This window comes from Camellia sinensis, chromosome 1, assembly GCF_055761805.1.
Source record: "Camellia sinensis isolate YWXY chromosome 1, ASM5576180v1, whole genome shotgun sequence".
NCBI lineage: Eukaryota > Viridiplantae > Streptophyta > Magnoliopsida > Ericales > Theaceae > Camellia > Camellia sinensis.
The window spans coordinates 55,652,546-55,712,261 of NC_138961.1; the positions used below are offsets into that span (position 1 = coordinate 55,652,546).

At 34.9% G+C, this 59,716-nt stretch overlaps 3 protein-coding genes and 2 long non-coding RNA genes across 9 annotated transcripts; 4 read left to right on the top strand and 1 right to left on the bottom strand.

Moving 5' to 3' along the window:
• Positions 1-6,052: 6,052 nt before the first annotated feature.
• On the top strand, positions 6,053-8,855 carry LOC145789734 (uncharacterized). Its single transcript, XR_014327989.1, has 6 exons — positions 6,053-6,304; positions 6,391-6,492; positions 6,662-6,712; positions 7,939-7,986; positions 8,109-8,176; positions 8,799-8,855. It is a non-coding gene; the product is annotated as an uncharacterized LOC145789734 (long non-coding RNA).
• A 1,331-nt stretch (positions 8,856-10,186) lies between these two features.
• On the top strand, positions 10,187-11,033 carry LOC145788844 (uncharacterized). The gene is made up of 2 exons (XM_082877566.1): positions 10,187-10,558; positions 10,700-11,033. Exons 1-2 carry the CDS (start codon positions 10,196-10,198, stop codon positions 10,799-10,801), a joined length of 465 nt encoding a protein of 154 aa, XP_082733692.1. The 5' UTR covers positions 10,187-10,195; the 3' UTR covers positions 10,802-11,033.
• A 55-nt stretch (positions 11,034-11,088) lies between these two features.
• On the top strand, positions 11,089-13,366 carry LOC114303681 (uncharacterized). Of its 2 annotated transcripts, none has more exons than XR_014328012.1 (5): positions 11,089-11,207; positions 11,306-11,465; positions 11,555-11,649; positions 11,996-12,103; positions 13,139-13,366. It is a non-coding gene; the product is annotated as an uncharacterized LOC114303681 (long non-coding RNA). The 2 variants fall into 2 exon arrangements; XR_014328006.1 differs by having other exon boundaries at positions 11,306-11,428.
• A 7,997-nt stretch (positions 13,367-21,363) lies between these two features.
• Positions 21,364-26,488, top strand: LOC114276582 (uncharacterized). 3 transcript variants are annotated; one of them, XM_082877576.1, is made up of 7 exons: positions 21,376-21,887; positions 22,480-23,571; positions 23,824-23,886; positions 23,979-24,205; positions 25,263-25,381; positions 25,822-25,909; positions 26,100-26,488. In XM_082877576.1, the coding sequence occupies exons 1-6, from the start codon at positions 21,788-21,790 to the stop codon at positions 25,865-25,867; spliced, it is 1,647 nt and encodes a 548-aa protein (XP_082733702.1). In that variant the 5' UTR covers positions 21,376-21,787; the 3' UTR covers positions 25,868-25,909; positions 26,100-26,488. The 3 variants fall into 3 exon arrangements, with proteins under 3 accessions (XP_028074162.2, XP_082733702.1, XP_028074161.2); XM_028218361.2 differs by lacking the exon at positions 25,822-25,909 and having other exon boundaries at positions 21,364-21,887; positions 22,510-23,571; XM_028218360.2 differs by lacking the exon at positions 25,822-25,909.
• Positions 26,489-27,003: 515 nt separating this feature from the next.
• On the bottom strand, positions 27,004-48,374 carry LOC114276581 (U-box domain-containing protein 62). 2 transcript variants are annotated; one of them, XR_003634311.2, is made up of 8 exons: positions 47,933-48,374; positions 47,212-47,512; positions 37,578-37,659; positions 34,051-34,108; positions 33,282-33,370; positions 28,051-28,220; positions 27,898-27,968; positions 27,004-27,392 (listed from the first exon to the last, which is right to left on the bottom strand). XR_003634311.2 is itself a non-coding variant. In XM_028218359.2 (8 exons), exons 1-8 carry the CDS (start codon positions 48,159-48,161, stop codon positions 27,269-27,271), a joined length of 1,050 nt encoding a protein of 349 aa, XP_028074160.2. In that variant the 5' UTR covers positions 48,162-48,374; the 3' UTR covers positions 27,004-27,268. The 2 variants fall into 2 exon arrangements, 1 of the variants encoding a protein (XP_028074160.2); XM_028218359.2 differs by having other exon boundaries at positions 28,051-28,146.
• Positions 48,375-59,716: the final 11,342 nt, after the last annotated feature.

The following is a 59,716-nucleotide window of genomic DNA, read 5'->3' on the forward strand; positions in this document are numbered from 1 at the left end:
ATGTCCATAACAGTCACTTTCTGGAGAGTTGTTCTAGTACTATCAACCTATAATACACATGCATTTCATGTCATGTTTAAGATTGACAACCACCACTAAGTTAATTTTCTATTATTTATTTGTTTTCACTCGCTTCTGTCAACGGACAAAAATTTAAAGAATACTTACAAATTTATTTTTTTAGAGTTTTGTTGTACACATCTTATTAATGGAAACTGCAGATTAAAAAAAAAAAAAATTTTGAGTTTATATATATATATATATATATATATTCTTTATACCTATCTTGGGCACTAATGCAATCATTCCATCTAGGAACTTGGTGATCTTTCTCTCCCATCAACATCAACACCAACCCTATGATGGGGGCAAAGTAAACAAACGGATGCAGAAGCAGAGCACCAAGAAACTCAAGAGTTTGCATACGATTACTCATATATTCCTATTAGCAGAGTTTAGATATATTCATCTCTAACAAAGGTATAATATCCTTCCAAACACTTTCAGATTTTCCATTTCGTTTACAGAATTTTTTTTTTTTTTTTTTTTTGTAATAATGTGTTGCATGTTTTCAGATTTTTCATGGATCCACATAGTCAAAATATGGAGTTTGAAGATTATGATGGAGATGAAGATGAAGTTGAAGAACCAAGTGCAACTCCACTTTGGAAATATGTTACAAAAGTTCCTGGTGAAGGACTAGTGCCAAACCTGGAGGTGGTGGATCAATGAAATTCATTTGCAATTTTGGTTGCAAAACTGTGGCATATACTGGTTCTTATGCACAAGTTCGACAACACTTAATTGGAAAATTACCAGGCCAACGATATCAAGGGATAAGAGTATGTCCAAAACTGAGCCAAGCTGAGAAGGACTTACTAAAGGAAGAGGAGTTGGTTGCACAAAGAATTTTTGGTGGAAATTGTAAGTCTAGAAAAATTCCCATGCCTTCAAAGACACGGCAACCATCTCAGACCACTAGAAAATCTTCAGTCAAGGCTTCAGTTGACAAAATGTTTCAAAGAGCTAGTAGAGAAGAAGTTGATCAAAAGATTGCAAGATGCATTTACGACAATTGCATTGCTTTCAATGTTGTGGGGTCATCATTGTGAGCAGATATGGTCTCTTCGATTCTGAATGCACCAAAAGGGTACAAGTCCCCTAACTATGAAAAAGTTAGGACTGCTCTTTTGGACAAAGAATAGAAAAATGTGCAACAATCTTTCACTCACTTGATGCAGGATTGGAGCACTCATGGGGTATCTATTATCTCTGATTGCTGGTCTAATTTAAAAAACCAATCTCTTATTAACATCATGGCTATCTCTGGAGGTAAAGCCATTTTTATAAATGGACATGATATTTCTTCCATTGAGAAGACTGGGGCTAATATTGCTGAGCTGCTCTTGAAGGCCATTGATTATGTTGCCCTTCTAATGTGGTCCAAGTTGTGACAGATAATGCTTCCAATTGCAAGGCTGCAGCTGCGATAATTCAACGAAAGCATGCCTATATTTTTTGGTCTGGTTGTATGGCTCATACCTTAAATCTGTTGATGAAGGATATAGCTAAAAGTAAGGATTCATTATTGTCCTTTGTTGATGAGTCTTATAAAAAAAAGGCAAGGTAATTATTAAATACATCAAAAATCACTCCTCTTGTCAGTACTTGTTCAAGACCTTTTCAACATTGGAGCTTCTCAAAGCAAAAAAAACCAGGTTTGGCCATAATTTTATTGTATTGCAACAGCTTGTTAAAGTGAGACCATCATTAATGTCTATGGCTCTAAGCAAGCAATGGGATAACTTGAGGAGGAGTTCATCCTCACCAGAGTAGCATGGCATTGTCCAACAAACAATTATGGACGATGACTTTTGGAAAAAATTAAAAAAAAAAATCCTCAAGTTTACAAAGCATATATATAAGATGCTTCGTTTTTCTGATTCTGATAAAGCAGTTATTGGAGAGGTTTATGAGCAAATGGATACAACGTTAGGAAATATCAAAGACTCTCTTTCTGATGATCTTGCAATCTATGATTTGGTTCAACAATTTATGGTGGCAAGATGGGATAAAATGAATATTCATCTACATTGCCTTGCAAATGTTCTTGTTCCTAAGTACTCAACAAATTCTTGGCTTTCATAGCCAGCTTCTGGTGGTGTGAGTAGGAAGAAGCCTCATTTTGATAAAGAGATGCAAACAGGATATCTTCAAGCAATTGAAAAAATTGTTGTTGACCAAAATGAAGCTTCTTTGATACGCCATCAAAGCAACAATTTTGTGAGTAACAAAGGGGTTTTTGCACAACCCCAAGCTATGAAAGATAGAGCAACCATGACTGCATTATCATAGTGGCATATGTATAGTTGGGCTACTCCCAAATTGTTCTCGTTGACTGTGAAAGTTTGTCTCAAAGTGTAAACACTTCTTATCCTAAGAGATGTTGGAGTACCTATTCCTACATTCACAATGTGAAAAGAAACAAGTTAAATGTGGATCATGCTGAAAAACTAGTTTTTGTGCACTACAATTATAGGTTACTCTTCTCTTCTTTGTTTTATTTGTATTGTCTATTATGTTCTAGTTTTTGTATTTTTTTTTCTTATAATAATATAATATTTGTTCTTCTCTTGTCAACAAATTACAGATTGTTAACAAGCTATAGGGATGATTATGAGGACTTCAAGAATTGGGATGCCTATCCAGAAGATGCCAACATAGAGGAGGATTTCACTACAATAAAACAAAAGGATAATGTGTCTCTCTCAGATAGTGAAGAGGATGGTGAAAACAACTTTGATGATGTTAGTGTTCCAAGCCTAGCTTTAACTGTTACTGCCTCTCCATCTTGTCCACCTCCAAGTGTTTAAGAGTCTTTTTCAATGGAGAAAATAGAGAGAGCACAGAGGAAGCTTGAAAACGCAAGGGGTAAAAAGCAAAAGAAATGAAGAATTTGCTGCAAAGAATGAATCAAAAACTGTCTTGTTTGTTCTCTTTTTTTATCCTTGTTTTTGGTAACAACTCTACTTTTGTGGATTGGTGGACTTTTGTTGTTTTGTTGGACTTTTGTTGTTTTGTTGTTTTGTTGGACTTTTGTTGTTTTGTTGGACTTTTGTTTTTTTGTGGTGATGCTTAATTTTTTTCCTAGACTTTGTAATATATTTTGTCTATCTAATGGGAATTTATAAAATATTTATATTTTGGTATCAACTCTACTTTTTTCATTTATAACATATATATATATATATATATGTGTGTCAATTTATTTATTAAAAAAATATATATGCATGTATGTCAATTAGAAATAAAAAAAAATATATAGATAAATTAAAAATATAATTAATAAAAATAATACATAAGCACTTATAATCTACGACTCCTCTAAGTGGTCACGTTCTCCCGCTCCCGCTCTCACTTCGTGTAACTAAGGGTTACATATACTTCTATGAAAACATAATTATTAATTTAGTCTATTCCATGCCTTTATCATTCACTGCAAGCACGTATGGGCGTTATTTGCATGGATGTTTTGTAGAGCTCTAAAATTCGGTCTTTTATGGACAAACTAGTTTTTTTTTTTTTTTTTTTTTGATATGGTTGTTGTTTCTGGAGCTTTTCACTTAATTTTATAATGTTTAAAGTAAAAGACGCTTGAAGTCTCTGTTTATAACTAAGTTAATGCTGGGCAGCCTGCATATATTTGTAAACAAATTTTTATTTGCTTATTACTGTGCTAACCAGGATTGTAGAAAATTGATGTGAAAATTCTGTTGAAATCATGCAATGTTTGCCTAAATTTAGTCAATATATTGATAGCAGCAAACTTTTATCTATATTATTGCTATTTTTTAGCTTTATTACAAGTATTTTTTTTAGTTAAATCTGACAGAATTAGCACAATTTCCAAACAAAAAAAAATGAAGCTATAACGGCGTTTTTTAAACGCCACTATAGTGCCAACAATTATATTTTTAAAATACAAAAAAAAAAACTATCACGACGTTTTTAAAACGTCGCTAAATATTGCATGCGTGACGTCATTTTATCGTTATTTACCACATTTAACAGCACTTCAAAAACGCCGCCTATACTAATATAGCGACATTTTTAAAAGCGCCATAAAGTTACAATGACGGCCGCATCTTCAACGTTTGGTACTAAACGTCACAAAAAAGAATTAACAACTTTTTTACAGTTATAACTGCATTTTTTAAACGCCTCTATATGCTCAATTTCCTGCAGTGGACTTACAACTTTTTGTACAAGTTTATTTATTGGATCGAGTCAGAATCATACAAAAATAAACATTATCAATTTTCAATCAACCTATGCTGAGCATCTCTTTATTATCAACTTAGAGCTGCAAGAATTGAATCACCTTATAAGCCTCATGTTGGTCTCCTGAGCGGTGCGAAGGGGCTGGGGAAGAGGTGGCGGTAATGGTGGTGGTAGTTGATAGTCGGTGTTAATGTATATATTGATGTTATCTATGACATCAACTTTAGGATTATTATTCATATTTCATTCATTCCTTATTTAAGACTTTTTTTACACTATATAAAGGATCATTATACTCACATAAGGAGGATTTCCTCCGGTCCAAAATTTAGACTGTAAGGGATTGTTTGGGCCCGTGGGGCCCACCATTGATCCTATTTTGATGATCCGAACCGTTCACCTTGTTGGTTACTTCGTGTATTTCATCCCAAAAAAAAAGTTAGGATGATCTGATAACTGTAACTTATTCAAATTTACCATATTTTTTACTAAAAAAATGGACAACATTGTATTTTTTAAAAATAAACCATATATTTTTTTTATGACAAAAGTAATAAATTGAACAAGTTACAGCTACTGAATCGGCCTAATTTTTTTGTAGATGAAATACTCAAAGTGCCCGACAAAATGAACGGTTCAAATTATTGAAACATGAGTGGTGAGCCCCATGGGCCCAAACAACTCCTTCCAATTGAGATTTTAGATTAGAAGAATTCTCATCCATACTCATATTTTATTATGATTAATAATACAAATCTTCTCTTTCCTCTCGCTTCTCTATCCATACAATTATATTAACAGTCAGTGATCACATTTATTGTAAAGATGCACTACAGGAAATGTTTATTATGACGGCGTTTATATAAGGGCGTTTTCTTAAGCGTCGTCTTTTTTAATATTTAATGGCGTTTTATAAACGTCGCCTTTTGTGCTACTCAAAACGGCACCATTTAGTTGATAGAAAACGCCTCCGAATGTGTTATAATCTCTCACACCCTCTCCCTCCCTCTTGAGACTCTCATTCTTTACCCTTCAGTCTTAGAAAGAAGATGCCTCAAAACAGATACAGATATTAGACAAAGAATAGAGGTAATCCCTTAAATCTCATAGTGATTTCAGAATGGGAATCGATCGGAATCATCTTGGTGATTTAATTTGTTTACCTATTCCATTTACATAGAAATCACTGAGAGGTAAACTTATCTATATCAAGCTTCAGAATCGATTTCATTTACTGAGAGGTAAACCTATCTGCATCAAGTCGATCTGCATCAAGCTCAGTGATTTTGATTTCGATTTCATTTTTTTTCTCTCGCTCATTTTCACTCTTCTCTGTCACCAGACTCATCTCTCTCTCTCTCTCTCTCTCTCTCCTCTGCCGATCTCATCCACACTCACCGCCGCTGCTGTCTTCTCATTATCGCCTCAGATCGACAGCTACAGTGGTGGAAGAGGATGGCGGTGGTGGTGCTCGTTGAAGAAAAGAACAAGAGACGAGATCTGAAGGATTTCGAACTAATTAAAGCCAGATCTGAAGGTTTCAAAGAACACCTGATCCAAATAAAGGGGTTTCGAATCAGATATGTTGGTAAGCTCCGTCGATTTCTCTTTTGATTTTGAATTTCTTATTATTCCTAGAATTAGCACATAGATTCCTCCTAGAAAAAATTATGATTTCTGGGTTATTTTCGAACCTCCAATTCCGATATATTCGATATAATCGAGAACGTAATCATTGTTGTTGCTTTGGATTGTCCACAGGAGTTCAGATTGCGGAGAGATCGAATTGCAGTGACCTTGTTTTCATGTAAATTGATTCGGTGTCTCGGGTGTGAATGCGTGAAGTTGAAAGTTCCTGTAGAGGATGAAGACCAAGGTTTGAAAAATGGATGTGAATTTGAGACTGGTGGTGGTAAAGAGAGCAAGGTGAATAGTAATAGAGATGATCAGTTTGAAATGAATATCAACCAAGTGAGCAATTACAGCTATGGAGAAGCTGAGGCATTGACTGATGATATTGAAGGTAATGCAGTCATTTTGTTTTCAGAGGAAGTTTACCTTACGTTTGTATTTTTTACTTTGTTTAATTCAATTCATTTTTCCTAGTAGATTTTCCCAAGTATGGATGTTTGCACTGCTTTTGCAGTTACGTTTAATGCAAACACCACTCAGAACTATGTTGGTTCTATAAGTTTTATTCAAGAAACACAAGTGAGTTTCTGAACCTCTTCCTTGCATTTTTAGCTCATCATACTGCTAACAAAGAGTAGGTCTGTATATAATTATTGAAACATCCACTTATCTGCTGCTTTCTCTTGTTTGACTCCTCCCTATATCCAGTCCCTGTATTCTGTAAGATTGACCAACCAACTCGTTGCAGATACCAGAATGCAGATTGGAGACTTCGCCCTCTCCCTGATGAGATGCTCAGGTACGTGTTTGTTTGTGACCAATGATCCTTACTTTCCTAATTTCTTGCCTGCCTTTTGCATCTTGTTGTTTCTTTTGTTTTATTGTTTTTAGTTAGGAGTTTTTGTTTTGTTTTTGAGATGTGAAGGTACTTTGAATAAGATATGGACAAATGTCTTGTTTGGAACTCCTAATTATTTGTGAGGAAAATAAGTTGGCTATCTTTATTTCTTAAGGGTGGACAATTGAGTGGTAAAAGGTTCCATGTAATAAAAGGTTCCAAAAGTATATAAGATTATCGTACAATCCACTGACCTCGGAGAAGTTACTGCACCCTGCATTCTGCCATGCCACTTTGCCCATTGGGTTTGAGTTGACATTTTATTTTATTGGACTTTTCCTTATGAATTACACAAGAATTTTGTTTTCTTCAACACAATGAAAATACACAAAAGAACAATCAATAAGAGGAATATAAAATTTTATTCTAGATGCTCTAGCAGTGCTTTGAATCTTGCAGTTTTCAAGGTTGGCACTCACACTCTTGCTTCTCAAACTGTGCATTGAGGAAGAATCTTGGGCAGTCTTCATTGTCCCCCATGGTCTTAGATATTAAATCTGAACCATTTTATGTGAATTGTATGTTGGAATTAAAAAATATAGCAAGAATATTTAAGTGAGTAATGCTCTCCGTTCATGTTCCAGGGTGTAGGGCATTCAATTTGACAGATTCTGCCCTCTGTATCATAGCAGTTCATGTTTGAGTATTTTTATTTGATTATTTGTGTTAGTCGTTATGTCGTCCCTAAAGCCAACATATTGACCCTATGGATTAATTTCAAGTTGCAACAGCTCAGAAGAAATGGATTGACAAGTAACATGCGTTTTTTAGTTTTATCCAGGCCCGTGTGTCACCCAAATCATCAGACTTATCATATTTTGTTTTTATTAGATATGCCATAGAAGACACACACTACCTGTTGCATATTTATGATTTAATGAGAATTAGGTTGCTTTCAGCATCCACTGAATCTGAAAATTCTGATGAACCGCTGGTGGAGGTATGACCTTTATAAGCTATGAACATTCCGTTCTCTATGCATATATATTGAAAGTACATAAGGTATTTTAATAACTATTTCACTTAGCTAATTGAAAGAATAACCTTTTTTAGCAATAAGATGTTTCGTTGTTGCTGCTTTTGATTCTTGGTTATTGTCAGTGATGGTTTCTTCTTGTTCGAAGCAGGGATTTGAAGTGATAGATATAATTTTTGATGTCAAGCACTGCTTACAGGTGCATTTTTCATAGCATATATGCTAAAGAAGAGCAAATTTTCTCTGGCAAGATTCATTTACATCATACTTGTAGTTCTTTGTGCTATAAATCTTGACAATAATTATGAATATGCATTGCAGGGATTTGTTGGGATGGCTAAGGATCTTAACGCTATTGTGATTGCTTTCAGAAGCACTCAGGAACGCAGGTTTGAAGACACTTGTGGCCTTAAATTATTAGTTTTTTTGCTATCTCTTTGGAACAATGTTTTCAACTAAGCATTCATCATTCAGATCTCCAGTTAACTACTTCTTGTTCTGTTACCAATTATGAGTCCTTCAAGTCTGATTGTTCTTCCTCATGTCTTTCATGCATTATTCTGATCTTGGTGGCTTGGATTGTGTAATGTGTCTCATTAAGTTGTTATAAATGTTGATTACATGTCCTAATGTCTCAAGAGAGAGATTTTATAATGTTTCAAGATACAAAAAGCAATGTTAGTTTTACTTTATTACGAAAATCTTCTTCTTGCCATCAATGAACCTAATTACGGAAATCTTCTTCTTGCCATCAAAAAATTTAATTTCCTAAAAAGTGAACCTAATTTTCTAAAATCAAATATGATAATTTATTTAAATTCTCAAAACTTTTTTTGGAACAAATTTTTTTCTTTGGCAGTTAGGAAGTGGTGGTGTTATAGAAGCTGACAAATTTCCTTTTTGCCTACATAAATGAGGTGTGATTATATTCTTTTCACTATCTAACTTGTTGATGGTAACATTCTTATAATTTTTGTGCTTTTTTTTGTTTAACCCTTTTTTTAATCATAGGAGCAAATTAAGCATGCTGACAAGCAACTCATGTATCAATGCCACTGTTCTTTTCTTGAGGTTAAGTAATTGGATTTATTACTTGACATAAATATGAACATTTTAGGTTAATTTCTAGATTTACTTAATCCTTTAAAATTGGTATGTACAGATTTACAATGAACAAATCACTGATTTGTTGGATCCAAGCCAAAGAAACCTCCACGTAAAGCTGTTATGTCAATTATGTTGTTTGAATTTTTGTGAAATGGTTATGTGGTTTGCTTAAGTTTTTTGTGTGGTTTTTCTTTCTAGATAAGAGAAGATGTCAACTCTAGTGTCTATGTTGAGAATTTGACAAAGGAATGTGTATCTTCAATGAAAGATGTCACACAGCTTTTAATGAAGGTTAGCATAGTCATTCTGCTTATGTTGCATCATCTACAGCATCTCCTAGAGAGAATCATCTGAACTGTAGAGTTGTAATGGATTTCTTTGCTACTGTAGATCATGGTTGGTGGGTATACGTAACACTTACCAAAAGTTAAATGTTGGAATTACCTCTATTCTTTGTCTAATATCTGTATCTGTTTTGATCTGATTCACATGATTTGCCATTGGATTAGATTCAAATATAGTGACTGTATTTGTATTTACTTTTTTATTTGATGCTTTGCATTTCATAAATTTTCTGGCTTTGGAATGGATGGTATGGTAGACATTGTGTACATGATTGTTGGATAAATGATGCAGGGATTGTCAAACAGGAGGACAGGTGCAACAAGTATATATTTGGTTGTGTGTAATGTTAAAAAAGAAGTGTTGTGGCTGCTGCCTGTCATGTAACATATGAAGGTTTTATTCTGATCTTGCGTCAAGATACAGTCATTTTTCCCATGCTTATTGCTGTTATCTATGTGTTTTGCAGGAACTTGATAAACATTCTTGCAGAAGTTTCCCAATCAGGAAAGCAAAGGCATATTCCCTACAGAGATTCCAGGTTGACATTTTTATTGCCGGAATCTCTTGGTGGAAATGCAAAACTAGCAATGGTCTGTGCCATTTCTCATGTGCAAAGGTGAAATTAGCATGTATTAGCATGTCTTTGAATTTTTAATTCCTCTGGCGCATGCGAAATTAACTTGAAGTAGTAATGCAGCTGTAAGAGTGAGACTCTAAGCATACTGAGATTTGCCCAGCGTGCAAAGGCTATCAAGAACAGGGCAGTCGTTAATGAAGTAATGCAGGATGATGTGAATTTCTTCCGTGAAGTGATATGGCAATTGAAGGTATAAATATATATATTTTGTTTGATTTTGCATTTTTAGAAGTAAATCATATCTGTTACCACTTACACCAAAGTCCAAACATATGAAAGCTTACTAACTTTATATTTTCCTCAGGATGAACTACTTCGGATGAAGGCAAATGGAAACCAAGCTGACCCTTATGGAGGTTATTCAACAGGGTGGAATGCCCATAGAAGCTTGAATCTCCTGAAATTTAGCCTCAATCATCCAATGACTTTACCTCATGTTGATGATGACAGTGACGAAGAAATGGAAATTGTTGAGGAGGCTGATCAAGTTGGTGTTCAATCAACAAATGCCATGCATGTGGGCAATCTGGGAACTTCTGGGAACCCTCAGCCAAACACATCTGAGAGTGCATGTGATGAAAATGAAGGCTGTAAGGATACAGACGTCATTATAGAAGAAGAAGTATCTGAACAAGTTGACAAGCATGAAATCATCACTTTTTGGCTGAGTGTAGAATCACAGGTAAAGATGCTTTCAGCTGCTGCTTTCTTCATCATCTGCCTCATCTTTCTTCTTTTTTGTTGGTTTGAATTTTAAGGTGTTAAAAGATATTATACATGGTTGGCCACTTCTTATGAAATGTTTATGGTTTTTTGGCTTCAGATATATTCACAATGCAATATATATGAAGCAGGACAGAAGAAGGTGGCTTTCAAATATCAAACAGAGAAGGTAATTTGTTTTATCTTGGCATTCTATCAATGATATCTGAAACTTCATATGAAGACATTAGTGACTTCAAGAAATTGTTTCTTTAATGGCACAAGTTTCTTGTTGTATTGGTCAATTCTAAATAATTGGTAAAAAAGAATCGACCAATACAACAAGAGAAGTGAAGGACTTGAAAAGAGTTTGGAAAAATTGGTCAAACATACAAAATTGAAGGAAACCAATCAGAAAATAGAAACTCTGCTGCAAAATGTGGTAAGGTGAGCAATTTAGGCAAGCTTTTATAATTTTTTTTTTTTTTTTAAAAAAAAAAAAAATTAAGGCATTGTGCAACCAAAATATTCCATGACATTTTATATTTCATTAAGGTGATGTGGAATTCTATCATTGTGATTTGGGGTATATTGATTCTGTGTCTGTGGAGGAAATTGGCGGTGTTAGGGTATGATCAAGCTACTTTTGGTTTTATTTTTTTGGGCTTTTTCCTTACGTTTCTTCATCTTCTTCCCCAACATGATCTTTATATCTAATAAATAATAGGTCACCATTGTGAGAAATGAAGAAAGTGGGAACTTTGTATGCACTGTGGTCCTATGAGGAAGTACCGATAGTATATTAGATGACCTTGAAAGAGCAGTTGATGATGGTGTGAATACATACAATGTAATTCTGTCCAACACATCTACGATACTTATTTTAGGTAGGTCATCTTTTATAAAAGTATTGCATCAGTTTCTACTGGACCTTAAGAAGCTAATCTGAATGTGGCTTTATGCATCTTTGTGCTAGGCAATGTGCAGGGACAGTTGTATAGTACCTGGAGCTGCAGCTACTGAAATTGAGTTGGCTAGAAAACTGAAGGAGTTTTCTTTTAAGGAAACAGGGTACGTAGTTTCCTCTCTCTCCATAAATAGATAGATATGATGCATGGGTATATTATGAGATATGCCATGTTGAGATATGTTATCAACCATGAAATGATTAATATTGTAAGAACGCCTCAAGATACTCCAACATATATTTCAATTCCCCGATTAAATGATGTAATTGTTGTGTGTGGGGAAACCTTGGAGGTGGAGGTGGGGGTTTGTTACTTTGTTTTTTTGTTTATGCATAGGGTCCTGAATTAGTTAAAGAGGCAATGACTCTTGTTATCTTCCTCTATTGAGAGAAGTTTTACCTTATGGCACTTTTTGTTGTCAAAATTATCTTTTGATCATTTTTTTGCAGATGTTTACACCACAAAGATGTTTCAGCTACTGCTAGCTGCTTATTCAACAATAAGCATTCAAGATGCTTCTCTCTTCTTGGGAATGAATGAGGATGATGCTACAAACTGTAAGTTTCTAGTCTTTCTTGTGTTTTGCCTTGCAACAGCAATACTTATCTGAATCAGAATTGTATTTTATGGGGTACACGGTGAAATATAGGCCTTGTTTGGTTTGTGTTTTAAGATATTATTTTAAAAATAATTTCTGGAGGGAGTTTAGAAAATTTAAAAATTTGTTTGGTTGTATATTTTGAAAGGAAAATGAGTGGGAGCACTAATTAGTACCACCACTAATGATGTGGCAGTGGGTACAGTGTTGTTGTGTCTTTTTTTTTTTTTTTAAATGGATGCCACATTATTAGTGGTTGCTTTAGAGCACCACTTTTAGTGGTCTCTATCATTGCCCATTTTGAAAATAGTTATAGAGTTCGGGATAATTTAGAAAATTTAATAATTTGTTTTCTTTAGGCATGTTTGTTCCAATTTGCTCATAGTAGCTTTAGGCATCTTTTTCTTTTCCTTTTATGTTATTTTGTATAATTTTTACTTTCTATAATTTATTTCTTTTTAATCAAAGTATAGGAATTTAGTTGGATTTGCATCTTTTATTGAATTGGGCTTGTACACTTGTTTAAATGGGTATTTCAAGTTTCAATGATCTTGTATTCTCTTTCCTGTTTTTTTACGGGTTTTGTAGCCTCTTGCCTGGATTTGAGTTCATAAATACTCTCTCGTGTGAAATTGATCGTACGTTGAAGAAATTGTTAGCAATTTTTGCAATTTTTTTAGAAAGAATGGTGTTTTGCTGAATTGGAGAGCATCAGGTGGTGCCATCAATTATTTTTTTTATTGTCAATTAAAGGTCTAGATTTGTTCATCATAGACCTGTTCAACATTGGCCCAGATTTTTGGTTGGATTCAAATTTGAATAGCATTTTTATTTTTATTTTTTCTTTATATGTATTTAGTGCTTCTTGGTATGTGATAAAATCTCCTTGTTAGTGCTTCTTCAAGTTTTAAGTACTATTTATAAGTATTGGGTACGAATTCTTCAATTTGTATTTATTTTGGTGAATCTCATTACAGTTTATGTTATGATGCAGGCATGTAGACCAGTGAAGACTACAACTTTAATGCTAAGACATGATTTTTGGATATATGCTAGTTTGTGGTTAATGTTAAGACATGATTTTTGGATATATGTTAGTTTGTGGTTAACGTTTTGGATTTTGGATATGTTAATTTTGTGGGTAATGGTGATTGGATATTAATTGAATGAGAAAGTGAATTAATGCTTCATTACAACTATTTGAATGGGAGTTGTTATTTTATATTAGTGCTATTACAGCTATTTTTTTAGTTCAATCAAATAAAATTAGTACAATTTCCAAAAAAAAAAAAAAAGGATATGACGACGTGTTTACAAACGCCTCTTAAACCTTACGTATTAACGGTCATATTTGTTTAAAAAGATATGACGGCGTTTTTCAAAAAAACGTTGCTAAATATCGTCAGTGACGTCAGCGTGTGTTTAGGAGGACATTTGGCGGCGTTTTTAAAAACGCCGCCTATACTAATATCACAATGTTTTTAAAACGCCATAAAGCTATAGCGACGGCCGTGTCCTCGACGTTTGGTGCTAAGCGTCACAAAAAGAATTGGTGCCGTTTTTGGCACTTTTAGCGGCGTTTTTTAAACGCCACTAAAAGCTGAATTTCCTGCCGTGATGATTGTGATTTGAATTTAAATTATTCACTTAAATCAACAAGTGTCCTTAGGGCTAGTGGTGGAGCCACATGGAGACCGGGAGGGTCACGTGCCCGAATGGGTTTTAGATTTATAATTTTTTTTTTAATGTATATATATATAAATAAAATTTTAAACAAAAAATATTTAGAATGAAATGTCAATGACATTTTTAAATTTATGAGAACAATAGTGATTGTTTTATTAAAAATGAAGGGACTACAACAAATTATATTTTTATGTATAAAAATTTTGTGAAAAAATCTCAATATAAAGGTAATATTCATCATTATTAATATGCAAATATAATTAACTCACTATATATATAAGTTATTAGAGTGTTAGTTATGTTTGCATGTGAAGTTCACCCTTCGTATGTTGCTTTACTATTGATTAGTGATATTATATGGCAATAATGACATGATATCACTTATATGAAATTTTTACTCAAATTTTGTAAAAATTTAATTTATCTTACCATTATATAATTTATTTTAAGACATAAATATATATTTTTTTTACATTGTCCATGATACACTAATTATACGCAATACTTTCTTTTCGATTTTACTCGAAGTTAATTGTAAAATTTTATGTGAAATCTTTTGTAATAATTTATTTAAGCTTTTGTAAATATTAATTCAAAAATTATTATTATCTTCTTATTGTTGATTATAGAAAAAAAAAATTAAAGTTGCAATTAGTAATTACCCCTTCTAATTAATTTCTTGATTCTGTCACTGCTTAAGGCACTTGTTAAAGATGCATTAAATGCGGTTAACCACGTCCACCATCATAGAAAAGAGTAAAGTTGCATTGGCCCTGTTTGGTAGAGCTGTGGGAAAGTGCTTATAACTTATGCTTAAACAGCTTATAGCTTATAACTATGAACATAAGCTGATTTCTGACTTATAAATTAAGCATCTCCTGCCCCACTCAAAGAATAAGTTGATTTCTGACTTCCAAAAAGCTATAAGCTAAACCAAACACATCAAAATAGCTTAAATTAAGTTGAAAACTGAAATAAGCAGCTTTTAAGCTGCACCAAATAGGGCCATTAAATGCGATTAACCACATCCACTTTAATAAAAAAGAGTAAAGGCCTTTTTTCATTTGTTTAGATAGAAACGTATAATAGAAAATGAAAAGGAAAATTCTAATATACACTACTTTAAAAAATGTGTATTATATGCATCTCTAATTTTGTCATTTTCTTCTTTAATTATAATTCAGGAATTCTTTAGTTATGTCTCATGTTGTGTTTAGTTATAACATTTTTTTTTTAGTTATGACTCATAAAATTAAAATTATACCATTTTTTTTGTAGTTATTAGGTACATATTGGTGCATACCCTTTGAAAGGTGTTCATCATAGTGTTTCCCAAATGAAAATGGCAGAAAATGAAGTGAAAGAAATGAAAATTTATTTTCTTTCATGCATTTGAATAGATGAAAAATTTTGTTAAGAAAATAATAGGAAAAAAATATAATCACTGTACATAACAAGAAGTTGTGAGAAAAACATTGACAAAAAAGGAAAGATTTGTGGGAAAAAATAAATTTTCATGTATATTTTGTAAGAAATTGTTAGCTTAACTACCAAGCTAATTTGAATTGTAGTGAAAATTTTAGTTTTTATTACTTTTTAAGATTCTCTATCTAAACAAACGCATAAAAAAAAAAAAAAAATCTTTTTCTTTCACTTTTCTGTATTATCTATCTAACCAAACTTAAATATGTTTTGCTAGAGACTAAACTACCATTTTTTGTAATTTCTTCTATTTTAAAATTATATACTTTTCGTAGTAGAGTCTTTTTTTATAAAAAAAAAAATTAAAAAAAAAGAGATTTATTATAAAAGTAAATACCTTTATTTTTAAATAACATTTTGTGGAATTTTTTTATAAATTTTAAATGTCCTCTATTTTCAATCATAATTAAATTATATGGTGTAAAAGAAAAATAAAGGACATGTATTTTTGGATAAATTACAAATACACCTCCTGAGGTTTGATTAAAGTACAGATTGCCCCATGTGATTTGAAAAATTACAAACACCTCCTTGTTAAAAAAATTTATTTAACAGGATTAACTAAAAAAATAAAATTCATAATTGCTCTCCTATACAATGATAAAATTATCTAAATTGTTAATTGAAACATATTTCTAATATCATTAAAAACTATTAATTGATTTGATGATTTATTAATAAAAGGGGTGGATTTTTATGAAATTAGAAATCTCAGGGGTGGAGTGTAAATTTCAGAACTACGGAGACGATTTGCATTTTAATCAAATGTATTTGTAATTTACCTTATATTTTTCATGATTTTTTTTTTTTAATTTTTTATATGTCCTTTATTTTTATAATAAATATTAAAAAAAATATATGACCTTTATTTTTTCATATATTTTTTTTTATATATGTTTTTTATTTTTATAACAAATATAAAAAATTATATACCCTTTTTTTCATATTCAGTTTCCTTTTACACCATATAATTTAGTTATGATTGAAAATAGAGAGAATTTAAAATTTAAAAAAAAATCCACGAAATGTTATTAAAAAATAAAGGCATTTACTTTTATGGAAAAAAAATTATTACAAAAAGTATATAATTTTAAAATAGAAATAACTAGAGAAAATGGTAGTTTAGTCTCTAACAAAACACATTTATAGCATTTCTTCTTTTCTATGATAGTGGAGGTGATTAACCGTATTTAATGCATCATTGTTAACAAAACTCTTGTTAAAATTAGGATTTGAAAGATTAATAATGAATGTAAAAAAATTAAAAATTCAAAACATTTAAGTGAGCTCTAAAGAAGGGGTTTTTTTTTTTAAGGTCCCTGGTATTATGATTTTATAGTATAAAAGATACCAAATATTTTCATAATGTCTAAGGTCCCTCAACAATATTTTCATAATATCTAAGGTCGCTAAACCTTGATCCAGAGAAATTTCAGTCTAGAGAAATTTGGTCCGGAGAAATTTCAGTGCAGAGAAAATTGGTCAGAGAAATTCTGGCCCAGAGAAATTTCTCTGGACCAAATTTCTCTGGATGAGTTTCTCTACTTTTCTTCTCATTCACATCCAAATCATTGTGATTCATTAGGTAAGCAACATTGTTCAACTGAATTCAACTGGAAAAATTCCACATTGTAATATGTAAGCAACATTAGAATGGGATAACAATGGCAACTTGTCAGAACCAGAGAAATTCTGGAAAAATCTGAGTATTTCTCTAGATTGTTATTGAAATATCAATTGAGAATTTCTTTGGTTTATTAACAATAACAATTGAGAATTTCTCTGGTTTATTAAAAATAACAATTGAGAATTTCTCTGGTTTGTAATATCTGAAAAAATTTCTGCAACTTACCCAAATCTGTTCTTCATTTTTTTCCAGTTGAATTTTTCAATCGAAAGTGTTTCTCTGTTGAACAATGTTCAACTGAATTCAACTGGAAAAATTCCACATTGTAATATGTAAGCAACATTAGAAGGGATAACAATGGCAACTTACCAGAACCAGAGAAATTCTGGAAAAATCTGAGAATTTCTCTGGTTTGTTATTGAAATATCAATTGAGAATTTCTCTGGTTTATTAAAAATAACAATTGAGAATTTCTCTGGTTTGTAATATCTGGAAAAATTTCTGCAACTTACCCAAATCTATTATTCGCTTTTTTCCAGTTGAATTTTTCAATGGAAAGTGTTTCTCTGTTGAACAATGTTCAACTGAATTCAACTGGAAAAATTCCACATTGTAATATGTAAACAACATTAGAAGGGATAACAACGGCAACTTACCAGAACCAAAGAAATTCTGGAAAAATCTGAGAATTTCTCTGGTTTGTTATTGAAATATCAATTGAGAATTTCTCTGGTTTATTAAAAATAACAATTGAGAATTTCTCTGATTTGAGAATTCACCAGGTTAGTTCCTTTCATTTACAAAAACATTCTGTGAAGACCAATCAAACATTAGCCAAAAAACATTAGCCAAAAAATTCTATTTTCTGTCACCATTCGAATCCGACCACTTAGCTTACTTGATCTTCTCAAGCTGAACCTGAGTATCCTTGGACAGCTACATTCTCTCAACCTTCAAATGTTAACTACGGCAGCTTCATTTTTTGAGCTTCACACCGCACACACACAGCTTCAACCTATGCACATACACAGCCCATGCACACAGTCACACACATACACGGTACACACACACACCACAACACACAGATAACTAGCTATATCAACATTACCTCTCCAGAGAAATTTTAGCGGCTTGGTTCTTCTCTGATCTGTCACTTATATACTCTATTACCTCTAGTTGCTGATCCATCCGAACAGCATTCTAGGTGAATCTGATTTTGGATCTTTCAATTCTCATAAATCTAATTTTGCTTTGGAATTAGGTTTTGTTGGGAAAGATTTCAACAGGAGCCCAAAACAACTTGGAGAAGGTGACCAAGATGACCTATGCTCAAGTGGCGATCTATGGTTTCAGCGATAAAGTAGGTCTTCTCTCCTTTCCTCAAAGAGATGGCACATTTGAGATGACGAAGTCGTACAGCAGCAAGACCGCTGCAATCATTGACAACGAAGTAAAAGAATGGGTGGCAAAGGCATATGATCGCACGTTACAGTTGATAGAGCAGCACAAAGAGCACGTAGCTCAAATCGCAGAGTCGATCGATGTGTCCCTGGCGAAGGAGCTGAGTGCAGGAAGGAGAGCAACTGGTCAAGGGTTGGGGATTTGGAGCCAGCGGTGATCAAGCTCAGGACAACGTGGATGGAGAGGGGATGGGGTGAGGGACCTTAGACTACAAAAGAACAGATTGTGGACCTAATCCATTACCAAAAGTTGGATAGGGACCTTAGACCGATTTTCCCCTAAAGAAAATGAGTGATTATTCTTATTTGATAGTCTTGAAATATTGTTTCACACTATTTATAACTTGACACTTGTCGAGTTGTTCTCCAAAATCCTAATAAAAAGTAGAGTTAATTACCTAAAAATCCTATTTACAAATATTATAGTAGCTCAAATCATGTCTATGATTTTTTGAACCAATAAGTCCAATTTAATAAAGCTGAGAATAGTATCAATTTTTCCTAATTTTTAAAACTAAAAACATTATCAATTTTACATAGTAGTGTTCTAGATAATTGTTTTACTAACTGATAAAAAAAACAGAACATAAGATTAAACGTTGTTGCTCTTCTACTTGTTGGTTTGATTTAACTATTCAATAAAATTGAGAATATTATAATTTTTTTCTAGTTTTAAAATTGGGAATATTATCATTTTTTTCATTTTTTTTTTCAATTTTGCACATCAATATTCCGTCATCATGATCCTAAAATTTTCAGTTTTGAATAATTTAGTTTTTTCAATTTTTTCAAAAAAAAAAACATGATTATTTTATTTTTATTTTTATTTTTTTGCACATAATTTTTATTAAGTTTTTTCAATTTGAAAGTTGATATTTTAAAATTTTGAAAATCAAAATAAATGTCAAATTATCATGTTGCTTTATGTGCAATTATAAATGATGAACAATTATTATTTGAAGGGCAATTCTAACTATTAAAAATTTAATAAGACAAGGTTTAAAAAATCTTAGTTACAATTCATGAAGAATAAATTCATAAATTAGAACTTATGTGTAAATACCCCTAAAAATTATTGGATCCCATAATTTTTACCAATAAATATAAAATAAGAATATCACTTGGATTTGCCTCACAACCACCAAATAAATTTTTAAAAATAATGGAGGTTAAAAAAAAGTTAAAGCAAATTACAAATAAGTGGGATAGTTACAAAATAATTATACTACTCAGAAAAAAAATTCTAATGCAACTCTAACATACAGGAAAGACTTGCATTAAAAACATGAATAGGCTTGTTGTACACACACATGAGCCTTACACCACTAATATAAAAGGGCAATTATTTATTTAGTGTTCTACTCAAAGGCAATTTCCGCAAAAAATTACAAATATTATCTTTCACATTGATGATTTTGACAATAAATTTTTTTAATATTCATACTAGTTTATATATATATATATATATATATATATTAGAGCTATCCTAAACAAACAAAAATTATTAGAGAAAATTACAAATGCACCCCTAAGATTTGCGTACATATTGTCCCCTCTAGTTTAAAAAATTAAAAATATTCTCTTGTCAAATTTTTTTATTTAATAGAATTAGCAAAAAAATGAAATTCTTAACTGATCTTCTATACAATTATAAAATTACTTGAATTATTAATTAAAATATATTTCTAATATTACTAAAAACTATTAGTTGACTTGATAATTTATTTATAAAAATGACAATTTATTATGTGATTAGAAATTTAAAAGAGTGAAATGTATTTTCTTAAACTATAAAATACAATTTATATTTTAAACAAATCTCAAAATATATAATTGTAATTTATCCACATTATTACATGGGTTAAAAACACCAGCCCATCGTAGGCTCAACTAATGATATTTTATTATTATTTTTTACCACTCTCTTATTAATAACATCATATCATATAATTATATTTTTAAGCCGCTACTATTTTTATTTTAGATTAATTATAAATACACTTTTTGAAATTTATTAAAATATGAATTATACCTTTAGTTTAAAAATTACAAATATCCTTTGTTAGAAATTTTTTATTTAACATAATTAATTAAAAAAATAAAATTTCTAACTGTTTTTCTATATAATAATTAAATTACCTAAATTATTAATTAAAATAAATTTTTAATATCATTAAAATTATTAATTGATTAGATGATTTATTAATAAAAAAAATAATTTGTATGTAATTAAAAATTTCAAGGGATGAGATGTTATTTCGTGAACTACATAAAATAATTCATATTTTAAATAAATGGGTAAATTACACTGACACCTTCTGAGGTTTGGTCCAATTACATTCTACCCCTTGACGTTTTGGAAATTACATTACCACCACTGTGGTTAATAGTCTTATTTCATAAACCCCTCTACTTATGTAAAAGGAAACAACTCTTAGTAGAAAAATAGAGAAAATTACATTAAAAAAAAAGTATAGGAAAGGAAAATAGGAAAAAAAAAATAGAGGAAGTAAAGTAAAGCATAAAAAGAGGAAGTGTATGAGTTCAATATCTTCATTTTGTCTAAATAATTACAATGACAGAGGGGTTAGTGTAATTTTTCAAATGTCAGGAGTGATATGTATTAAACCTAAACTTCAGGAGATGTAAGTGTAATTTACCCTAAATAAATTTTATGAGTGTATTTATAATTACCGTTATTTTTTTAAGCCCCTAGTATTTTTATTTTTAATAATAATAAGTGGTCCGAAAAATCATGGCTCGAACGACTCGAAACACCCAAAGCGATGTCGTTTTAGGTATAAAATGACATCGTTTTGACACATTCGAACCACAAAAATTTAGGTCACCAAATATTTTCCTTTTATTTTTTATTTTTACAGTGCTATTATTATTGTATTATTATGGAGGACCCCATAGTAATATAATAATGATCCCTCCATAGCATTTGAATTTGAATACATAGAAACGCAACCAAACCAAACCAAACCAAACCAAACCAAACAAAAAACAACGGTTTTTTTCCATGTCATTTTTTCTGCCGAGAGAGAGAGAGTTGCCACCATAAAAGAAACGCTCTGACGCTTCTCACTGCGCTCCTCTGCAAATTCAAATCTCCACCCTCCCCAAATCCAAAACCCTAACCCTAAATCTTCTCCATTTCTTTAATCTCCTAAATCTGTAATCTTTTCTTGTCCCACCAACCTCAAATTTCTGATCTTGAATCTCAACCTCCCAACTTTTTGCCCCTAAAAAATAAAGTTCACAGCTGTAGTTATTCTTTTTTAATTCGATATAGATCTGTATTGAAGGTTTGAATCATTGGTTTCTTTTTCTTGGTTCTTTTAAATAAACGTTTTCTGGGTTTTGGTTTTGATAGTTGTTGATAATGGGGGAAAAGCGGAGTAGTGATGACTTTGAAGAAAGTTCAGAACTTGGACGCAAGCGAGTGAAAATGCGAGATCTTGACTCAGTGTTACACTCCGAAGGCAAGTCCTCTTTGTTTTGATGAATTTTTGGCACTGTATTATTCACCTTTTTTGAACAATTCATTTTCTAAATGGAAAAATTGTGTGAACTGAGAATTCATGTGGTGTGCAAATTGAAACTCGCACAATGTTTACTAAGAATTTTCAAAACAATTTTCTGACTCTCAAATTTACTGCTGCCATTAGTGAAGGTTTACTCAATTTGAGTTTGTACATTAGAGTGGTTCATATCAAATTAAGCTTTTTTACTCAAATTTGAGTAAAATGTTGAGTAAGGGTTGAAGATTGCCTAATATGAATCCCTTGATAGTGTTTTGCTCGAATTTGTAAGTAATAAGGCAATGCATTGAGGTATCTTGATAAAAGCACTTGCACATTTTTGGGTGACTTGATGAAAAACTCTATGCGGTAAGTATCATTGAGTTATGTTGTTTTGACAACGTTGTAAAGGGATTATTATTACTTTGCTCTTTTTTTCCCAACACCTCAATGGCCATATTTGAATTTCTTCCTAATTTTATTTCTATTTGGCTTTGCTTGGAGGTTTGTGAAGTAGTGTTAGAAACCAAATGCTTTTTGATTTGTGCCACAGGAATTGATACCCATTATCCAAAATCCACAGAAATGATCAAAGCCAAGCACCATCCATTCTCTGTTGAAAAAGAGAAGTCCGACGAAGTCTCCAAGGATGCTACAAAAACAATTTCAGACTTTACCCGAGCAGAAATAACAGCAATGGTTGACCCGGCTGCCAGATCTCTTGATCTGAACACAGAAGTTTGTGTTGCTAACAATTCAGCTAGTGGCGATACACTGGCATGTTCCAACAAATTGTCCTCATTTGGGAAGGATGACATAGGACACGATGTTAATCTACCAACATCAAGGGGTTTTGGTTGGGATCTGAATGCCGAAGATGTTTCTAACTCGCTCAACCAAGACCCATTTTACCCTTACAAAAATCATGAAAATTTGAAATCAGGTGATGCTTCTGAGTGTGGGAGCACTACTGGTCCATTGGAGGAGAAAGATCCAATGAGAGTTTGGAAAGAGATGAAGCAAAACGGTTTCCTCTCATCTTCTCATGGAGGCATACCAGTGCCAAAGCCCCGTGGGAGGAAAAGTAAAAGCGATGGACTCAAAAAAAAGATGGAGCTTGCCAAGAGAGAACAAGTTGACAGGTTCGCGAAAATTGCTGCTCCAAGTGGACTGTTGAATGAGTTGAACCCAGGGATTATAAACCACGTGAGAAATAGTAAACAGGTTCATTCAATAATAGAGGCCCTAGTGAGGTCTGAAAAACTTGAAAATCGTCATGCTAAACAAGCTAACTCAACGAAGAGTGGTACTAAAGAAATTACTGACAGGAAGGACAAGGAAAATGTGAACGATTTAGGAATCAATCGGGTTGGCCTTTCTCATGATGATGGGTCCTTGAGTACGTTATCAGCGAGTGAATCGGTACTTTTTAACCACTCAGGGAGACACAGTGACTTGAGCAAGCTAGAGAGATGGACTTTTGGTAAAACTAGTTGTTCTTCCTCACATGCCAACCAAGACAACAAGGATGATATACTTGCGCTGAAGTTGTCATCGTCTATAACTACGGCCTCGGAGAATACTAGCTCATTGTCTAATGAGGAGTCAGCAAACCTAACCAGTGTCTCTTCTCTATCTGTTAAAGGTCAGTTTTCAGGAATCTGAACAACCGTGCTTCCTTGCTTGTTCTATATGTTTATCACACTTTGCAATCTGCAGGAAGTTCTAGAAAATAGTAAGAAATTGAATGGAAACTTCAAAGGACATATTCAAAGAAATTTGAAGCTATGTTTCTTTGCATGGTGAAAAGTTGAGCAATTTTAATATATTAGATAAATAATGTTAATTAAAATTAAACTTTCACTCCTTCTGATATGAATGTTTCTTTGATTGTCAGCTGCTAGTGTAGCTTCTCAATGGTTGGAACTCCTTCATCAAGACACTAAAGGGCGTCTTGCTGGTAATGTACTGCTTATCATTGAAGATTTTACTCATCTTTGATTAGAACTCCCTTATACATGTATGGTTATGTACTGCTTTCTGTACTTGCAGCATTGCGACGCAGTAAGAAGAGAGTTCAATCTGTGATTCATACAGAATTGCCTTTCCTAATGTCACGGGAATTCTCATGTAATCAAGAGAATGATCCATATGTTATGAAAAATTCTGCTGCTGGATGCTCTGACAATGCAAGTGTGCATGCTGATGTGCATCAAGCTAGGTGGAGTGCTCTATTTGAACAGATGGATAAAGGCCTTTCTGAAGAAGAAAAACAACTGGTGAGTCTCTAGAAGAATGGTCTGTTTGGATATATTCTAAAGATGAAGACCCTTGGTCTAAGCTTCAGTCCTGTAGGACGGGTGCATGTGCATCATCATGAAACTTGAAATATATTTGAATTTGAATTCCTCCCGCAAATAACTTAGGTCAAATCAGATCATTATAATCACTTGATTCACAAATTTAGTAGATAGCATGGATGAGGTGAAGTAATTCTGTGAAGTAATTCTAAGTCCTCTAGCATGACAGTCACTGTTAGAATTTGCATGATGGACAAGGCATTATTGCAAATCCAAGCAAACTGACTTGCTAATCTGTTTGAATGGGGTGATTTTGTGAGAAATGATGAGAACGAGAACTGTTTTCTCATGCTTGGTTTATAAGTTAAGTGAGAAATGGAGAGAAAGTGAACTCTGTTACTACTAAGCCTATTCTATTTCAATTTGGTGAAAAACAAATTGATTGGTTGTAAAATATTTATAATACCAATATTGCCCCTTAAATTTCAAAAAGAAGAAAATGAAATCTCACTCATATCCCTCTATCACGTGATTTGCTTTCTTACCCATCCAAACATGACAGTAAGAAAATACAATTATTTCTTTTTTTTTCTCACCTCGACGAGAAACCACAATCATTTCTTTCTTTTCTCACCCTACGATCCATAGCTAGTGTAAGTATTAACTTCCAACTTCATTGGTTCCTCAACCCAAATTTTTCCATTTCAAAACCTTCAAATGGAGGGTGATGTTTCCTTTTTCTCCTAAGTTCCTATTAGGAAGGAATCTTTAAGTTGATTATGTTAGCAATTCTCCACCAGGACTTTTGTGTGTATAGTTGTCATATAAAATGAGGAAATTGACTTCTTGTTATTTTATTTTTCTATGACAAATAAGGCCCTTTTTCCTTCGAAGAAAGAAAAATTCTTACCACAATTTTCTTGTGTACTGAAATATTATTCAGCTGTCCTTAATTTCTTCTTGATACTTTATTTCTTATTTTTTTTCCAAGAAAAGTATAAACATTTTTTTCCCCATTTTATGATTTTAATTTCAGGAAAGTTGGCTGAATCAAGTGAAAGAAATGCAGCTCCACTGTGAAAGAGGCCTACAACATTTCCATTATAGTGCATTCCAAGATTCACAATGGCTGGGAACATCAGATAACAACTCCAGGTAAAGTTCAGTGTGCTTAAAAGGCACAAATTGCTTTTAGATACCTTCCTATATTGTACATGGACATCACAAACAAATAAAAAAAATGTCTAAATGGATGCAGTAGATTTACAGTTATCTTTCTAAGTCCAGATGCAATATTGGAATTACGATCTCCTAATTGCAATTCTGCTCCGCTTTTTTGTTGATATGGTCTCCTAAATGCAATACAACTAGTCTGTGGCACAATTCATCGGGAGAACATGTTGTCTGAGGTGAACCATTCATATCATTACAATGTAAATAAAACATATATAATATATCCTGCAATAATCACCCTGGCAACAACAAACAGTTTATTGAAATGACTAGTCCTCTACTTCCCTTAGATGAACAATTTGCAATTGCAAAATGTGTCCCGGTTTCAATATTTTCTTTTATATTCTCCATTTTTCTTTCAGGTCAACATATTTTTGCTCAATGTTACTTACAGCTATTCAGTTTTGACATCAACATACATGAGATATAGTTTGAAATCTCCACAAAACTGTAGGTTCATACCTTACAAGTATATGATGCCTTTTAACTCAAACATGGTAGTATAATCTTACAGCTGTTCTCAACTTGGATTGGTAGTATCACTGGCTGATTCAAATTATTCCTATGTGCATCTCAGTTATTCAAATCATTGTGAAAGTTTTGAATCATTTTACAATTTCATCATTTATGTGTCATGCAGATTAGAGGAAGTGAATAACTCAGAAAGGGAATTAGCCATTACGGCAGCTGCAGCTTCCATTTATTCAACATGCAACTTTCTGTTGTCAACAGAAAATCTACCTTGCTTCTAATTGTCTTGACTCCAATACACCTCCTATCAACCTAGGTCTAATTATACTGATTTTTCTCTCTTGATTCTAGTCTTGTTCATCTCCATTTGCTTTTGGCAAATTGATGAATAGGTCTGTTAGCAGAGACGGCGTTGTGGAGTTGTTGAGTTTGTTATAGTGTAACATTAGAAGATATCATTTATGTTCAATTCTAATTGTCAGTCATTCTCACATTGGAGACAAACTTATTGTTGTTTAGAATTTTAACTGTTGGAATCAATGAATTACTGCTTAATAATGTGTGATGTTATGCTCTTTTGTCTATGATTTTATCCCTTCTGCTGGAGAAGCTTTCTGGAATAGAAATCATCGGGTTAAGTTTTCAAAATTTGTGATATATATTTAAAAGTTAGATGGTGAAAAAAATAACACATTACTCTCATTTTTGGGGGCAAAAATAGTTGTATAAACTAAAAGAAATTATGTTTGTTTTGTCAAACTAATTTTTAACCAAGCAAAAAAAAATTAGAAAATAAATTCTAACAACTCAATCAAATAAAACTGTTTACAAGTTGAATAGTTGGAAATGAGTTGAGTAATAAATTGTTTTGAAAACTTAATAAGTTACAAAAATATTTCCAAGCTTGATTTTATAATGTATAAATGCTTATTGAGTCCATTTTAGTTTTAAAAAATTTCACAATGTGTCCAAACAGATATATAATGAACCGATTTTGAACTTGCTTTAAATGAGCGGAGTACGAGTCAAACTCGAGACAAGCAGTTGAGCCACGCACACATGAAAACAACAAAGACCAACAACCTTTCAAATTTCTATGTAAGCACCAGCAAAATACAAAGCTACTGCTTTTGACATTTTAAACAAAATTGATACCATAATTCATATCTGAAAACTCATTCGAGGGTTTCTTAAATTGCAAACAACATGCATCTAAATTTTACAAGGCCTAAATATGACATCTGCATGTAAGGAACACAACAAAAATATTACAAGAAAACCTCATAAGCGATAAAGCTAATTGAATACAGGTAACAGATTGTAGCTACCTCTGCAACTCTACAGCCAGTTTGGTGTCATCTTGCTTGTTGCTGGCTTTGAGGATGGATTATCCGGAACCTTCGCAAGTGAGCGATACTGCAATTTCACACTCTCTGCATTGTCCAATGTCTTTACCACATACCTGAACATTTTTCTTATTAGTGTTGAGGAGCCAATAAAGAACTAGGAAAACAAGGGTCATTCCAGAGAATGCAGATAAAATTGCAAAGACAACACCTCAGTTCAGGGGAGCCTCTATTTTTACACCAAAAAACTTCTCAGTTCACACCATTTTGCCTGTTCAAATATCAACTACCGAACAATAACCCAATTCGATGGTTGATATTTGAACAATTGATTTTTGTTCCGTAGTTGATATCCAAACGGACAAAATGGTGTGAACTGAGAAAAAGTGAGGTGAGCTACTAATAGAAGCTCCCTTAGTTCATTTATGATTTTCTGTCTATTCTCTCTCTTCCTCCTACGCTAGTTCCTACGCATTCAAACTCATATATTCACTTAACGACACTCATGAGATGAACTGTAAGGCGTGGAAAGTAAATCATATTAACGTGATACTGACAATGATAAAGGTTTCAATAGCTTCGCAATTAAAATAAGTGTGACAGAGTATAAACACCACTAACCATCCATTCAAGCATTGTGTTGTTACTGTAGCCTCACGTCCAACAAAATGTTGCGGTGTCCTCTTGTTACCCTGATTCATTTTCTCTAGTTAGTAATTATAACTTAAATGATAATTATGCACGGGACACAAAACTTGGGTCTTCAAAGAATACCATTATAATAACCCGGTCAGCCACAGCAAATGGGAACTGAACCCCTCTTCTCCTTGGATGATCCATGGGCATTGGATCACCATAACTACCCTTGTCCTATATGAGAGCACAACAAAATTTTCTGAAATGTGTAAGGGTAATGTAAGGGCAACAAATCCTGGCAGAACTGTCTACAAATAGAGACAAACCAATGATGATTAGAAACCAAAGAATATTCGTAAGCACATCATGGGTGACGAGGATGCAACACAAGGACAGGTCAGTCATACTAAAAAATAAATAATAAAAATAAAAAAATACCAATCAGTAATCATGTAACATTTTTCTTTGTTCTCTTTTTGATGAGTAACTGTGTAAAACATTATAAGCTGCCGCCAAATCCTCTAATTAGGCATGCTTATCCACACTACTTTAGGATATGTTTAAACGGCAGGAATGAAGAAATGAAATAGGAATCTAATTCCATGTCTGCTTCATTCCATTGTTTGGGTGCATCCAAGACATGCCATTCCAAGTTACCTTTCAGAGGCAGAATGAGATTGCACCAAGTAAAAATCTTATTTCTACACCCAACACCTCGATGGGAATCTCACATTGCTAGGGCATTCAATATTTAAGAAAAAAAAAAAGGCGGGTTCCATTTTTATTATCATATCATTTTCCCATACAGGACTGTAAGAATATTAGATTTGATTTATATATGATAGTATATATATTTTGTATATATTTGGGATTGAGTGAATAATCCATGTTTTCTTTTTCGTTCTAGGGTTAGACTGTTATATAAGCCAATGTATTCTTGTATTACACACACAATTGAATATATCGTTTCATTTAGAAAATTTACAAGGTATTAGAGCTGTGTTTAGAATCCTAGCCTTTGATTTTTGGTTCAAAGGTTCTCTTTCTGGTTGATCGATCGAAGCTCTAATCTCAAATTCCTGGTTCGTCAATCGAAGCTTTCTCCCAAAAGTCGCAACACCAAGTTGTTCTCTCACTCAACTTCTCTCGTTCTCTAGTTCATTCTATCTTGAAGGCGTCGCCTAGTCGTTCGACCCTCTGGTTCGACGTTCTGCATCATCTGGTTCATTGAAAGTCAAGTCAACCCATCTGCTTCGGTTCATCACGATCCATCAAGTCGTTTGACTCATCTTGCTTGTCTGAATCTCGATTTGATCACTTGCCCATCTTCTTCTTCTCTCTCTCTCTCTCTGTTCGTGATTCTCTGAGGATTCTAAGGATTAAAAAAAAAAAAACTCTTATTTACAATTTGGCCCATCTGTTATTTAATTATTATACTTCAACCTGTTAGTCAATTGGTTCATTACAATGTTGTTTGATAAGATTGTTAGGCCCAAAAATAGGCCACTGACTTCAGATGAGTGTGCCTTCTGCCATCAAAAAGATTATTGGAAATATCACTATCCCAAGAAGGGATGTCTATCTGCCTCGTCTTCTCAGCAGTCTCAGACCCAGTTTTTCCCTTCTCCTCCGAGTAATTTCCGGGCTCTTGCCACTTATACTGCATCCACTCCTGTTCTTAATCCTGATATGGCTTCCTTGAGTGCTCCGATTGCTCAGGTTCAGTGTATATTATCTACCTTCCAACCCTCCCCGTCTACCTCAGTTGTTTCCTCAGGTTTGCTTCGGTCTTCTTCAAGTATCTCTTCATTTGTCTGGATTTTTTACTCTAGTGCCTCTGATCACATGACTCATCATCTCTTCTTACTCCAAAATTATACTCCTCCTCCCTTTCCTATCACTGTCAATGCTGCTAACGGGTTTAGTATGTCTGGTATATCTATTGAGTCTGTCCTACCATCTGTTATGTCTGTTATCTCTATTTCATCTATCTTATATGTTTCTCAGTTATCTGTTAGTTTATTATCTATCAGTCAGCTTGATGTCTTCGGTTTTGATGTTATCTTTTCTTCTTCTATCTCTTCTGTGTAGGATCGAATGTCCAAGCAGCAGATTGGGATTAGCTGTAGAATTAGAGACCTCTATGTGGTGGAAAGCCTATGACTACCTCTCGGACTGTCTTTTCTTCTTTTCAATTAGATTCTCTGTCAAGTCATTTCTATTTGTGGCATTCCAGATTATGACATTTGTCTACTGACCACATATGATCTTTAGCTCAGTCAGGTATATTAGGTAAAGTTTCTCCTAGTCAACTTAACGAGTATCGAGAGTGTAAACTTGCCAAAATGACAGCCTTATCTTTCCGTAAAAATATTTTTATATCTGATACACCGTTTTCTTTAATTCATACTAATGTCTAGGGTCCTTATCTTGTTCTCACTAAAAGGGATTCTGTATACTATGTGTCATTTGTTGATGACTGCACTCATTACACTTGGGTTTATCTTATGACTCATAAGTCTGACTTCTACTAGATATACCGTACTTTTCAGTCTATGGTCACTACACAGTTTGGATCTACTATTAAATTATTAGAGTCTGACTTGGGTGGAAAATATTTTAAAACTGAGTTCTATAAGTATTTAGCCAATTTAGGTACCATTCATCAGACTTATTGTACTGATACACCTGCCCAAAATAGTCGCGCTGAACATAAATATCGTCATCTCCTTGAGACAGCAAGGTCTCTTCTTCTCTCTGCCTCTGTTCCGGCTCCGTTTTGGGATGAGGCAGTTCTTACTGTTTCTTTTCTTCTCAACCATGTGCCTACTTCCATTCTCTCTGGTCAGTCTCCTTATAAAGCTTTGTTTTCTCAACTTTCCAATTACTCCCCTATTCGTGTGTTCCGTAAAGATAGGACCAAACTGAGTGCCCAATCTGTCTTGTGTGTTTTTTTGGGTTACAGTCTCACTCAAAAAGATTATCGCTGTTATGACCCTGTTTCCCGTCGCCTATATGTCTCCCTCCATGTTGCCTTTCTTGAACGTCTACTTTACTTTCAACTTCCTTCTCTCCCAGCCCCAGTTTCCAAAGAGGATTTGGTTCATATTGATCAATTTCCTTCTGAGGTCCCTCTTAATGAGTACATCTCTACTGTTTTCTATGAGCTTGTTCCCTCTTCTTCTTGTCCCCCTCACATGATGAGTCCCTCTTCCCTAACCCCTATGAGTTTGTTTCCTCTTATTCTCCTCGTCTTCCCCCACCTACTCCTTCTCCTCCTCTATTGTTAGTCTATTCTCGTCGCAAGACTCTTCCTCCACTAGTTGTCTCTGTCCCTGCTGCTGATCTCCCTGCTTCTGACGACTCTAATCTTGCTAACCGTAAGTATCATCTTCACATCTGTAAACAGGTAGTCAAACTTGGTTTTGCTAAAACATGTTTTTTTCCTTCATACTACACCTTTTTGTCTGCTATTTACTCTTTTTCAGAACCCCAGTCTTGCAAGGAGGCTTGTTAGGATCCTAATTGGATTCGAGCTATAGAAGATGAGTTGTCTGCTTTGTAAAAGACTACTACTTGGGAGTGAGTTTCGTTGCCTACTGGCAAAAATCTGGTTGGTTGCAAATGAGTCTATAAAGTCAAAACTCACTCTGATGGTTTTCTTGAGCGCTACAAAGCTTACCTGGTTGCCAAAGGTTTCTCCCAGGAGCATGGTATTAACTATAAGGAGAACCTTTACCTCTATTGCCAAGATGATTACTATTCGTACTTTGATTTCTGTTACTGCTGTTCATCATTGGCCTCTCTATTAAATAGATGTTAAGAATGCCTTTCTTAATGGCCATCTCAGTGAAGAGGTTTACATGCATCCTCCCCCTGGCCTTCCTCATTCCTTTAGATAGGTTTGTCGTCTTCGGCGTGTTCTGTATGGTTTGAAGCAATCCCTTCGTTCTTGGTATGATCGCATTCAGGCCGCTATCACTCAACTTGGGTTTCATCCTTGTGCTCAAGATTCTGCTATGTTTCTCCTTCACACATATGCTGGTTTTGTTGCCCTGTTACTATATGTGAATGATATGATTATTACTGGCTCCGACTCTTCTGCTATCTCTAAGGTCAATCTCTTCCGCACCTTCGAAACGAAGGACCTAAGCCCATTGAGCTATTTTCTTGGTATTGAGGTAGCTTCTTCTCCTAAAGGCTACTTTCTGTCTCAAGCTAAGTATGCAAATGAGGTTATTCACCATGCCGGTCTTACTAACACTAAGATTTCTCATACCCCCATTGAGCTTAATGTAAAGCTTAACATTACTAATGGTGTTCTTCTGGATGATCCTACTTTATATCGAGGACTTGTGGGTTGCTTAGTCTAACTGTCACTCACCCTGATCTTACCTATGTTGTTCATGTTGTTAGCCAGTTCGTTTCTGCTTCTCGTTCTACACATTGGGTTGTTTTAGTTTGGATTCTTCGCTATCTTCGAGGTACTATATTTTAGAGCTTACTGTTGTCTTCTACTTCCTCTTTGGCCTTGGTGACTTATGCTGATTTTGATTGGATTGGCGATGTCACTGATCGCAAGTCCACGTTTGGTTTCTGTTTGTTTCTTGGCGATTCATTAATCTCTTAGAAAAGTAAAAAACAAACAATTGTTGCTCGCTCTACTGTCGAAGTTGATTACCATGCTACTGCCGAGATTGTTTAGCTTCGTTGTCTTCTATCTAATTTGGGTGTACCTCAGTCTTCTTCAACCTCTCTCTATTGCAACAACCACAGTACTATTCAGATTGCCCATGAGTAGACGAAACATATTGAGATTGATTGTCACTTAGTCTGTCAACATCTACAGTCTAGCTTTATTTCACTTCCTTTCGTCTCTTCAGCTCTACAACTTGCTGATTTCTTCACCAAGACTCGCACCACTGCTCGGTTTCAGTTTTTTCTTAATAAACTCTCAGTATTTTCTGCTAAAACACCTTGAGTTTAAACGGGGGTGTAAGAATATAAAATTTGATGTATATATGATAGTATATATATTTTGTATATATTAGGGATTGAGTGAATAATTCGTTTTCCCTTTTTCGTTCTAGGGTTAGATTGTTATATAAACCAATATATTATTGTATTACACACAAAATTGAATATACAATTTCATTCAAAAAACTTACAAGGACTTCTAACTAATCCAAATTCTGACCTTGACACAAGAATCTTCTTACTAGTGATGGAATTTTGAGTAATCTCCCATTTTTATATTTGATTCATGTCATCCAAACATAGTCTCAAATTCTTAATCAAATCAAAAGGAAAAAAAGTTAGGATGCAACAGTTTCAGATGTTAAAAATTTTGGAATCATGAATAGACAAACCTGTTCAAATCTCTCTCTTCTTCTTTTGGATGAGTGACAAACTTGTAACTCTTCTTCCCGAAGGAATGCCTGGACAGCGGATCGGAGAGCTATAATAAAAAGAAAATGAAGGAATAAGCACTTTTCCTCCAAAACCTTTCCAACTTCTACAAATACACAAGGTATGAAGCTGCCTAGAAGATGCAACAAAATTGTTCAATGAAAAAATGAGAGCAGTATCATTAGAGTTAGTAACAAAAATGAAGCTGAAGGTAAATGTGTGTGTGTGTGTGTAATAATCAGGTTGTTGCAACGTCAAACTTGTAAGTCGGATTTTGAACTTCGCATGTCCATGATGACTAATCATAAGTGTGCCTTTTGTGTTTGGTGCTTTATTGACGTTGGAAGTGATTTAAGGAAAAGATTACTAGCATGGTGGACTTGCTACAAATTGGTTCATCATCATAATATGAAACCTTCAAGAACCAATCTAATATCCCAAGTTATCTAGACTCTAGAGAACATTTTTTTGCCGAACCTAGAACCATGGGCCACAAATAAAAAAAAAATAAATAAATAATGAACCATAGAATGGATGTTAGTGTCTCAAACTATGAATTGATACAAAAACTGGAATCAGCTGCCAAAAAAAAACAAAGAAGCAAAAATAAGATCATCCACATTTTGTGGTACAAGCATTACAAACTTCCCACCTGTGGAAAATATGAATAAGCATTCAGATATGTAGTAGATGCATATCAAAATTCTTTAATAATGATTACATACTTACAAAGATTTGGTGACACTGATTCTTCTGATACTGGTTGGGAACAGGTGTAGCAAGCTTTCTGCAAATGCATTGCATAAAATCAAAATTGAATCACCAACAACAATTCCCAAATCGACAAATAGATGCCATGTCAATTTCTAGAAATCAAGATTTCCATGCAAATTAGCCAAAAATACCAACAGCAAGCAGAGAAGGAATGTACTGAGAACTAAATCATATCATAGGAATCAAAATAAATATGTACCAAACATTTGTGTCTTAGCAAATAATTTAAATGTGTTGCTCACAAATGCATCCTCATGTCTGGACAGGGGCATCAATAACAGCATCATTGTTGACATTCTCAAGCTATAGATATTATATTACTCTGCCCTGGTGTACCTCTAATGCTCCATGCTTCTTTGTTAATCATGGCATTATGAAAAGTTTGGAAACAATTTTTGCAACAAGGATATAAAATTGCCATTTGAGATAGTGGTCATGTGCAATGTCAATCAATTAACACACTTGAAAGAAGAAGTGATCTGATCCAAAGGGACTAAAAGAATAAGAGAAGGCCAGGAAATGGCATGGGTGAGGTAAATACCTCATAATTGCATTTGATTAAACAATTGCTGTAGACTTAACTCAGAACATGACTTTTAATAGAGTCAACTAAAGGGAATAGGTTGATGCCCCAAGTAATTGGGAATTGGGATAGAAGCATATTGAGTTGTGTTGAATGTAAAATCATTCAAAAGGATTCATCATCACTTGTTGAAAACATCAGAACTCCAAGAATAAAAACACATGATATATTTCCAAGCTTAATTTGAATAACATGAAAAAAGAATATTTTTTTTTTAGTATTTGTAATGCCTCCATAAGATGTATCTTACACAATCAAGGTCACAGAAAATGCAGCAAAAAACTGTTTAAAGATGGTGCTTGAATTAGATTCCAAGCATATCATCTTATCCACGGTAGCAAACTAGCATTGCATAAGGAAATCAGTAGTTTGATACATATACTGGTCTGTAGGAGTCAGGTTGAACATTTTGAAAAAGAACCATAATCTAATAATATAAATTGAAGAATTATGAGTAGGGATGGCAATGAATAACCTACCCTATGGGGTATCCATGGAGACCCAACCCAAATACATGGGTTTTCCCTTTTTTTCTTATCCGTCGGGTAGGGTAAGTGATATTTTTTAAATATCCACAGGGGATGAGTACCCACTAATTTTCCCATATGTTTTTCTTTTCTTTTTTTTATAAGATTCACAACCAAAGCTTAATATACATTCAATCTTTTTTCTTTTTCTTTTTTTTCTTTTTTTTTTTTTAAGATTCACAACCAAAAGCTAAATATACATTCAATCTTTTTTCTTTTCTTTTTTTTAATTTTTTTTTTTTTTAAAGGTTCACAACCATTTTTTTTTTTTTTGTAAGATTCACAACCAAAGCTAAATATACATTCAATCTTATTTTATTTTATTTTATTTTATTTAGCTCAACAACAAAATCAAATACACATTAACTAACATTGTCACATTATTCTTGTCAAATTTTATATATATCTAGAATTTTTTAAATTTATTTAGAAAAATTCTATTCCTACAAAAAAATTCCATCTTTTTAAATTTTTTTTTAATTTTATGTATCTCATTCTCCTCTCTATTATTTGATCTTCAATAATCTGAAGGTGAGTTATTACTCTCGTTTCCATCTTATTCTTCTTCTTCTTCTTCTTTTTTTAAAAAATTTTATTTACATTTATAGAATGAATTTTCTAGTTTCAATATCTCCTGCAATTGTTTTATTGGATTTCTCTCTGATTTGATGGTAACTTTAGATTGAATTTCTCAATTTCATCTTAACTAGCAATCACCTTAATTAAAATTTTGTACATTTTTGTCTTCAATTTCCATGTTTTGGTTATGATTAATTGCGCATTTTTTGATCGATAGTCACAATCTTGTCACCGCTAGATTGTCATCATTGCAAATCGCCATTGTTGTAGTGAGAGGATGAGAGAGAGTGAGAATTAGAACTCTAATTGTCAACAAAGTAGTGAAAACTTATGGAGAAATTATTTTTCGATGTACCTAAAAAAAATATATGAGGAAATTAGTGGGTACCCATCCCCGGTTGAGATTTAAAGAACATCACTTACCTTACCCGACGGACAAGAAAAAAGGGGAAACCCAAGTATTTGGGTTGGATCTCCATGGATACCCACATGGTAGGTTATCCATTGCCATCCCTACTCTGTTGACAATTTGAGTTCTAATTCTCACTCTCTCTCATTCTCTCACTACAGCAACGACGATTTGTGATGACGACAATCTAGCGGTGACAAGATTGTGACTATCGATCAAAATCGCACAATTAATCATAACCAAAACATGAAAATTAAAGACAAAAATGTACAAAATTTCAATTAAGGTGATCACTAGTTAAAATGAAAATTGAAAATTGAAAAATTCAATCTAAGATTACCATCAAATCAGAAAAAATCCAATAAAACAATTGCAAGAGATATTGAAATAAGAAAATTCATTCTATAAATGCAAATAAAAAATTTTTTAAAAAAAAAAGAAAAAGAAGAAGATGGAAAGAAGAGCAATAACTCACCTTCAGATTATTGAAGATCAATTAATAGAGAGGTGAAGGAGATACATAAAATTAAAAATTAAAAATAAAAATAAAATTAAAAAGCAGATGGAATTTTTTTTGTAGGAATAGAATTTTTCTAAATAAATTTAAAAAATTCTAGATATACATAAAATTTGACAAGAATAATGTGATAATGTTAATTAATGTGTATTTGATTTTGTTGTTGAGCCAAATAAAATAAAATAAGATTGAATATATATTTAGCTTTGGTTGTGAATCTTAAAAAATAAAAAATAAAAAATTGAATGTGTATTTAGCTTTGGTTAAGATTGAATTTTCGAAATAAATTTTAAAAATTCTAGATATACAGAAAATTTGACAAGAATAATGTGACAATATTAATTGTGTATTTGATTTTGTTGTTGACCCAAATAAAATAAAATAAGATTGAATGTATATTTAGTTTTGGTTGTGACTCTTAAAAATAAAAATAAAAAAAAATAGTTGTGAACCTTAAAAAAAATAAAAATAAAAAATAAAAAGAGATTGAATGTATATTTAGCTTTGGTTGTGAATCTTTTAAAAAAAAAAAAAAATTTAAAAAAAGGTCAAGTTGGGTTGGGGAATATCCAAACCCATTAGAAGATGGGGAGGGTAGTACCCGTGGGGAATGGGAAAAAATAATTATAGGGGAATGGGGATGGAGAATTAATATCCACCCCATTAACCCCCATTGCCATCCCTAATTATGAGTGTGTCTGCAAGTGATAGAATGTCAAAAGTGCATTACCCATCAGCAGACACTTGGACACGCAATGCTTGTCAATTCATGCATACACACCACTGGATGGTTTGCTACATAATTCCAGAGACTGAAATAATTGAAAAAATCAATCTAATAATAATACATGTTCGTTAAAAACTCACCATTCTAATAATATGCTGTATTCCGCCACTTCCAAAGGAATGCCCGCAAGGCAATATCATGGCATCATCCATAAGCTCTCCACTGTCAACCCAGAATTATTGCACAATGAATGCTTTTAGTCACCAAAAATTATAGAAAATGAATCAGTTGTAATAATACTCCAGCATAAGAAGTAGCAAAATACATATGCAGTTATCCCCCCCTTTGAAACTTTATGGGGAACTGATCCCCAAGCAACCAAGAAGATCAACAGAGAGGTCACCTGATCTATGGCACACACTAAGGGCTATTCCAATTTGACAAATAGGGTATCAGATATGTTAGATGATGGATAATAAAAACAATGTTGGTAAAATCTAGAAAATTAAGTAAGGTTGCTCCATTGTGACATGGGCATCATGGGTTCAAAACATAGAAGCAACATCTCCACGTGTGGATAAGGCTACGTACATTTGACCCTTCCAAAATTCCAGTTCCAGCAGTGGTGAGAGTCATTGCATGCCCTTTATAAATAAACAAGCAATTTATATGCATGCATACATATATATACAACAACTCAACTCAAATTATCTGTTACAGAAAATATTTGGAGTCTGCCATATAATCCTGATTTGCCATTTTATTCTAAGGCGCTTTATTAAATCCAGGCCCATAGAGTCTGCTGCTCCGTAGATTTGAAGTAGCATATTTTATCTGTATGCCATGGTATTACAATCTTTTTGATAATGCAAAATCACCTAGCAAAAACAGTAACAAGAACCCGAAGGAGTAAATGGATGCGATGTGTTTGAGGCAAGTTGAGTTTGACACACTAATGGATCCAGAAATACAACATTTATTGATAACACTCTAGTACACAAAACACTTGTATACAATCACACACTACTACACTTCACTTATCCACCCACAAATACATTCATGCACTCACACTTTGTGTCTTCCTCACACAAGACCTTGAGACACCTCACACTAGATAGTGCTTGACCACTCACTTTGGACTCACTCTTCTTTCACTCAATTGTCCAATTACTTAGTACATGCACTCATCTCATATTTATACTAGTTAAAGAACTTTCTAGAATACACTCATACTTAGCCTACACTCTAGAACAATCTAGATTACTTTAATATATATTAGAGCTTTCTATTTTTCTCTAAAATACTCTAGAACCCTCCGGAACTTTCTAGATTTCTCTAGTTTTCTCCAAACTTCTTTAATGTTCCAGAACCTTCTAAGATATTGTAGAATCTTCCGGATTTATCTAGGTCTTTCCAAAATTTTCTAGATCTTTCCGGAGTATTCTAGATTCATGTGGAAACTTCTAGAATATTCTAGAGAGAAGATTCTAGAGAGTGAAGAGAGTTAGTGATGATGACACTCAACACTCCACCTCAACACTAACTCTCTTTTCTGGATTATGTAACCATGCCACGTTGTTTCAGAAACTCTTCGTGAGTGTATCTGCACCCTGGTCCTCTGCCACGATAAACTTTGTCTCCATCTCTTCCAATACTGACTTCTCTCTTTTGAAATGATTTATTCTTCTATGGAACACCACGTCCTCAGCCAACTGTAGGATTCTCATCCTCCAATTTAGATAGCGAGCGCCATGTTTGAATATGTGTTGATACATCAATATCTTCTTTTGTTGTCTTCCTCCAATTGTTAAATTTTGTTGTTTCTTGAAATGTTATTGGTTCCTTTATATCATCTATCTTAGCAAAGGTTGCATCAACATACCTTGGATTAGGTTAGCATTGCCTTGTAGAAATTGGATGTTGCAACTTTATCACTTCTTCTGTTTGCTCCCCCAACTTCTCTAGTAGGTGAGCTTCTGAATCTTTAAATGTTGAAGACTGAGACTTAGTTACAAGAATCAACTTATCTATGATAGAGTGTGCATCCACTTACTTGGTAACTGCATTGCATTGCTCATGTACGCCTTCATTGAAGTCTATCTCCTCTTCTGAATCTGCTTCAATAACTACAAACATTATAGGAGATGCTTCAAAATCCCATTCTTCAAATTCTGGATCTTCTTCTAAGTAACCTGGTCCCACGGTCTTGAACATTGCACATGAAACTTGGAAATCCCATTCTTCTTCACTTTCATCTTGGTAACCATTAGATGTCACCATATTACCTTTAATTGGTCTTCTTCTTAACCGATAATCTTTTGCATAGTGGTCAATCTTGCCACATTTGAAACACTCTTTGTTGCGTCGTCCAAATCTAGTAGCTCTTCGATCATTTTCATCATGTCGAACTCTCCCTCGTTGATAACTTCGATCATCTTGTGATTGTTCATCTTCTTCTTTCTTCGATTTTCTATATTCTTGCCACTTCGTTCCATCTCTTTTCTTGCTACTGAATAACGCCTATTCTTCACTTTTATTCTTCAGTGTGACTCTAGCCATTTGTTTTGCTAGAGTTTCTTGATTCACCAATAGACTTTCAAGCTCGACCACTGATGGTTGAGTGGACCATCCTCTGACAGCGGCCATAAGCCCACTATACTAGAGTCTTAAACCTCAAGTAATAATGCGCCTCATTCTTGACTCGCTAATTTGACTCAGAATCAAGTTGTGAAATTTCATTACAAAGAGTCTTTATCTTGACAAAATATTGGCTGATAGTCATTGATCTTTATGCCACCACTGTAAGCTCGTTCTCTAAATACTGAAATCGTGCATCATTTGTCTTCGAAAATAACGCCGCAAATGTGTCCCAAACTAATTTTGGAGTCATAGCCTTCCGAACATACTCCAATAACTCTTTCTGAACAGTTGTCCTTAACACGAACATCGTTTTTCCAGCCTTACTCTGCCACTTTCGCAAGGCCTCTGCATTTTCTTCTCCAGGTGACGCAGTTTTCTTGCCGTCAACAATCTCCCATAGATCCTGTCCTTGAAGATATGCCTCAACGCACATTCGCCAATAATCATAATTATAATAATTTAATTTCTCCATACCACCGATGAAGTTTCCGAAATCTGCCATAACAACTGTGCTCGTTGACTTTAACAATCTCTTGTATTGTATCAATCTCAATCGCTCTTTGTGTCGGTCCCCGAACGACCAAGCTATGATACCAAATTGTTGAGTTTGACACATTGGTGGATCCAGAAATACAACTTTTATTAGTAACACTCTAGTACACAAAACACTTGTATACAATCACACACTAATACACTTCACTTATCCACTCATAAATACATTCATGCACTCACACTTTGTGTCTTCCTCACACAAGACCTTGAGAATCCTCACACTAGATAGTGCTTGACCACTCACTTTGGACTCATTCTTCTTTCACTCAATTGTCCAATTGCTTAGTACATGTACTCATCTCATATTTATACTAGTTAAAGAACTTTCTAAATACACTCTGTGGAGAAGTGGTTTTGGAAATACTCTTCAGATCCTAAGAGACGCTAGTGATCCTCAGCTAGTTACCTGAAAAGGCACAAACACTCCGGTCGGGGGTGTCGGAATTAGCACTCCGACGGACAAGTTAGTTCAGACACTCAGAACAGCTTGTTTACCAAATTTAGTGAAATGATTCTTACATACCTTTCTAAATCTATGGTTCTTGTATTTATACTTGCTTTTTAGGCCTCGGGGCCTGAGCCTACTTTTATCCCATTCCTCTTTTATTCATTCGGAGCCACTGACCTCCGTCTATTCGACTTTCCTAATGTATTCGGCATCCTAGTCACGCAATATGAAGCCGGATAGTATCTAATTTCTAGAGTACGCATCTTTCGACTCTTCTACTTATTCGGCTCCCACAATTGCCGCCCAAGCACTTCACCGACGACAGTTGGCCGGAGTGCTTGGTTTTGAATTCCCAAAAGTCGGAGCCAAAATTCGACGATTGGCCTCATCCTCATGCGGATATCTAAGCGCACCCCTTTCGGTTGTCGTGTCGACTTCCCGCCCCCCTCGTACGTGTCTATTTATTGCGATTTAAAATTTCGACGTCCTTTCAAGTATGTATTTTATGATGCTCATCGCTGGATTGCCTTTTGGATTGTCCCTGAAACTCTCTTCTCCGATATCCTCTTCGTCCTTTGTAAGTTCTCTCCTCCCTTGCTTCGAGGACTCTTTCTAGTTTATTCCTTCCTTGGCATATTCTCATAGACTGTAGGGTATGGCGAAACATTTAAAAGACCTCCTCTCGTCAGATCGTATTGCTGGCTTTAAACGCCATTTCTCCATTCCTGATGATGTCCGTCTGTCGCTTGTGGCAGACGGCACTCTTGATATGGAGAGGGAGGACGAAACCACAATTGTCTTTCCTCTTTTGTCAATTGCAGAGGGTGGAGTCTGTTTCCCCTTCACCCGTTTCTTAGGGCTGTGCTTCGCCATTGGGGTTTAATCCCTTCCCAATCTAATGTGAATTTCTTTAGAATCATAATGGGGGTTACAGCGCTCAACCGTTGCCTAAGAATTAACCTTGGCGTTCCAGCCATCCGGCATTGTTATGCCTTGGCTAAGTCTTCTGGTCGGCACGGGCGTTTCTTCCTTAGGGCCAAGGATATCGACCATCAATTGATTACTATGCTTTCCAGTTCTGGAAAATGAGTTGATGATGTTATGGTCGTTGTTCAAGGTAACTGGGAATTTGGCGAATGGGAGGATCACGTCGACCCTATTCCTAGACGGAGGGGCGAGCCAGGTGGCTGATTGCTTTCTCGCTTTTATTATTTGTTCGTTTTTGTTGTAAAGCCTCTTTTTTGAAATGTTACGGCTTGGTTTGTGCAGGGAGAAATTTGAAGAAAGTTTTGCCTTCAACTGACGGCGCCGTTCTTTCAGATATCGAAGTCGCAGTCAAATATTTCGACCGTTGAAGTCTTCAGAAACAAGGCAGGGCGGCCCACATTCTGCTTCGTTACGAGCCGACATATACGACCTTCTCAACGGCAGAAAATATCCCGGTTTCGAAGGGTGAACTCTCTCATCGCTCTTATTTTGTCCGACTTCAAAAACTTGAGGTAGGTTGGTTTTGAAGGGTCGGATTCGGAGCGGGGTGTAGCTAATGTTACCGAATCAGATCAGTCCGAAACCGAGTCTGGCGCAGTATTGAATTCGGCTGATCCCCCATCCGCTTCGAGCCAAGGGGATCTTTCGCTTGACGGCGTTTTTCACGGCTTAAACGATATTCCCGCCGCAAACCCCGAAAATATGGCCGGGTTAAGCTTGACAAAACTTGCCAGGAAGGCGAATGTGGAGAGGTTGGCCGCGCGGCGAAAAGCAGAGGCCCTTCCGTCTGAAGTACCACCCGCCACCGAATCTCAATTCTCCCTGCCTGTTAGCGAATCAGAGTCCTTGCGCGTTATTGAGGTGGAGACGGCAGAAAATCGGGATGCCGAATCTACTTTGATCGTGCAGGCCGGCCAAAAAGTTGAGGCAGAGAAACGACCTGCCGAGTTTGAAGTCGGCGTAGAAGAACATGGCGGCAAACATTCTCGATTAGAGGGATCGGATGTGATCGTTCCTTTTGTCATTCAGCCAATGATAAAAAAACATGCCGGTTTCTTCTGATGCTTCGGCGCTTAAAGATCCAGAAGTCACATTCAGCTTGACTACGTCCATGTTGTTGCCGTCTGACAAGGAGGCTTTCCGGGTGGAAACGGATATGAATGCGACAGCACTAGCCGCCCAATTGGCACTTTTGGTACATATTCGAACTTAGCTTCACTTAATCCAAATACTGTTGAAGTTATGGTTTTAAATTCTTGTTTTACAGACTGTCGGATGGATAGACGATATGGGCCATCGCCATCGCGACGCCGTCAAACAAATTGGTCATTTACGCAAGGAAGTTGAAGGCCAGAGTAGAGGGGCCGAGGTCGAAGCTTTGAGGGCGAACAAGGAAGCCTCAAGGGCCGACGCCGAGATGGAGAAGGCTCGTTGCGCGGATCAATTGAGGTCAGATGCCGAGAAGAAGGCGGGCGCGAGCGAAGATGCGCTCAAGTTGGACCAGAAGGCGATCTCCAAACTGGAGGCTGAGTTGGCTGAAATGAAGGCGGCGAAGGAATCAGCCGACTCGGAGTCTTCCAAAGTACTCGAGGCCGGGAAATGCTGGACTCGCCGAGTACGTGGACCAAGTCCCTAAGTTTGAAAATCGGGGGTTCAAACACGGCTGTCACAAAGCCCTTGCTGCTGCTAATGCTTCATTGATTATGCCAATACCATATGAGCAAGTGGATGTTGAGCCATTGGAGTCTGATCCCGATAGCTGATCCAGCCGACTGACAATTTTTAGGATGTCGAATGTATTTTTACGGTTTTTAATTTAGTATTTTTCATCTTTTGCTACAGTCATAGTGTTTGTTTTTTGCTAGGCATTTTTATGCGGGCTTGTAGCTTTTTGTTTGGTAACTTGAGTATATAAAATTTTATGAGTTGTGCTCAACTGGCTAAGGAAAATGTTGTTGATGAATGTTATTGCTTTTGGTTATGGTTAGATCGGCTGCTTAGCTTAGGTATTTGGCCGATCAGATCTGCCCTTGCCTTAGCCAAGGCGCGAGCTTGGGAAGCCGGATGGGCGTAACTCGTGGGCTGGCTGAGGCACACATTGATCGGCACTTGCGCTTGAAAACATGGCCGACCAGATTAGTAAATCTGCCCTTGCCTTAGCCAGGGCGCTAGCTGGGAAGCCGAATAGGCGTAACTCGTGGGCTGGCTGAGGCACACATTGATCGGCACTTGCGCTTGAAAACATGGCTGACCAGATTAGTGAATCTGCCCTTGCCTTAGCCAGGGCGCGAGCTGGAAAGCCGAATGGGCGTGACTCGTGGGCTGGCTAAGGCACACATTGATCGGCGCTTGCGCTTGAAAACATGGCCGACTAGATTAGTAAAGTAAATCTGCCCTTGCCTTAGCCAGGGCGCGAGCTGGGAAGCCGAATGGGCGTGACTCGTGGGCTGGCTGATCGGTGCTTGCGCTTGAAAACATGGCCGACCAGATTAGTAAATCTGCCCTTGCCTTAGCCAGGGCGCGAGCTGGGAAGCCGAATGGGCGTGACTCGTGGGCTGGCTGAGGCAGACATTGATCGGCGCTTGCGTTTGAAAACATGGCCGACCAGATTAGTAAAGTAAATCTGCCCTTGCCTTAGCCAGGGCGCGAGCTGGGAAGCCGAATGGGCGTAACTCGTAGACTAGTTGAGGCACACATTGATCGGCGCTTGCGCTTGAAAACATGGCCGACCAGATTAGTAGATCTGACCTTGCCTTAGCCAGGGCGTGAGCTGGCCCAGCTCGTGGGTTGACGTTTGGGATTATTGACGTTGCCTCGGGAGAGCTGCAAACATTGAAGGATAAATGAGGCGGGTGCACGCCAGAGGCCCTACTTATTTCCATTCAGGCAACTTGGGAGGGACCAACATTGACTGAATCAGACGCCGCAATGAGTCGTAGTAGCGAGCCTACGCGCAAAGGAAGAAGAACGTCGAAGGATCGGGAAGAAGAACGTCATCGAAGCAGATCGCCCCGAAAGGACAGGCAACAACGGGGAAATTCTCCGCGCCCGCGACCGAAAATTGAGCCTGATGCGACGCCACGACCGTTGAGTTTTGCGGTTTTTGTGAGGAATAGACCAATGACAAAGGGGGATTCTATCATTAAAGACTCAGATGTGGCAGTCGAGTTCGCTCGACAAATATTCCCGCCGGAAGTCCAACAATCGATGGTTGGACGTCGAGATTTTGAAGTATTTCGAGACGGCATACATGGGGCCGTAAAAGGGCTATATACTGCTTACGAAGTCGGCATGCGTCTGCGGGAAGCGCAACGTGAGAGCGAGAAAAAGGACGAAAGGAATCGCAGTCTGGAGATTCACGCGGAAAAGGCTGAGCGTGAGCTTCGGGAGCTGAAGAATGTTCAAACGAGCGCGTCGGTGGTGGCCGGTCAATCTAAATTGGTTGTTGCGGAGAGAGTGACCCAACGGACCTCGAGTTATGAAAAGGGGTTTCAGGACGGCCTGAAGGTTGGGATAGAGAATACCAAACAGGACTTTGCCGAGGAGGTCTGCCGATGTGAAAATCGTGGATTCAAGCACGGCTGGATCAAGGCCCTTCAAACCGAGGAAGCTCTCGAAGCCGTGGGCATTGATTCGGCCTTGCCCCTGTATCATCGCCACTACTTTCTTTATTCCGATTTCGAAATTGAGAAAAGCGACGATGAGAGTGTCGAATGAATAGACTTCGCGCCGAATAAATAGAATTTCTTTTATTTTCAACGTTTGTATTTGGTCTTGAAATGTTGTGTTTAATTAATCGTATTATTTCAACTTTCTGACAAGTTTTGTGTTGCGTGGCGTAAATGTTTAAACATGTATTGACCGGCTTGAATTAAGAACGATTCTCCGTGAATATTTATTCGGCCAATGATGTGGTGCGAATGCATCTCAAAAAAGGTCAATCCGGATTCGGAGCCTTAATCGGCCCTAACGTATCATGCACCGAAAGGGGCTCCAAATCCGGAGGCTTTATTTGGGTCAATCGTGATATCCACGAAGGGCGCTCCAAATGTTTTGAGTATTCCCACAGACGGCGCCAGTTGTGAAGAAGTGGTTTTGGAAATACTCTTCAAATCCTGAGAAACGCTAGTGATCCTCAGTTAGTCACCTGAAAAGACACAAGCACTCCGGTCGGGGGTGCCGGAATTAGCACTCTGACGGACAAGTTAGTTCAGACACTCAGAACAGCTTGTGCTACCAAATTTAGTGAAATGATTCTTACATACCTTTCTAAATCTATGGTTCTTGTATTTATACTTCTTTTTTGGGCCTCGGAGCCTGAGCCTACTTTTATCTCATTCCCCTTTTATTCATTCGGAGCCACTGACCTCCGTCTATTCGCCTTTCCTAACGTATTCGGCGTCCTAGTCACGCAATATGAAGTCGGATAGTATCTAATTTCTGGAGTATGCATCTTCCGACTCTTCTACTTATTCGGCTCCCACACACTCATACTTACCCTACACTCTAGAACAATCTAGACTACTCTAGTACATATTAGAGCTTTCTATTCTTCTCTAAAATATTCTAGAACCTTTTGGAACTTTCTAGATTTCTTTAGTTTTCTCCAAACTTTTTTAATGTTTCGGAACCTTCTAGGATATTCTAGAATCTTCCGGATTTCTCTAGGTCTTTCCAGAATCTTCTAGTTCTTTTCGGAGTATTCTAGATTCATGTGAAAACTTCTAGAATATTCTAGAGAGAAGATTCTAGAGAGTGAGGAGAGTTAGTGATGACTCTCAACAAGCTAGCTAGTCATGACAGTGCCTCTACCCCAACTATTTATTCCTCTCCAAAATCCCAACACAAGTATTTGGCGAGACATTTAGAATATGCTACAATGAATCTCAATTCTCAATAAACTCTAGACAAAGGTAATTTTTTATGATGTCATTATCTCTCCTCCACCACCCATGACAACAAACATAATAGTTCAATTTCAACATAAGCTAAGTGGACAAACTATTATTTTTTCTACATGTTCATTTGCACAAACCCATCTCAATTGAAGCTTAAACTTCACGGACCAGTCAACCACAGGCCAACAAATACAAACTATGAGCTAAACATAGATAGACCAGGGAAAAAAAACTTCCAAAGAAACTTACGTCAGAGGATCGGAAAGAACCATCCACAGAGACTCTCCAGATTCACTTGAATAAGAACCCTCCTTTCTTCCACTAAACCCAACCACTATGCCCTTCTGCCCATTGCTTAACCCCTCTGGTCCCTGCAGATAATGTGAATGGTACAAATCTCGGTCTGGGTCGGCAATTGTAACCTCATTCTGGTACTGATTAAATCGTCCTTGCCGATGATTATCAATCAGAATTGCTCTTGCGTTGCTGTTGTCATTTCCAGAATGCAGAACATTACAATCCTTAATCAGTACACCCCTATTTGACCCAACTGCCACAAATCAACACCAAATAAGCAAACCCAACAAAAGTTAAAAATAAAACTCATCAATTTGGAAACTAAAACCAATTGCGTCAGTATTAGGGCATCTCCAATCCTTAACTTTCACTCATATCAAGTTTAAATTTGAGGAAAAATGCTTAAAATCTCTATCCTCCATTCCTTTACCCAACTCATACCAAAGCAAGTTTTACTCAAATTTTTGACAAAAATCAAGAGAGATACTTTTTTTTCTTTTTTTCTTTTTTTCTTTTTTTTTTAACTCTAATTTCTAAAGACAATTTGGGGTGATATAAAAATAGCTTCTAAATTCACAATAATGTCCCACTTAACAAATCAAATTTTATAGTTAAGTTGTGTTCTGTCTATATGAAATGGAATGAAGTTTTAAGTGAAATTTGATGGGCTTACAATGTATGGCAATGTTGTTGCTATTGTGATTCTTATTATTATCGCTATCATCGTCATCGTCTTGGTCGTCCTCGTACTCATCCTGTTGCTCGTCCCCTGCAGATCTGGTCCTCGCCGACTCTTGGGGTTGAAAATAGCAGAGGCCCTGGTCGTGGAAGGCGAGCTGAGAGGTCAAGCCGTTGTGGAGTCGATGGGGTGGTGGTATTAAGCCAATCTCTTTCGACGCCATTTGAATTTGGGTGGCGTGGCTCACAACCCCAAATTACCCAACTCCAATTGCAATTCGATCAGCTTTGAAATTGATTGAAGGAAGGAGAGAGAGAGAGAGAGAGAGAGAGACTGATGCCCTGTTTGGAAATGGCTATTTGGGTTAAAATAATTAATGAAGACAAAATTAATAAAAATAATTAATAAAATAAAATATTACATTTAATTCATAATTATTTTATTTTATTTTTTATAATCATCAAATCAAATATAAAAATTAAAATTAAAAAAAAAACAATCAACTTTTTAAACATAACTTTTTTAATTAAGTTAAAATAATTAAAAAAATTAAAAATTCAACTAAAATAACTAACTTTCCAAATAAGACATATTTCTTGAGTTTTCACCTTGGGAGGATAACAATTAACGAACGTCGTCGTACGTTATGATCTGCTAATAATCTTAGACTTTTTTGGGATATTGCCTGTTTTAATTGGTTTTTTTTATTATTATTTTAACTTTATTAAAATAATTGTGTTTGAAAAGATAATTAATTTTTTGTTATTGTCGATTCAATAATATTTCGTAACTCGAAAAAGTTGGCGGGAAGTGATTCAAATACCTAAAATGATGTCGTTTTGGGTTTTTTTTTTCCCCCTTTTTCTTGCTTTTGAATACCGATAGGGGGAAGAGAAGAGGAGAGAGAGAGAAAGAGAGAGAGAAGAGAAGAGAAGACGAAGAGAAAAGAGACGAGAGAGAAGAAGGAGAAAAGATGGAGATGGCAGTGATGGCGGAGGAAGAAGAGATGAAGATCGACTGAATGGAAGCCTCTCCATCTTCATTGATTTGTTCATTTCTTGATTTATGAACCGTTTGGTGTAGCTGTTAAAACAGATTATAGCTTATAGCTTAACAGATTATAGATTATGACTTTAATCAGAAGCTGTTAATCTGTTTGGTGTAGCTGTTGGATTATAGATTTAAGTTGCTGAGTAGTGTTTGTTAAATAAGCTGTGAAGTAGCTTTTTGCTGTGCAAATGTCTTTTTTACCCTTGTTAGTTGTAAATTGAATTTTTCTAGACTTTTTGCTATTAATTACATATTAAGAGATCATTCCAACACCAAATTAATATAACCCTATTATTTTAAAATAATAATACAATGAAATAAATATTAATTTTATTTTATACAATGATTTATTTTATACAATGATTTAAGATTTTTTAAATAATAAATAATAATAACTTGAAATAAATAAATATTATGAAATAAATAATAATACAATGATTTCAGATTTTTTAACATAAAAAATCTTATGAAATAAATTAATTTATTGAAGCTTTTTTTGATTATAGATTTAATTGGTAGTGTTTGTTGAATTAATCTTAAGATAAATAATCTTATGAAATAAGCTATAAAAATTAATCTTAAGATAAATAAATAAATCTATTAAGATAAATAACAGCTGCATCAAAAAAAGCTTCAATAAATTAATCTTATGAAATAAGCTATAAAAATTGTTTTTTTAATTTATTATTAATCCATTACAATTAATATTATTTAATAATATAAAAATTGTTAATTTTTTTAATTTATTATTAATCCATTACAATTAATATTAACTAACAATATAAAAATTGTTAATTTTTTTAATTTATTATTAATCCATTACAATTAATATTATTTAATAATATAAAAATTGTTAATTTTTTAATTTATTATTAATCCATTACAATTAATATTAACTAATAATATAAAAATTGTTAATTTTTTAAATTTATTATTAATCCATTACAATTAATATTAATTAATAATATTAAAATTGTTAATTTTTAAATTTATTATTAATTCATTAGAATTAATATTAATTAAAATATAAAATTTGTTAATTATGCATCTGGAAGTCCTAGCCAAACCCTACCGCCGGCAGCCCTAGCCACCGCCGGTCACGCCCTTCTTTTCCTTCTCATCCCACACTCCAGCAGCCCTCTGCAATCGTTGATCGCGAAGAGAGAGAGAGAAGCTTGTCGTTGATCGCGATCGCGAAGAGAGAGAGACAGTGTTGATCGCGATCGCGACACCGGAGAGGAGAAGGGTTTCAGATCGCGACGTCGAAAAGGAAAGGAATAAGGGTTTCAGATCGTGACGCCGGAAAGGAGAAGAAGGGTTTCATCGCGATAGGTTTCATAGCACAGCCAGAAAACAACGTCAGAGAGAGAGAGAGAGAGGAATCTAGTTCATAACGCCGGCAAGCTCGCCGGAAATCGCCTGTGTCGTCGGAAATTGCCACTCTCCTCTCTCTCAGAGAGAATGAACAGTGATTTTGATGTTTATATAATGGCAATTTCGTAATACTTCAAATTATTGAAGGGCATTTTAGTAATTTCTATACCCCTCCGCATAATCCCAGTTACGGAAGCTGCTCCAAGCCGCTTCTGATTTTCAACTTTTTTATGTAAGAAAAAAATCTGTAGAAGCCCAAGTGGTTGGCCTTAAGCTCAACCAAACAGTCTGTAGTAACTTTTTAGAAGCCAAAAGCTATAATCTGCCCAAATTAAGCCAGACCAAACACCACCTTATTTGTCATGGTTTGTGACTATTTGTCCTCCCTCACCTCTTCCCTTCCTCCTCCTCCTCCTTTTCTCTATACTCAAATTCCTTCATTGTAGCTTTGTTTTCTAATCTATACTCAAACCTAGGGTTCAACTTCCAAAGCTCTCTTTTTTAAAATTTGTTTTGTCCCAAATTCTTAAAATAAACAAAACCCAAAAATAGTTTTTAAAAATCTTGCTTTCATTTTTTATAATTTTCTTGTTTTCTCTTGCTTTTGTTTCAGATTCTACAATTTTTTTTTTACAATTATTATTATTATTGTTTTTTTTTTTGGTGGTGATTGTTGGTTGTTGTTGATGATGATGTGTGTTGTTCGTTGTTGATGATCTCTAGTGGATCTGGATCTAAAGATGAAGGAAAAAAGAAAAGAAAAAGAAAATGTTGATAATGATGATGTGTTGATGATGATGATGTTGATGATGTTGATGAAGATTTTGTTGATTGATGATGATGATGCCCAGGTCCCTCTTCTCTTTTTCTTGTCTCTTCTTCTTCATCATCTTCAAAAAAATGAGAGAGAAAAAAAGAGAAAAAAAAAAAAAGTCAAAACGACGTCGTTTTAGACTCGAGCCATTCGAGCCTTATTATTTTCGAGCTACCAATCGAAATTGTTGTTGATTTGATAATTATAAGATAAAAAGTAAAATAATTATGAATTAGATGTGATATTTCGACTTATTCATTATTTTAATGTATTTTATCTTTCTTAACTATTTTAACTAAAAAAAATTAAAAAAATAAGTTGCCAAATAGGACCCTTGTAAGGTCCACACAACGTCTATGAATGGAAATAAGATTCTATGCGATACTCTTAGAGTATCTCTAATAGTGCATTAAATTTGGGTAAAAATTTCATTTGAAATTAAGTGCTTTAACGGAGGATTTTGAAGTTTCATCAAAACACCGATCGATCGGACGGACAACCAAGGGACGATCGGGTGGTCGACCAACCAATGTAAATTTTTCACAAATTTTTACCTTGAGGTGGTTGATCGGGTGGACGACCAGGGGGTCGACCAGCCAGTGTTATTTTTTCACAAATTTTTGCCTTGAGATGGTCATCGAGAGACATCCAGTGGTGAAAATTAAACGACTATGAATATTGATTTAATGAAAGGCACATTAGTCCTCAGTTTAATGAAAGAAAAATGAAATTCTGGATTTGATACCTATTTGATGAAACCGTTGGAGCAGAAAAAAACATCATTTTTCATCGAATTCAAATTTGATGAAAAGTTTGAGTAACCATTGAAGATGGTCTTATAATGATTTGAATATTTAAGCCTCATTTGGAAGCATGCTATTTTAGTAATTGTTTAGTTTTTTACGAAAAATGTGCAAAAAATAGAGAGATTGATGTGACAAATTATAATTTAGTGTGTTTGGTTTGAGTTTTTTGAATTAAGTTTTTTGGAAATTGAGTTTTTTGATTTTCGTGTTATTTTTGCTTTTAGTGAATATTTTTAAAATTTAATTTTTTTTTTTACTTTTTTAGATGCACCTTACTTAAATGTATCTAAAAAGTAAAAAATTTGTGAAAAAATATTTTTACAAATTAATAAATACATAAAAATATAAAAAATGTACTGAATTATCATATTTTTTTGTATTTTTGGTATTTAGTGAATTTTTAAAAGGTTTTTTTCATTTTTTTAACTTTTTAGGTATATTTATGTTAGGTATGTCTAAAAATTAAAAAAATTGTTCAAAATATTAAAAAAATTCAGTAAAAACAAAAAAATACGAAAAATAAGAAAGTAAAATTTTCTGAAAAGTATTTTTGAAAAATGATAACCAAGCATAGTTTGAAAAATAATTTTTTAACCTTTTGACTAAAACTGAAGGATGTCAAATGAGCCCTTAATTAATCATAAATTGTTTTCAAACTATCCTTAAATATTTCTTAAACTGTTGTAGCAAAAATTATTGTGAAAAATCCTAATCTGAATGGGAACCGGAACTGTCGTTTTGTCTGGAGATTATAGGTAGTGTATGTAAAGATTTGTATTGGACAAACAAAACTTCATTTATCAAGTTGAAGCTCGGGGTTTATTTATTTAAATTGTGATTATTAAAAATAATTATTAATTTAATTCATTTTATTTAATTTTAAATGTTGAATTAGGTTATCATACCACATAAATTATCACCCATATGTTGTGTTTAGTTGGGAAATTTGGGAATTGATTTGAAAAGGAAAATGGAAAAAGTGTGTGAAATTAGGTAAAATATAGGTATGTTTTATTCACATTTCACTTACTTTTTTCATTTTATTTTTCAAATCCTTCATCAAATTCCTCAACCAAAAACAACAATAGTGTTTAGCATTTGCTTTTTTTTAATGACGTTTGATTTTTCAATTTTTAAAATTTTAAAAAGCTTATTAATTTGAGAATTGAAAAAAGAGTTTTTGTTTTTGTTTTTGCTAGTGAGAAATTTGACTTTCTTATTCTTCCTAAACAAATTTTACTTTAGACAAAAAGCAATTTTTTTAGTTGATTTCAAATAAATTTAATTTGGAGCAGATCATATTTTCTCTTAGTTTTAGCTTATCACCATAACTTACAAGAAAATTTACTTTTTTATATGTATGTACGGTGCAAATGTAAAATGTGCAAAGGTGCAAGTGTTGTGGGCATAAGTGTAATAACTCTATATAAGCCTTCGTTTGGCAAGTTGGGTTAGGGATTTTTTTGGCTATTTTAGTCATAAAAACAAAATAGGTTATTTTTACTACAAAAAATAAAACATCACATCCAATCCATAATTATTACACTATTCTTTCACAAAAAAAAGCTAAAAAGCCATTCCCAAATTAAATTTTTTAGCCCAAATTAAAATAGCTAAAAAAATCAAAAAACCAAAAAACCAACTCATTTCTCAAACCAACCCTAAGTTGCACTGGATATAGCTAACACCTGCACAGTTGCATTGGTGAATGTTTGCATTTACACCAAAATTAATTAATACTTACAGCCATGCACATGTTATACTTACATTGAACATTGTTGGTAGTTGTACTAAACATGTTTTACAACAATAAGATAATATGATTATAGTATCACAAATACAGGGTTTAAGGTATTGGATAACTACAGTGATTAGGTTTTCGGATAAGAGTGGATTGGGTTAGGGGGCTAGAGTGGTAGGGGAGCAAAATAGTGGTGGCAACAACAGCGCTAAGAAAAGGAAGGGAAGGAAGCAACAACGATAAGAAAAAGAAGGGAAGGGATTGGAGGGTGGGAAAGGGTTTTGCAATATTGGTCTCCCATCAAGTGTTAAAGAGGAAAGAGGAAAAGGAATGAAAATGAGAGAAAGTGTGTAGGAAATTTTCCGACCACACTGCCAACTCAGTAATTCAGCTGGGGAGCACTGGTAGAATAGATGGTACCTGACTGACCTGCAATAGAAATATAAGAATCCCGTGGTGGTTCGTCCACCCGAGGGCACTCCAACGATCAAGTCAGTATATCTCTCACAGATAGTCAATTATTCAACTCACAAGCTTGAGCCTAAAAAGCATACCTTAGACCCATGGGGGTGCCTCTCTTTTATAGCCAACATAAACCTAGTCTCAATAAATGCCTAACTTCTATGGACTCAGGATTGCTGCTAATCTTGGACTCCCAGTAAGATTAGGATAAACTCTCTAAGAGTCTTATCTTAATACAAACTGAAGTCTTCTCTCATTCTAGGACTCTTGTCCCTCATCCAGGTTGAGTTCCCTTTTCATTCTAGGACTCTTGTCCCTTATCCACTTATCTCGGATTCAGATATCTTCGGAGATAACCTCGGCCTTGCCGAGATCACCTCGGCGTCACGACCAGGACACGTGGCGCGTCGGCTGACACGTCGGCGTCACCTTGCCACATATTGGTACTCAGAAAATATATCCCCACAACTGCCCCCTAGGTTCTATTACCTCGGCATTCTGAGGCGATGGAACCTACACTGTTCATTCATCTGTGCCCCTTTTTCTGAGATCAAACTCGCCGACCTCAAAGTTCCCTGGACTTTACTGTCCACTGGTGTCAAGAATCAAGTTTCATGCTTTCCAAGCTGGTTGAAATCGCACCTCCTAGCCGAGGTTCTGGTTCCATTAATTCGTAAACTTCAAGAGCTTTGTAACTGCTCCACTCACACTCTCTGGTGAGTTTCCGATTTCCAGTCATTTATTTGACTCCGGCGATTTTCATATCGGCGTTCATTTCACTTTGTAGGTTCATAAATTTTTTATTTGCTATCAAGCTCAATCTTTCATAACTCTTCTGAATCTGTTTACTTGCCATCTGTTGCCTTCTATTTTCGTCTGTCTTCAAGTTTTGAATTGTTTGAATGCCTGGCACTGTTCTTGTCATATCCACTTTCTGTTGCTAGTATCGTGTCTGGGTCATTACTTTCTTATTCTTCACATACTTACTTAGTGCCTGTGCACTTGGCTTTATTCTTGAACTCTGTCGTCTTCTTAACTATTTTTCTCTTTTTTCATTCAATCCTCTGGCTTTTTCTCTTTCTAACTCTTTTGCTTAAATCCGTCATTGTTCCAAGCTTTCAAGTTTCTGCAACTGTCTTCGTTCCTCTCCTCCGGTGAAGCTTACGTCATTCTGTCATTGTCGTCAGACTTCGGTAATTCTCATTCCGGCTTTCCTCTTTCTTGTAAGCCACTGTTCCTCCTGATTTTATTTCTTGTTGCTTTCCAAAAAATTCTGCTTCATTGTTAATCCATTGCTGTTTTACCCGTTGTTTCCAAATCATCTTCTTAAATACACACTGTTCACACATCTTTTGATTTCTGCCATTGTTCTTGGCTTGACACACTTGTGCAATCTTTTTGTCTTGATTTCCTGATAGCTTCATCACCATTCTTGATTACGAATTACATTCTTGTTTCTGTTTTCTGTGTCTTTTTCCAGATTCTTGCTTTCAATCCTTACCTTCAAACTCCGAGGTGCCAACCGGCGAGAAAAGCCTTGATCAAACTCTTCGGGAGATCGATGCTGAGCTCGAGGCCGAGAAGGCTGCTGAGAAGTTTTCCCAACTGTCTTCTATATCCTGCCATTGATACCGAGTAGTTTTGTATCATTCTTTTACTCCTTGTACCTTGTACCTTGTACTTTGTCCGTCTTTGTATGCTTTTAATCCGGCCGACATGCCATTTTTGTAGTCTGAATAATTTATTTTTCAATATTCAGGTCGAAGTGTCTTCTTTCTTCTTTAAATGCATTTCTCTGATTTTCTTCTTTAAATGCATGTCTTTTTTTTTTCTGCTCTTGTATGATTCTATACTTAGAATAATTTGCATGTCTTCAAAGTACACCTTGACTGTGCAATCTCTTCGGGTAAAATACCTCTGTCACAACTTCTAATCTTGCTCATCTCGGCCTTGTCCTAACACTTGAAAATATTGTAACAAATATTTTCACAAGTGTTGCTTAGGACTTGTCACTTTCTCAATGTCTTCTATCAATACTTCAGTTTTTCATATTTCAAGTTTTGACAACCTGGTAGTATCGGCAAGTACGCAGATATTGCTTGAACTTGACTTTAACTTGTAAATTTTTCTCAAAAATTTCAACAGGTGTTTAACCATCATCCTTTATCATAACCTCGACTTAACTTCAGCTTGTAAATTTTTCTCAAAATTTCAACAAGTGTTAAGCCATCTTCCTTTATCATAACCTCGGTTTAACTATAACTTGTAAATTCACACAGAATTTTAACAAGTGTTTAAACCAATCTTCTTCCGATACGACCTCGTGTTGAACATCATCTCGGTTTAACTTCAACTTGTAAATTCACACAGAATTTCAACAAGTGTTAAACATGACCTCGGTTTAACTTCAACTTGTAAATTCACACAGAATTTCAACAAGTATTAAACATCATCTCGGTTTAACTTCAACTTGTAAATTCACACAGAATTTCAACAAGTATTAAACATCATCTCGGTTTAACTTCAACTTGTAAATTCACACAGAATTTCAACAAGTGTTTAAATATTACATCGGTTTAACTTCAACTTGTAAATTCACACAGAATTTCAACAAGTGTTAAACATCATCTCGGTTTAACTTCAACTTGTAAATTCACACAGAATTTCAACAAGTGTTAAATATCACATCGGTTTAACTTCAACTTGTAAATTCACACAGAATTTCAACAAGTGTTTAAATATCACATCGGTTTAACTTCAACTTATAAATTCACACAGAATTTCAACAAGTGTTAAACAACATCTTGATTTAACTTCAACTTGTAAATTCACACAGAATTTCAACAAGTGTTTAAATATCACATCGGTTTAACTTCAACTTGTAAATTCATACAGAATTTCAACAAGTGTTAAACATCATCTCGGTTTAACTTCAACTTGTAAATTCACACAGAATTTCAACAAGTGTTAAACATCATCTCGGTTTAACTTCAACTTGTAAATTCACACAGAATTTTAACAAGTGTTAAACATCATCTCGGTTTAATTTCAACTTGTAAATTCACACAGATTTCAACAAGTGTTAAACATCATCTCGGTTTAACTTCAATTTGTAAATTCACACAGAATTTCAACAAATGTTAAATATGATCTCGGTTTAACTTCAACTTGTAAATTCACACAGAATTTCAACAAGTGTTAAATATCATCTCGGTTTAACCAACTTGTAAATTGCTACAAATTTCAACAAGTGGTAAACATCATACCGGTTTAACTAACTTGTAAATTGCTACAAATGTAAATTGCTACAAATTTCAACAAGTGGTAAACATCATACCGGTTTAACTAACTTGTAAATTGCTACAAATTTCAACAAGTGGTAAACATCATCTCGGTTTAACCAACTTGTAAATTACTACAAATTTCAACAAGTGGTGAACATCATCTCGGTTTAACCAACTTGTAAATTGCTACAAATTTCAACAAGTGGTAAACATATTCTTCTTCTCTCTGCCCCCTGCACGGCTTCCACATACTCCTTTGCGAACCTTATAAAAGGTCCTCAACCTGGCTAACTGCAGTCCAACCTTGTGTGTTTTCTTTTTTATCTTCTGGGATCTGAGATTTGCTCACTGAGCTCTTCTCTTTTCGGACCTAAGTGTCGAGTTCTTGTCTGCTAGAATCTTGGATCTGCTCACTCAGGTTGAGCTCTTCTCTTCTCGGACCTACTCATCTAGACCGAGATCATGTCTTCTAGGATCCGGGATCTATAATCCGGGATCTGCTAATTTAGGTTGAGCTCTTGTCTTCTCGGGCCTACTTGTCTAGGCTAAGATCATGTCTTCTCGGATTCGGGATCCAGGATCTGCTCACTCAGGATGAGTTATTTTATACTTGAATATTATCTCCTTGGGATCCGGGATCTGGGATCCGGGATCTAGAATCCGGGATCTGGGATCCGGGATCTAGAATCCGGGATCTGGGATCCGGGATCTAGAATCCGGGATCTGCTAATTTAGGTTGAGCTCTCGTCTTCTCGGGCCTACTTGTCTAGGCTGAGATCATGTCTTCTCGGATTCGGGATCCAGGATCTGCTCACTCAGGATGAGTTTTTCTATACTTGAATGTTATCTCCTTGGGAGCGTTCATGCCCCATGTCTTTGCATCCCTTCTGGAAGGGTCTTCGTTTTTCTGCAGGTATCTATCTTTCCATACCTGGAGGTCATCTTCGTTGTAGTATCCGCTTCGATCTGTTGTCTTTGGTGCGTCACCTTTCTGGCCGGCGTCTTTCACTCCATGACTCTGGTCACAAGTTTCTGTGTTGCTGTTGTCTCCTTCAACATCGAGGTTGATAGATCTCTTATTCCCAGCAGGAGCGTTGTCTCCAATCTAATCGTTCTGTCCATCATTGGCCATCTATTCTTCTTTCTTTTATTGGCCATCTATTTTTCTTTCTTTCCCACAGACGGCGCCAAATTGTGTGGGAAATTTTCCGACGACACTGCCAACTCAGTAATTCAGCTGGAGAGCACTGACAGAATAGATAGCATCTGACTGACCTACAATAGAAATATAAGAATCCCGCGATGGTTCGTCCACCCGGGGGCACTCCGACGATCAAGTCAGTATATCTCTCAAAGATAATCAATTATTTAACTCACAAGCTTGAGCCTAAAAAACATACCTTAGACCCATGAGGGTGCCTCTCTTTTATAGCCAACATAAACCTAGTCCCAATAGAAGCCTAACTTCTATGGACTCAGGATTGCTGCTAATCTTGGACTCCCAGTAAGATTAGGATAAACTCTCTAAGAGTCTTATCTTAATACAAACTGAACTTTTCTTTCATTCTAGGACTCTTGTCCCTTATCCAGGTTGAGTTCCCTTTTCATTCTAAGACTCTTGTCCCTTATCCACTTATCTCGGATTCCGATATCTTCGGAGATAACCTCGGCCTTACCGAGATCACCTCGGTGTCACGACCAGGACACGTGGTACCTCGGCTGACACGTCGGTGTCACCTTACCACGTGTTGGTACTTAGAAAATATATCCTCATAGAAAGAAAAGTGAAAGTATACTTAGGTCAATTTTAGAGGAGATTCCACACCTTTAAAATTAGTTTCAGTCATTCTAATTATGTTACAATTTTAAAATATTTCTTACTAATTTAATCTCAAATATCATTTCTTTATAATTTTATCTTTTTAAATTGTGAATTTGACTCAACAAAGACACACTCACTGTGGAATAAAATTTAAAGGGACAGTGATATTACATCGTGGTATTATTATGAGAAAATGTCAATTCAGTGGGATTTTGAATAATAATTATGTATTAATGATAAATTTTATAAATATTAAAATTAATTCATAATTTTTTTTATGAATGTATAAAAAAAAAAATTGAAAGCACCACTGATGTATAATTTTTCTTATTATTATTCAATAAAATGTTATTATGTAACCTACTATGTATATGCAATCATTATTCAATTATTACAAAAAAAAAAAAAAATAGTTATACCTTAAA

Coding starts and splice junctions, on each gene's coding strand:
- LOC145788844 (XM_082877566.1), top strand. CDS start 10,196: ATGAAGGCAAATGGAAACCAAGCTGACCCTTATGGAGGTTATTCAACA. Junction 10,559..10,699: donor GGCTGAGTGTAGAATCACAG/GTAAAGATGCTT, acceptor TTTTGGCTTCAG/ATATATTCACAATGCAATAT.
- LOC114276582 (XM_028218360.2), top strand. CDS start 21,788: ATGGGGGAAAAGCGGAGTAGTGATGACTTTGAAGAAAGTTCAGAACTT. Junction 23,887..23,978: donor CACTAAAGGGCGTCTTGCTG/GTAATGTACTGC, acceptor CTGTACTTGCAG/CATTGCGACGCAGTAAGAAG. Junction 25,382..26,099: donor ACATCAGATAACAACTCCAG/GTAAAGTTCAGT, acceptor TGTGTCATGCAG/ATTAGAGGAAGTGAATAACT.
- LOC114276581 (XM_028218359.2), bottom strand. CDS start 48,161: ATGGCGTCGAAAGAGATTGGCTTAATACCACCACCCCATCGACTCCAC. Junction 34,109..37,577: donor TACAGCATATTATTAGAATG/GTGAGTTTTTAA, acceptor ATGCATTTGCAG/AAAGCTTGCTACACCTGTTC. Junction 28,147..33,281: donor GAAGAGAGAGATTTGAACAG/GTTTGTCTATTC, acceptor GCTCTCATATAG/GACAAGGGTAGTTATGGTGA.